This window comes from Aquila chrysaetos, chromosome 4 (assembly GCF_900496995.4).
Source record: "Aquila chrysaetos chrysaetos chromosome 4, bAquChr1.4, whole genome shotgun sequence".
NCBI classification, from domain to species: domain Eukaryota; kingdom Metazoa; phylum Chordata; class Aves; order Accipitriformes; family Accipitridae; genus Aquila; species Aquila chrysaetos.
In genome coordinates, this window is record NC_044007.1 from 32,831,864 (window position 1) to 32,893,845 (window position 61,982).

At 38.5% G+C, this 61,982-nt stretch overlaps 1 protein-coding gene across 3 annotated transcripts; it reads right to left on the minus strand.

Annotated features, from left to right (window-relative positions):
- Nucleotides 1–2,553: 2,553 nt before the first annotated feature.
- On the minus strand, nucleotides 2,554–40,326 carry ZC2HC1A (zinc finger C2HC-type containing 1A). 3 transcript variants are annotated; one of them, XM_030012011.2, is made up of 10 exons: nucleotides 40,192–40,312; nucleotides 27,206–27,279; nucleotides 26,393–26,509; nucleotides 26,049–26,184; nucleotides 22,581–22,729; nucleotides 21,517–21,616; nucleotides 20,501–20,609; nucleotides 14,001–14,123; nucleotides 9,119–9,226; nucleotides 2,554–8,415 (listed from the first exon to the last, which is right to left on the minus strand). In XM_030012011.2, the coding sequence occupies exons 1-10, from the start codon at nucleotides 40,205–40,207 to the stop codon at nucleotides 8,229–8,231; spliced, it is 1,119 nt and encodes a 372-aa protein (XP_029867871.1). In that variant the 5' UTR covers nucleotides 40,208–40,312; the 3' UTR covers nucleotides 2,554–8,228. The 3 variants fall into 3 exon arrangements, with proteins under 3 accessions (XP_029867871.1, XP_029867872.1, XP_040978995.1); XM_030012012.2 differs by lacking the exon at nucleotides 14,001–14,123; XM_041123061.1 differs by lacking the exons at nucleotides 2,554–8,415; nucleotides 9,119–9,226; nucleotides 14,001–14,123 and adding an exon at nucleotides 9,233–13,961 and having other exon boundaries at nucleotides 40,192–40,326.
- Nucleotides 40,327–61,982: the final 21,656 nt, after the last annotated feature.

Sequence of the window (61,982 nt, forward strand, 5' to 3'; positions counted from 1 at the left end):
CATTTCCATACTAGGTATCTGCCTTGGACTAAATACTGTGGGAAATCTTCAGTTAAGTCAGCCTGTTGTTTCTTGGTTCAGAGTAAGGTAACATATTCTTTTATTTGTGCTAAAAGAAATTTTCCATGGAACTAGTATGAAAAATTTTTGGTATTCAGAACAAAGACCTGAAAAATTGGTGGGATGTGCTTCAAAGAACTGTATAGGTCTCCTTTGAGTGAAATAAGATTGCTGTACTGAATCCATGAAACTGTGTACCCTACTGCTAATGGTAAGGGAGGAGGTTAAGAGCAAAGCAAACATACTGTTATGCTTTCCTCGAATACAACCCCTCCAACCCCCTATCATTTGTGGTGAAGAGACTTTTTGAGGTAGGAGTAGTATCTTTGTCAAACTGTGATTGAGACTTTCACATATTCTCTTTAGCTCTTGATGTAAGAGATTGCAACTCTTAACTCCAAACACTGAAAAAAACCAAACCCAACCCATAACTCTTACATAATAGGAAAGGGAAACAGATTTCCCAATATCATACTGCAGATAAGAGTATGTAACCACTATTGTAAAGACTTCTCTGGAAATCCCTTCTACTGAAAGAAGTCCCAGGAGTCTAAGGATTAAATTTGTCTCTGAGACTGAAGAACAGTTGCTTTTTTTTTTTTTAAATTCAGGAACAGTTGAAAGCCAGGATTTACTTCCTAATAACCACTTGGCAAGGAAAGGTCAGTGGGAATTAAAAGAAAAACACACAGATGCAATATTAGCTACTACAAAACTGGAAGTTCAGTCAGCTTAAATGACTTAAGCAGCAGCCCACAACTTAAATCTTGAGACAAATCAAGCGGTTTCAGGCCTATCCTGAGGAAAAGGCCAAGGTTAGATCCAGAGCAGAAATTCAAATTGAGTTGTTATGAAATTGCAGGGCTTTTCTGATTGCTTCTCTTAATATCCTGCCTGCCTGATTCTTGTTGCCAAATTTCTTGAGTCACCACTTATATGCAAAGACTAACTGCTAAACACAGTGACTTGTGCTCTTTGATTTGTTCCTTCCATTTGAGAACCTTCTCTGGTCTCTCCTGAAATTACAAATGTGACAACAATAAACTGCTCTGCAGGAATGGGCAAAGGGATGAAAATCTTGCAGGGTATCACCACCACGCCTACTCCTTGCCACTTCCATTTATGTATTTATTTATTTGGCCACAGCAAAGAAGGAATATGAGTAGGTCAAAACCATGATTTAGAAACACATGGAACTTATGGGAAGGTGTCAAGGGAAAACGACTTGGGTATTTAAATTAGTAAAAAGAATTTTAGCACTGTTGTTGCAAGGGATTACGAAAAAGCAGAAAGGGGTGACTAACCCCTGTGAGCAAGATAACGTTGCACATTTCTAACAGCAAGAATAAGTTAGGTGCTCTGTGGTATATAATGAGAAGGAAGAACTTCTGGTGTTTAGGCAGCCAGATCAAGGAAGGCCACTGGAAGACAATGTTCAAATCTCACTTGACACCATCAAACAAGGTGTGTACAGCTGTAGTTCTTTAGCTAAAGATGCAGCAGTGAGCCTCTCCTGGCTGGTAATATGTTTCCTTCCAGTTCCATCTCTTCAGCTTTGTGCTAAGCAAAAGAGATGTTGGCTTTATGACAGGTTTCATTCAGCAGCTACTTAGGTTTTCATTGGGGTTTATTTTGTTGTTTGGGGTTTTTTTTTTCCTCCCGCTGATTAGAATGGTTCACGGTAAACTAGAACAAAAGAGGAAGCCAGCATGAGGAGTATCATGGAATCTCAGTGGTGACAAGAGATTTTGCAGACTCTTGGCACATAAATGAATTTAATCCGGAATGAAGGGAAAAATATCTGCCTTCCTCTGAAGAGGGTGTGGTGAAGTAAACAAAAGAGCCCAGTAGGAGGAACTTTCCCCTAAAAAGAGGAAAGAAAAGAGGAATTGGTCACTACTCATCTGTATTTAACCAAAAAAATCAGGAACCCAAGCCCTTATTACAATTTCTGCTCACACCAGTGAACTTTACAGGAAAAATATAACTTCTGCTTTTTTCCTGCTTAATCATTTCATCAACAAAACAGTGCTCTAATCTCATGAAGGAGAACAAACCCAGATCAAGCTCAGGTTAGGTATTATACCTTACAGCCTTATTAAAAAAATCAGAATGATTTACTACAGGTATCACAGTGATAGGCTCTATATAAACTAAACTCTCCATATAGTTGGGAAAAAGAAGAGATACAGAGTTAACTTTATATAAGCAGATCACACTGATTTAAATACCTGGTATAGCATATTTTTCAAGGTGACTGAGGAAACCAAATCTCATCTTGGAAGTCAATTAAAAAACCCTATCCTTTGAAAAGAATAACTAAGTGGTTCTCTCCCAACCACTAGAAGACAGTGGATGGTCCTCACATCAGGTCTGGTGTACTTGAGACAAAAGACATAACAATATTTGTAAGGTTGAAATGATGTTACCTGTCCCTATGCTATTTTAAGACAATTTTACATTTGGCTACAAAAATGTGTGCATCACAATAAGTTTTATTGGCATATTTGCTTTATTGTTAACAAGTGGCAAATTAGCATTAGGTGGTGATTTACATTTATTAATTAAAACAGAACTGACACTTTAAAATAAACATAATATACCAAATAAGATGCAAACAAACCCAGGAATTCTGAAAAAAAAAAAAGACTGGATGGTCACAAACACAAATATTCAATGTACTGAGGTCCAAGGCAAACATAATAAATGCAATGCTGACAAAATTAATCACCTCAAACACATGAATGAACACTTCATTTAAAAACATGGAACATTAATAAATAAACTTATGAAGATACATACTAAGTATCATATGAAGGATGAACACCAAGAGTTAGAGCAATCGTATAAAGTAGGTATTGTAACAGTCTAGAATACTCAGCACTTTACAGATAGGACCCAAATCCATTCACGCTTCTGCCGGAAATCCAAATACAAATACAGAACTATGGTAAACCATGCACAACTATTTAGAACTTAAGTTCAATGCTCAGCAATATTAAACTGAATATTTGATTTGCTGACTCAAAAGCTAATGTTCACATTGGAGAAATATGTTTTCACTATTGATTATTTTTGTAGAGAAGAAACACTAATTAAGAGAAAATCTGAAAAAGCTTTTTTCTCGCAACATGAAATGGAATGGAGCTAAGTAGGATCCTCCAGAAATGTGTATTCTGGAATGACGTAACACAAACAAACCCCCACTAAACTAGTACGCAAGAGTAATCTCTTCTATTGTGAATACTGGAAAGAAAACATCAACCAAGTTAACTGCTGAATACAGCTAGAGAATCTTTTACCTAACATTTCTTCCACTACCACAATTAGGTTAACTCAAACCTTACTCAGTGGGTTGAAAAAAACCCAACCAACCAAACCAAACAAACCAGCAACAAAACCATCACAAATTGGAATGAGCTGTACTTGAAAGACAATAAAACTATTTTCAGAGTCACCAAAACCAGTTTCACCAAAGATGAAAATTCTACCCTGCCATACAACCCATATAATTATTCATAGCTTAGTCAAACTGAAAAGAATTAAAGTTGCAAAACTGCCAACATTAAAAAAAAAAGCTTGTAACAAGTTTGTTCTTTACATGTATACAAAGCCTATGTGATGGAAACTAGCACTTCTTGAGAACTTTGCAATACATAGACAATACCATTTCATTTTATACTCAGACTAATTACATAGCCTACATCAGTGTGCACTGCTACATGCCTTGTTTATTAGCATTTAAACTACCGCAGTCATACCTCCTTCCACTGATTTGATAAGCGTGCATCACGAAACGGTTCTCTTTGCACACTGCATTTCAGGCACTAACTCTCAGTTGCAATGGTGAATTAGGAGCTAGTCTCTCTCAGATGACAGAAAACTTCCATGACACTTGAAGATTGGGTCAGGTCTTAAAATACATTTTGGAGTTACTAGCCTGTGAACCTCGCTACCTGCGGCACTCGTGGAAGAGCTTGAGCTGCTGCTGCCTGCGGCACCGCAAGAACAGGTTCTGCGCCCAGAGCACCATGGAGAGCTCCCCACGTGCCACAGCCTGCTTCCCAGCCAAGGTTGAGCCTTTCAAATCCACTCAGGGGAATTTAATGGCTCTTCGAGTGTCTTTGGCAAATTTGAAAATTTCTGCCTAAATGTTCACTTTATAGGTACAAGCTGAAACGGTGGTGAAGCACCTCCCCACGCCCCCTTCTCTGGAGCAGTGTGTAAGACTGAGGGTATAATTATCCATACAACCATATACTTAAGTTGCTGTATATTTAGAGATTCCAGTTCTGAACCTACCTAGGGTGTGAGTATCATGCATAAATATAAACCTGTGTAAGATACATCATATAAAGATTAAGCCTTATGCTATGTTGGTTTTACTACTGAAGCTGGTATTTTTCATAACTCCACTGCACTTTTATCAGTATAGTTCCAATGATCTTGCACTCCTTTCTGGCACAGAGGTATCCCTTGTGTAACAGATTTTCACAAAAGCAGAACGGGAATGCAAACACCCTCAGGCCAGACCTCAGAAACAGCCTTCTCCTTGTTTCTTTATATGGAATTTTACCTTTGACTTTTTTCTGCCTTTTCTAACTGAATGGAAGAACCTCAGTAAGCACATTAGGAAGATTCAGTGGCAGACAGTAAACGAAAGTCTGTCAGAGGGTCAGACATTGGTATAGAAATCATTAAAACAATCACATCAATAAATTTCACTTTAGATGGACAGAAACTGCAATAGTCTACTGTCTCAGGATTCACAATCCTCCAGCAGCATTCAGTCCTGTTTTGTATCATCTCTGCTTCAGCAAAACCATTTTTTACGTTTGTATAACTTACGAGTTCTCACAAAATACATGTGTGCGCTTACACGCACACCCTATACATATATATATTTACACACACAGAGAACTGGAAAGACAGATGCAAAACAGAGTAATCATAATCCTCATTTTACACATAAAAGCCTAAATTCCTTAGAGTTCAAGTTAAATATCTGTCAACAAGGCATCCAGAGGATAACACTAGCCAAGTTTAGACTCATCAGTGAAGTAGATCAGCAGTGCATAGTTCATCTAGGGGGTTTATCTTCACAGTTATCAATATTTTGATTCTTAAGACATTTTGGAACACTCTTTTCAGTACATGTACCCATGTTTTTTCCTCCCATGAAAACCAAGGCATAAAGGCAGGGGGGAGGGTTAGGGCAAGTGGGTTTGGACGTAGGTGATTAATAAATAAAATTCGGGAACTTCCTGACACATCTAATATACCTAAAGATTCAAAATTCAGAGTCCATCTCCCTTAACAGTTTCTTTTTTCTTTAAATATAACAAATTTGTTTCCCATATTCAGTTCTGCAGGGGCATTTTGAAAACAAATCTATTTCCTAACAAACATTCCATTGAGATGGAATTACAGCAATCTGTGCTGATAATTTGTGTAATACAGGCTATGGTCTGTAACATCAGAGACTTTAGAAACCCATGTCATTCAGTAACAAAACCAGTTGATAAAGTGGAAATATACTAGGCCTCTGATAGTCTCACTATGCTGTAGTAAACTGCATAGTCAATTATATTTTCATTGTCTGTTCATATTTATTGTAGATTCAAAACACATACACATTATCCAATGTTATTATCAAGAGTCATTTATGTTTCACTAGATCTTCTTGTAAGGCCAAATTAAAAGTTCAGGAAATCTTTTAAAAATTCTTCTTTCAGTTCAGGTTAATCCCCTGTCTAGTCCTTGCTATAAATCACAGAAGTGTAAATGAAGTAAATGATGTGTCACTTATTTACTAAATGCTGCATTGGAAGCAAAGAGTTACACAAACAGCTCAAAAAGCAGAAATTACGGTAATTGTATGTGGATTGATTTGAAACTAGAAAACCTGCCACCTACATTTCAAAGGAGAAACAATGGTTTTTCTACAGTTACAGCAATCCTGGAAAACCTAGAAGGTATTTATTTCCTTACTAAACTTTCCCTTTGTAGAAAGCATTTTCAATAAATGGTAAAATGCATTTTTCCAGCAGAAACAAGAACTGAAAATTCATCATGTCAAAGGAATTAATTCCTCAGTAGATTCGCTAACTGATCAAACCTATTCTGGACTTGTATCTTTGCTGATGGACACTCAGCTTGCAATAATTCAGTCTGCAGACCTCCATGGCCCAAGTCCACGGCAAATTTTCTAAAGCAGGCTTATGTATGGCAAAGGATGCAGGATTCCAATTTTTCCAAGTACAGATATGAATGTGCCAAAAATATGGATCCTAGAATCAAAACTACCTAGAACATAATTTGGCTAAGATTTGTCAGTTCTAACTATCATTACCAGTCATCCATCCTCAGTAGCCAGCTTACGCAAATTATAATAAAACAAGACTACACTGAATGAAGGATAATGTCTAAAAATAATTTTGTATAAAAAGTGTAAGACAATTCCACACCATTGAACTAATTCTAAAACATCAATAGTTTGTGGCCTGCAACATGACTACATCAAGTCTCTTTAAATCTTTCATCCTCCAAGACTAGTACCTGCTTTTGGAGATGCTTTTCCTCAATCATGCTTTCTTCAAAATTGGCCCCATTGACAGTAAACACAAGTTTTGAGAATGCAAACAATGATCATAATACTATCATGGAACACTACATTATATTTTGCATAAGCTACAAAGAAACTATATTAATTAATACTAACGGTGTTTGTGAGCTGAAAGTAACAATTTCTGACAAAAAGAGTGTATTTATTGTGGGAAAGGCACAATTAAGTTATTTCAGATTGTTCTTTCACGCATAACTAAGATGGTGCCAGTACTTCAAAGCAAAACTTCACAAAACAAATTACTACATTCAGATACAAGTTAGGTGATTCGGCTTGTGAATAGTTTTAATATCTTGTGTGATTTATAAAAAAAGACAACAACTTCCAGGGCCTGACCCTTCTTCCCAACGAATTAATGTGAAATCTGTTACTAACTTCAAGAGCCTGCTGTTCAGAGTCCAAGAACACACAAAATTGCAAAAAAACATGTAAGATATTAACACATAAACCTACGGAGCACAGTTACTCCATTATGCGGTCATATGTAAGCTGTGCTATTTGCACAGGAACAAGAATAAAAAACAGTCACTACTTTAATCAAGTCCTACTGCTCTAATAGCATACATTTTTATGGAACTTTTTTTTTTGTATTGGATACATCAGGAAGGCTGTTTTCAAAATAAGAGTTCAACGTTTAGGTAGGATAAGCATAGACTTTGTCTCTCCTTCATGAAATGAGGGAAGAGAAAAAAGGAGCGGGACCTTCGGAAACCTTTAAAGACAAAAAGCACAAAACGTGCTAGTCATGGTGGAGCACAGGAGGAGGAAGACAAGTATTTCTGAACAAAAGGAACTTAATAAAATGATGATACCATATTTGTCCTTATAAATACATAAAAATATTAACATGTTCTTATTAGAAAACAGAACATGGAAAGCCACAAACAAAAATCTTGCTTTTCTTCTTACATGTGAACACAATTCTCAGGTAGTTTTTCCACTTTGATTTTTTTAAAAAATCCTAGGAAGTAACTGGAAAGTCCAATTAGAATATTACTGTTAAAGAGTTTAAAGGGATCCAGACTTTCTGCACTTTTAAGTAGGAATTTACAAGGAGTTGCTCCTGTTGTTTTCACTTAGAACACAGCATCTAAGTTACTGTCACATATGAAAGAAATGCCTCCACGGAGAAACTTTTGAAGCCCAAGTTCCTCATGGCTAGTTCCCTATGGGTATTATCCTACATAAGTGATGTAAATAATCCTTTATCTAGTAGGATTTACAGGAAAAATAACATTGAACCACTTCTGCTACCTAAGTTACTTAACACATTTTTACCTTAATTTTAAATATTTCCAACAGAGATTAAAGAGTATTTCCTTGAATGGCACAGTTTTAGGTACCTACTATTTTTATATACAGTATATATATTTGTTTATAAATAACCATGTAACCATAAGATTGCACTCAGAAAATTACAATATGATGTTTCAACATGTTTGCAGCATGAAGTCTAACTGGAAGGAGTGCTCTAGCTTTCCATGCAGCAGTACATAGCAGATGCTTCCGATTTCTCATTTTCTTTTTGCTTTTAAGAATGTGTTCACACAACCATTCTTCGAATTCCACACTCACAGCAAAACTTTGCCCATTCCACTGGATACCTTGTTCCACATTCATGGCAGAACTTTGATAACTGTACAGGTGAATTTCCTTCGCTGCTTTTTGAACTTCCTCCATTGACTGAGGATGCGTAGTCTCCACTGTCATACCCAATTTTACCGTCGGACCTGAAAATCCGTAGATAAAGAACATTCTCTGTAACTCAGTTCAGTACAACTTGATGCAAAATTATTCTAACCCTTGCAGTGAATTACTGCTATCGTTACTGTCATTTTCACGCTTACACTTCCTATTTATTTATAGTGGTATACCTTACAAGTCTACCCAGACACCCCTACTTATCTCCAGATATCCACCTTACCTGCAAGAAAACAAAAAATGCCAAAATTTTAGGAGCAGGATCAAATATTTGATTCACTGGTTAGAATAACTGGAGTGTTTGAAAACTTAAAACTTAGTTTGTCAAAACAAGAAAGGCTAAAACAGCAATGAAATTTTTATCCTACCCTTTAAAAGGGCAGAGGGCAGACAATTTGTGTGCATAGCATGCAAATTTCATTCAATTTCAACTGCACCACTCACTTCCCATTTGAAAGACCACTCACTTATTTTTTCAACAGCTCCTAAGAGTTTTTTGACATTTCTAACACTGTCTTCTGTGCACATCTGAGAGAGCTGATGACAAAGGTGTTCTGTTAGACAATAAATATGCAAAATATATTGACTATCTTAAATATATGGCTAAATAATATGGACAATGAGTTGTCTATTAACTGCAGAGAACAGTATTTTCCTCAACTTCTTCTGTAGTAAGTACTCCCCTTTAATGAAGGTTCTATTGCTGACAAAATCCACAAAGTTAAAAGCTACCTTGAGTAACTGTCTGAATTGCTAGTTTTTCTTTTGTTTGTTAGAGCACCCGTACTCATGGTTCTTGCCACACTAGGAGGGGTTGATGTCCGTGTTTTTGTTGCGCCTCTAAAACAGAATAAATATCTGATGATTTATATACACAGAGAAATATATACAAGAATATGCATTTACAAATGATATAAAAAAATGAGTTCAACAATCTACACATCAATTAATTGTATGAAAAATGTAACTTATTTCCTACCAAGAGCAGACAGAAGAGCTTTGGCATGAATTTGCATGGTTTGGACTGAATATGACTTGAATCTCACAATGACAAGCTAAACGGAACAGCAAATCCCTTCCTGTGCATGTATTTCACCTTCTATCACACCAAAATACAGGTAGATCCTGCACTACTGGTTGCTTAGTATGTTCTAATGCCTACCTTGACAGACTACAAATCACTTTTTAGGAGTGGCAGGGCTTTCAGAGAAATTGAGAGCAGCTGACTGCAGGTCTCAATAGTTTAAAAAAAATGTAGAAAGGATACCATATTCTCAATACTTTGTGACCAATATGAAGTGAGTCACAAGACTTTTTCTTCATAGCCACAGACTTTATTTGGGATGCATACTTCTCAGGTAATGCTGTAGATCCTCTTTCTTCAAAGCATAAGTATTATATTTATAAATATATAGAAGCAGGAGAGAAAAGAAAGTCTACCCAGCTGGGCATTAGGGTCTAATTTTTTTTCTAGCTTGTCAGTGTTCTTAAAGTTGGCTTCAATAGTACGACCACATAGCTGTGAAAGCTGCTTTCCTCAAGACTCATGGGTTTTATGAGAAGCTAGTATGCAATGAATAGCACATCTTAACCATACAGAACATCTCACTGCTTGCTTTGATGAGAAACATCAGAACCCCCTGAAAAAAATCGAGTAGCACTAAGAAAAAGAGATAGGAAGGGACATCCTTTTATCATCAGAGACCAAGGACAGAATTTTTTGTCATTGCTCAAAAGAATTACCATTCACTGGGATTTCTTCTTCTTTGGCAAGACTTCAGTGACTATGACATCTTGTGCATGACCCACCAAGTTTTTGTGTCCTCATTCCTGAACACCGATGCATAAATGAAATTTAAGTTGGGACTGGGTCATGGGACATTAAAAAAAAATTAAAACAAGACTTCATTTAAAAAATTAGTCACTAAGAGCCCATTCAGCAATAAAAACCCAAAAGTGATTTTTTTTTTTTTTCTTCCCTTCAGATGAACCTAACTGCTCCTTTCAGCATTATAAACTTAGTCTTGGTTTGGTTTTCAAAGTATATATAAGGAAAAGCATTCAACTCCAGTAACTTCAAATGCAACGCTGACAAAACTGAGGAACAACATAGTAACTCCTGAATTTTAGACATTGCATAAAACATTTCTTCTTTCATGTTATGAGCATAGGCTAAAGATGGCTTTTCAGCTCCTTCCATCACTTAAACACTTCAGTAGAAAAGCGATCAAATGATTAAACACAAAAGTGGAAATTCGGAACTGAATTTAAGATTAAATCAAGTGAAATTATATCCAACTAAAGTATTCAAGTTTATCAAGAATGGCTTCTACATGCAACAGGTAGAGTGGAACCATCAAAGATTCTGGCTCACTGGGCAGAATACCAATGTTCAAACTTCTCCATTAGTTTTCCTGTCTGCCCTCCCATTTAGCAAGGAGATTCTAAAGATGGTTTTATTTAAAACAAATGCTGTGCAGACTGAAAAGCACTACCTAAGTTATACCAGAATTAAAACCTATCAAAAGTTATGTCAGTCTTTCAGGAGTTACAGAATTTCAGGATAGAAGTTCTAAATGTAACCTAAATTACACTGTTACAAGTGTGCACAACAGTACAAATGCTAAATACTCTATCTTGTGTTATTTCCCCCATCTCGTTTTAAACTGGACAGACAGACCTTTGCTTATAATTGAGTAAAATTCATTAGAGCTCAATAGTGGAAAGAACATACTGGACTGTTACTTTACTTGTTATGGAAACTAGAAAAGCATATAAAGAAAAATTCAGCTGTAGACACAGAAAAAGTATGGATCATCATGGATCAGGGATTATCAGACAATAATGCAAAGAACAGAATTGTGTCTCAATTTCTGTTTAGACAACTCCAAGTAATTTAAAACAATTTTTTCAAAAGTATTACTGACTCAGTTTTCTCTGGATTTTCAACTTTGGACCAACGCACTACTTTTTCAAAACTAACAGCATTAATTTCTTAAACTGCAATTTTTTCAGGGTGCACTTTGAATCAATTGTTTTTGAACATAATGCTAGGAGTCCTAGATATTTGAAAGAAATTAACATGAAAAATTGTCCACTATTCTTTCCTGTATTTCAACTGTTCAATTCTCTAAAATAATGTATAATATACCCTCATACTTTGAAAATTCACCTTATGCTTTAATACTAGGTGTATAGCAGAGAAATTTCCCAGAAATCAATGTCTTAAAAACATGATTTGTATAGTGTCTAGTACAGCATACAGGCCACTGACTGAACCAGGGGAAAAAAAAAAAAATATTGAAAAGCCACATTGAAAGTACACTGTCCACCTGTCTATTGAGGGAGGCAGAGTCCCATGAACAGACAAAACATCATTCCTTAAAGGTTTAACAGGATGTCTTAATTCTGAAGTGTTTAAAAATAGCTTTCTACAAAATTTCTGAAGATTTTTTTCCCCAATTAGTTTTCTAAAAACAGAAAAAACCCAAATCTATTTTCAGACTAGAAACTTTAATGAGTCTTATTGTTAACTGCAATGATTTCTGCCATTTTCTATGAGTAAATCAACAGAAGTAGCAGGCTGCCACTGTCTACAACTTTATTCATCCCAGATCTAGACACATAATTAGCATCAGGTTTCATGTATATTTGATGACAAATCTTGAAATTGCATCCTTAAGTTGCAATCTGATCTCTAGAGACAAATGTCTTCCAACAAAGTCAGACATTCTTGATTATCTGAACTTTTGCCACCAAAGCTTGGTCTCCTCTGATCTGTCCAACCTCTGCCACTTCTATCTACTTGTCCAGTTCTGTTGTTTTTTTCTGTTTGATTGGATTTCTTTCTTTGTTTTGTTTTTGCAAAGCTATATAAATCCCTGTTCTAAGTTGTATCATGTGAAGTATTAATGGAGCCTGACAGCAGATGAAGCTGTGTACCAATGCCACCTTGAACTCTTAAAATCTGGACATACCTTTAAAGATGTTTATTAACCATTCTCAGTTTCAAAAGAAGTAACACTGAAGGTGACTTTCCTTCCTAAAGCAGCTCATGTTGTACATCTAGTTGAATTACCACTGTGTGCAAAATGAAAAACTGAAAAAAATTTGTGAAAGAAGCTTGTCTTTTCCTATTTATGAATTCACAATTTGGTTGGATTTTGTCATAAAATACTGAAATATCAAGCCTGCTTCCTACACAGGGTGTTTTCAGATATTCTTGACAGCTATCACTGTCACAACAGCTCATAGTTCTGTGCAGAATAATAAGTTCCTTATGACTAACAGCATGCATGCCAAAGTCCAGAAACCTTTGCTGTGAACTGTAACCATCGACATTGTTATACTGAATTTAACAATGGCTAGTAGCTATTCATTTGTCAAATGATGTTGGCCCACAACATACTGAATAACCTCCTGCAAAGAAGGTACTTTTAATTCACAAACTCAGTGGACATTTGAGTAAGAACAACAGTGATATTATGAAGAGCAGAATAAGTGCCTATACTCTTAAAGAAGTTCTCTTAACAAGAAAAATCAGATCACTGCTCTATGGATAGGGGCTATTGTAAGCACGTTTAGTAACTCACTCAGCCAAATTTTCAACATCTTAGTAATATATTATAAAATGAAAAACTGACCTAATTTTTGATGTTTCACAGGATTTATAGCTCTAACCAAACATGCAAAGGAACAACAACAACAACAAAAATTCTGTTTGTCTAAAAAGAGCTCCATCTCCTTTCATTCCTTTTGCTTCTTAAAGTAGAAACCCAAGTTCAAATATTCTGTGCCTGTCTCAAAGATACTTCAGCTTTGGTTATGACACTAAAACAGCACTAAGTGATTTAGACACATTTCTACTATTCAAAGCATTACATTCCATGTATGTGCCACATAGTTCATTACTAATTTCTCTATTGCAATATACTTTAAGGTATTGTTTATGAAGAATCAGCCTATTTGAATTTGGCATCTTCCAAATTATATCAAAGGGTTAACTACAATACAGTATTTATTTCCTTTTTAAAAGATTGGAATACCCTTTCTTCCAAACTTAGATCTTAAATTTTCTGAATATTCAGAAGTCTTTATATGAGGTAAATTGGACTTCAATAAAAGACTTTATCTCTCATTACAAAGTCTGCCTGGCTTACATTCTTGGACCACCAGAGCTATCTTACAGTAGGAAAGAGATAAATATTTGACTTTAAGAGAATAAAATTACTTTGTCATAAAACATTTGCCTGTAAGGCAGATATCTGTACAGCTATCACGCTTAAATGAAGCTTACTTCAGCTTTACATGATGCAAATTCAGTTTTATCTCAGGTTTACAAAGGTAGAAGTTCATTACTCAGTCCATAAGCAATCAGTGACAGAGGAAATAAAATCTGAGAAAAGTCTTCATCCTTCCTGTCCTACTATGAGGCTGTTTACCTAGCATGAAACAGATACTTATACTAATTACATTATATACTTTTATCCCACAGCATTTGTATTGAAGACATACTGGGCAGCAGATGTCAGTCAAGGTCACACTTTTACTATTCCAATGCTTTGGAGGAACATTTCTGCAAAACAGATAGACCACACTGATTTGTAATACTTACTTCTTTACAGGCAACAACTCATTTGGTCTTTTGATGGTACTGTCTGTTTTTCTATCAGTGTCATAATACCTTTGCACATCTCTTCCAGTTCGCAGTGGTGGGCCTAACTTGTCCATCTTACTACTAAAATATATAAACGGGTACTCATAAGGAGATTGCTAGATTGCTATTCAAGTTATCGCAAAAAAAAAAAAAAAAAAAAATTACTCACAGTTAAATTATTTATATTCCCAAAGAATTCCCATCGACTAAAAAAATGTACAAATCCAACTTTAATAATCCACCAAACAAAAGGGTTCTTTGTCCTTTGAAGACAGGATTTCAGAGACTTATATTTGGATTAGGTTTCCAATGAATATTTCTCTTTTTATTCTTTTTTTAAACCAAACAAAAAATTACTGCCAGTTATCCTCACAATCTGCACAATGCACTCACATTTGGCCTTTTTTCTCTTAAGAATAGCTTTCATAATGTCAAACTTATCACATCTAGAAAAGGGGGCTCATAATTACAAGTCATAGTAACTGTGTTAAGATGTTAGAAAATAACAGATGTAAGTACAAGCCTCCTTAACTTTAGAATTGGCAGGAAGGAAAATTTTTCCTTTTTCACTTTTTTTTTTGGTGAAGGCTGAACATTGTGCCCAGAGAGAATAACATGCCTTCCATTCTCTTTTCCTTTATGGAGAAGAGAAAAGAACATAGGAAAGCCTGAAAGAAAAACAACTTTGTTTTAATATCAAAAAATTCACTCACAATAGACGGTAGTATACACAAAGGCAATATTTTAATACTTTTTTCACTATTATGGATAAAATTACCAAACCAAAAAGAATAAACCAAAAATAAAATTTTAAAAACATTAATTAATAAATAATAAGAAACCCTGAAATAAAACACACCACCATCCCTCCCACACATCAGCATAAGGAGAATTGTAGCTTTTGAGAAATCACAAATTATGTTAGAAAAACTAGGTCTTCAAGTGAATTTCTGCATTTTTATCATCTTAAAACCATAGAGTAAAACCTGCTCCTCTACTCAATAATGTAACCAAAGTTTCTTCTTCCTACAAAAAGCCTAGTAACTTAAGCCTTAACTGGAAAGTGATGACACTTAAGAGTCTTTTTATTGATCCTTCTGAAATTAAAGAACTATAAAGAAACAAACCAATCAAGATCAATGGAAGTGTCTGGGTAGCTGAAGCTTAACTCTTCTTAAGCTTCCCACCCCTAAATGGAAGTCATAAAGAAAAAACCAACCAAGCAAGACCAACAGAACACACACTCACACGGAGAGAAATAATTTCTTAAAACTACTGTGCAGTTTTCTGATTCTTGTCATACAACCTTAATAAAACACAAGGCCAGGAAAATTACTGAACAGCTAACTGTTGTCAAGGAAGCATATTATTTTCAATATAGCTATATATATATATATATATATATATAAAGCAAAGGCTCTTGTGTATCTCCAACACCCATGTCATGCTACTTTTCATACTCCTTCTGTAGTAACATCGTATTAAAAGGCACAGAACCTATAAAGTTTGCAACATAATTTGGTTTTGGGGAAGCTTCTGGTGTGAGCCTTGCAATCCACATTACATCTCTAAAGCATCAAAGGAAATCTCCCCATAAGGAACAAAAATTCAACGATGCTAAATGATATTCATTCATTATAAAGTCAGCAAGGAACACTGAGATTTTAGCCTTGTCAATTTAGCCCCAAATAATGCAGGCTGTAAGATAAGTTCCCCTTGAGTTCCTCTTCCCACCCCTTATCCCAAACAGATGTTCTAGTTCAAACTAATTAACTCAGGAAATGCTTAATCAATTCCTGTTTGACCAAATACACACTCTTTACATATTTCCCAAGGACTGAGAATTAAGACTGAGGTCTTCGACACTGCAAGACAAATACTCTAATCTATCACAATTTTCTTAGCTCTTTTCTGAACCTTTAACAATTTATCAACATAATCTGTGAACTCCAGGCACCTACAGCATAGAATACCAAAGACAATAACCTAGAAGCACTCATGATATTGCCGAAATAAAGAACTACAGTATTCTTCCACACTTAAAAAACAAAACCAAAAAACCCAAAGCGGACAGCCCTTTCATGTACTAATGAAAAAAAGCACAATCATAAGAATCTTCTGGAATGCAAAGACCACGAAGACAACTTCTTATTTACCCTGATTTCATTGAAAAAGCTGTGTAAGTTATAGTCTTAATGAAAGCAACAAACTATTTTAAAAATATAATGTTTTTAAAGGCTACACATGCTGTATGGCAAATATATAAGTGGAATTCAAAATTTACTGATACTGGTTAGGTGTGCCATTCATATTGCATTTCAGCTGTAAGACTGGACTGGATGTGTCACTAACAGACATGATTCCCAGAAGGCATAACTTTGATCAGCTTAACATTAAATAGCATGTTTTATCACCAAAATAAAATCAAAATTACAAAGTAATTTCTAAGGATTCATCTGCTATATTGAAAAACATCATGTAATTATCCAAGTCCCAGTAAAAAAAAAAAATACTGTTCATAAACGAAACATGCTTAGACAATTAATCTGTACACGCAAAAGATCCCCGGCTGGCCACAAACTGTGGTTTCAAGTTCTTCTAGGCAAAACAGTTTGCATGTGGGGGTGGAGTTTGCCTGATTGCTTAGCCTTACGATAGGAAGAACCACCTAGCCAATTTTTTCTCCTGAAGATCTGATTATTCCTGACAGCTTACTAGAATTGCCCTACCCCTTGAGAAATGTAAGACAGTGCTAAACTCTGTACTCCTAAAAAACATGTATCAAACTTAGGATCTTAACATGATTCACTATCAAAATATAAGCCTAACTACAATTTATGTAGAATTAATTTTCCTTTTCCCAGTTCTTCAACATCAAAAAGATGAAATCCTATTTTCACACAAGTGAATGAAGGTTTTCCTACTGACTACAGTAGTGTCTCACATGCTACTCTTGCACTCTCACTTGCTTCCCTAGGACTCAGAAATTATGCCCTTATGCTACACTTCCATTAATACTTAAAACTGGCTGTGCTCTTACTCCGTCCAGGCAGAAAAAGAAAACTCTTACAGCAGAGCTCAGCTGACACATCCTTATCTATGTGTACAAAGACTCACTAACGCTAACCTAGCTTACGTTGATGATTCTGTGGTGCGCTCAGTAGTCCTTTACTTGGGAAGCAGAAGAGGAGAATTCAAATTAAAAAAATAGTATAGCAAAAATTACTTAAAATAAGGAAGTTAATAAAATTTGGTTGCATTTCTGCTCATACAAAATAAAAATTTTTAATGTGATATTGAAGTTGAACTTCACATGAAATGAAGTTCAAGAATCTTTCCTTTACAGAGCTAAACACCTTAGGGACCCAGGTCGTTTTAGCCTTCACCTTTCACACAAATGCACGAACAGCTTCACGTGCCTGTCACAGCTTCAGGCAGCAGTTCAAGAGTGCCACCTAAAGAACAAGAGGAAAACTGCACGCCTGTATATTTTAATGACTTCTGGCTGTCACATTAGCCAGCAGATAGTAATTTCTTGCCCCTTTGCACATCCATTACAGAGAACAGGTACCATGATTCTACAGAAATAGGCAGTGCCTGTTGCCCCACCAACATACGTATAATTCATCCTTGATATTGCACAATATAGTTGTAATTCTACTATTAAGCCTTATTACCTCTCTGCCGAATCTGGAATTACAACAATCTAGGCAAAAATGGAAGGTTTCACTTAATTAATATGTAAAAAACAACAAAAAAATTACAGTCTGCCTTAGGGTAAACTGCAGGAGCTCATTTCTCACAGCAAAAACTGGAATTTAACCTGGTCAAAATAGTGTGTAGACTTAATATTTGCCAAGAAGGAAAAAAAAAAAAAAAAAAAATCACGATTGCTTAACATTCCATTTAAGAGATTGCCCTTAAAACAATAGATGTGCAACACTGCTCAGTAAATCAGTTAACTAACAACTCAGAAGGAAGAGCATGACATCTTACAGCATGAGCTCTGCCTGACTTAGGTACAACAGAATCCCAGATCTCATGCTACGGCTTGTCATTTTACTGGTTAAATCAATAACAGAGCAAAAGAAATACATCTTGTTTCATCCTAATGAAGGTCATTTTTATGAAATTTTAAAAGCGCTTTTATTTTATAAAATAATTATAGCTGCAATTAGCTATAGCCTAAATTATAAGATGCTTTAACGTTTAAAATCTGTGTCACTACAGTATTAGCTGTTCTCACTCTCTGACTTAGGATGTTGACTGTTCGTGTCCCAGTCCCTGCTCTGATAAAATTTTGTAGCTATTTGAACAGAACCCTACATATTTTCCCCTCGCACCCCAGTACTAAGGCTGAGATGATTAAGGCCAAAATTGTCACTAGTGACTGATCTGAGGCACCTAACTCCTCCATGTTGTAACTGCTCCTACACCTCTTTACTTCAACATAACTCCTGACAAACTTGTTCTCAGAAGCGAATGCAAAGTAGCTAAAAGAAAAAGAAAGAATTGCTAGGTCTCAGGTATAACACTTAGGAAAGAGACACATTTAACAGCCATCTGTGAGAAGATCTGGTTAGTACGACCAGCAAGAAATCACAAGGACTGGTTGGCAAAGACAAGAATAAAACACAATTTTTTTAGAGCAGAGAAATGAGAAGGACTGCAAGTAGAAACACACTCAGCACATCCGCACTCTTAAAAACTGGAAATTGTGTAGGCGATTAAATGAGTTTATAAACCAAGCTAACATTCACTGCCTCTCAGCAGAGATCATTATCTGAGAGCTATACCAACCAGAAGTCATCTATTTGCAGTTAACAGCATGTGTGAACAGAGAGAACCTGTGCAAACATCTCTCCATATATTAACTGCTATTTGGCTTGGTCACATCACAATTCTTCCACCAAGCTTCAGAAGAGGAAACGGAAGACTACAGAATACAAAGCAGTAAGTCTAGTGAGCAACTGACTAGTAAAATTAAATAGAACTTCCTTGTGAAGTGAAGATCAAAACTTGTGGCCCCTCACAAACCAATACAGACTGCAATTAGAAATTCTATCAACAGTAAAAAGCCTTTCCCAGACAGCTGGGATTCACCACTGGGGTCAGAAACATGCCTTCAAATTATCTCAGCTGACTTTTTTTACTGTGGTTTGCAGATCTACTTGTTTGCCACTCATCAGTAGGTGTTAATTCAGCTGCTGAAAACAGAGAAATGCGATATAAAAGAATCAGTCAGTGAATAACAGAGGGTAGGATTTTCTAACAGTCGAAGCATAGATGCCTACAAACAACAGTGAAGCTGACCTGTAGACCAAAGACTACTAGGACACGGGGTGGGGGGGCATGGAATTTCTGACAGCCTCATGGACTCTGCCTCCAGTCTGTGTCTGAAAGACTTGGCATGAGTGGGCAGAGCAAGGAGGGATAGAACTGCATCCTCACGCTACATGGTGTTAGGAGGGAGGTATGACAGAGCTGTAATTCATAATTGTGCGTAACTTGTAAGGCTTAAGAGTGCTAAACTAAAAATCACTAGTTTTTTGTAACTAATAAAGCTATCCATCCCCATGAGTTCTTTCATAACGTCCTTTTTCTTCCTCACAAACTTAAACCGTTGTTTTTCTCCACCATATACAGCCTTCACCAATCTGATACTCATTTTCGTAGGAGTAAGTTGTCTTCAATCACCAATGTTACAACTGCAGTCACTTTGTTGTATTTTTTATGTTTTCTATCAGTGCTCCTTGGTGCTCCTCAAACTCCTATAAAATTGCACTACTTTTCCTCAATCCGTTCCATACATTTTTTCTTTGAGATAGTGTGCACTGACTACGCCCCCAGAAAAATACCAGTAACTGCCTTGATCACACTAGCACTTTAACTGAACTCTAGTAATCTATTTCTACCACTTCTTGTTGCTGTTGTAGCGCACTGGTTTTCATTGCCTTATTTGTGGTCATTCATTTGTTGTCTCTTGAGTATTTTAAGACATGAAAGAGAAGAGGGAAAGTATCCACCCTTTTGTGCTAAGAGGGAAGACCCTGTCACAATTGGCTTGTGGTCTGTGGCAGAGGCCTCTTTCTTTTATTTGCATGAAATTATGCCTGATGTTTTCTCCTTTTTTAAGTCTCTTCACTTTTACAAAGAAACAAAATTATAGTTTCAACCAGTTTGCATATTCTGTTACTTTTTAATCTCCTTTCTATCTATTTTTACCACTGGACCTCCTTTGCTGTTATTCTAAACATTAGAAAATGCATCTTTGCCTACCTCAGCGTTCCTTAAACATTAATTGTGTTTATAAATAAAGGATAAATTCAAAACACTACACTTCTGAAGCTCACAGGGAAAAAAAATAATGTAAATGAAACAGACCACAGAGAATTCTAGAACTAGCACAACATAAATATGAAATAAAGCATAAATAACAACATTAAATGGAAACTTACCCTGCTTGTGGGTTCACCATTCCCAATGAGTTTTTATGAGCTGGTGATAATGTTTGAATTTTGCTCCCACCAGATCCAGACGAAGATAGTGCTTTACTTGAAGAGGCACCTTGCATTGAAAGCAAGCATGGAGATACAATAAAATGTAAAATTTTGCTGCTGGAATGATACAATTCATTTTTTTAATTGTAAAATTCAAAACAAGAGTTTTAGAAATATTAAGATATGAACACGTCAAGATACTAGAAAAAGCAAGTATGTCTCCAGAAATTTACAGAAAATATGCAATTTAGACATAATGTTCTATTCTAATAAAAAATACTGGATGTCAATTACTTTCTTCAGGAAGAAAAAAAAAAAGAAAGAAGTCTAGAATGTCAAAGTATGTACAAACAGGACACGTTTAATATCTGATGATATCTGAAATCAGAGCAAGACCAGTGTTTGCATAACTATAATATACATGGCTTGACTACACATTTTCACCAATTCATGATCATACTCAGCATACAAATTAGTTACAGAATTGAGCAACAGAAGAATCTCTGGTGAGAGACCAGTATTTGATACAATTATGCATTACTACGCAGAATGATTTTGCAGGTTCAATTCAGAAAAAAACTAATTCAACCCAATATATAAAACAGAAGAGAATCCTATGGACTCAAGAGTCTTGTTGGATAGACGCCAATCGGTGCCCCTTCCAACTTCACTTTAAACGAATTTTTACAAACCTCTATATCAATTTCAACAATAATATATATAGCCATCATATATGTAAGTAAAAAAAATCAGGTCATAAAAACATTGATAAAAAAAATTGTATTATGAAAAACAGACACAATCTCATCCACTCACGTAACACTGAACTATGAATTTTTTTACTTGGATGGTTTAAATCACTGGGCAACACTGTAGAAATCCTTCCAGCTACCAAAATTACACTACTATTACTGCGTAGTTTGAGAACTAATATTTAGAAAGTAAATGGAAAATTCATATCATGCATTTCATACCTACAACAGTTTTGCTAACACCACTTGGCTGTGGTAAGCGTGATGATGATGACGGTGTTGATCCTACAGAAGGCATCTTCTTAACTGCAGCAGGTTTGTACTGTAACAAAATACAACCTAGAAATTTAAGCAATTAAATCCAACTGTCTATATAACAAAATAGGTAGTTATCTCAGGTACTGTGGGAAAACAGATGATGATTACCTACTAGGTTAACTGTTTCTGGTATGAGATCATGCAAATGGTTTCCGCTAGTCTGCTTTCTTATACATACAGATGATACTAGTAGGAAAGATTATCTAACTCAGTGGTTTTGTTTTTTTTCATTTAACTGTATGTCTCTGTGTATTTTCCACGCCTCTACAGCCTTTCTCATCTTTTTCCATAGCTGTCTCACAAGATTAACATTATCACCTCATTACCAGTTAATTTTAAAAAGAGTACTCAAGGGCAGGATCATTTTTGTCTTTCAAATCTTACTTTCACCTATGTGCTCTAGACCAGTCCCAGCACTGATTCAGAATACAGTGCAAGAATCACTACAGAACTGCTTGTGTCTGTTAAACTCTTCACAGCTTCCAGAAAATGAAAACACACATACACTTTAATCCTTCATTTGTGCCCATCCTAAGTTAACTACTGCAACTCTTACCTTAATATGCCTGAATTCTTCTAAGCCTCTAATTAGCCAAAATACTGCTGTCAGTCATCCTGTAGTCACGTACCTTGGTCCACTTAAGGAACAGTCTTGAATTGGATTCACAAGACTTGTACAATAGAAATTCAACTTTCTTGACAAATACTGCATCTCTACTTACTGCTGCTACCCCTACCTGTCATTTTCATGAAGCTCTGAATTACATTTATGACTGTTTTTGGCTTTGCAACTGCTGCCATCTGATTTATGGATCTCTGCAACTCTTCTAAGAAAGCAAAAACTTCTTCCATGCTTAGTGTCTAATTCCATACTTAGTGTCTAATTTCAGTCTACCGCAAATAATAAAATTACAGCTTGGTTTGATGTCGAATGCAAGCTACGAGTTAATAAAAATGTTGTAGTTCACCTGTGTTCGAGTAGGAAGCTTCCCCTTGGTATCAGCTGCCAATTTTCCCTTATTAGTAATACGTGCTGCTTGTTCCTTACAGAAATTGATGTGTCTGTCAGCTGCATTTTCATTAAATCTCCTCTGACAGTACGGACACTGAATGTAATCTTAAAAACATAAAAACCTAATATTAATAACATGTTTTACAAAATAAAGTGTTTTAAAGTTTTTTAAAGACCAGCCCCAGCCCCACCCCCAGAGAAGATTAAGGCCTCTTGAATCTGAAAATGAAATGCAGATTGCTGGGGAAAAGAATTGTCCACATGTAACACAAAAGATGTTTCTTGTTTGATGGATAAGAATGAGAAGAGCGGTTGAGGATCAGAAATAACCTAAGAAAAATCAGAAACACTTTGAGAGATGCTATTCAGCAGAGAAGCTGGCGAAAGAGGTATATGGACATGGCAGGGGTATCAGCTGGAAGGAAGTGGAGAAGAGAAGAGCCTAAACAAAAAAATTACAAACACAGTTCAGTTTGTTCAAGGTATGAAAATGCATTAAAACCTTACCCATACAAATAGCAAAAGATGATAAAATCTGTTTCCTCTGGCAATTTTGAAAGGACTGAGAAATACTAACTGTAATACTGGAAATTATCATAAAAAAAAAATTGGAAATTTAACAAAACAAAAAAAAAGAATCAGAGGAAATTCAGCCAAAATTAGGAGATATCTATAGAGACATGCAAAACAGGGTAATTGGTGGCTCTATTATTTTTCAAGCTTAATTTAGTCACATTACAAATAGTATTACTTGCAGAAAATATTATTACTAACATTGGGGAAAAAACAGAAAGGCTATGTAAATGTTTAAAATACTAAAAGATCTCTCATCTGTATGCTGGAAATATACCCCTTAAAATACACTGCCCTTGGAAAGTAAGATGTTTCAACTACGGTTTCAGATAGACATTTTAGTGTCTAGAGACATGGATGTTGAATTCCCCAGATTACAGTATTCAAAACCATGTAAACATCAGCTTCAGAAGAGCTGGACACTGACAAAGCAGGTTTAATTAGTATGTTCCTAGGTTACTTTAGAAATATATCAAAGAAAATGAGGAGAGATTCAACTCCAAGATTAGTTAGGTATTATACAATCCAAAATAAGATTTGGATTACATGTTACTACTCCAAATGCAGCAGATCTGGCTTAAGTAGCTATACCTTTAAATTAACAATTTTGAGTAAGTCAAATGATGTAGTGGCCAGCAAACCATGAACTGTGATCCAAGAAGTGTGAGCAAAGGACACAGGAAGAACACAGGAATCCTTCAGAGAAGTGACAGCATGGGAATCTCATGTGATAACAACAATGATTTTTAAATTATTTTACATAAACTCCACTGAACATAAACTGTACCTCGAGAGATAAGAAACTTGAAAGCAGAAGAACTATACTATCTATGTAGTCAAATCAAGACAGGCTCAAAGTTAAAAAAAGTATAAAAAAAAGCAAAATAGATTAATAAAGCAGCCATGGAAGTCCCTAGCTAATAAGAAAAGACATTTCTATCTGGCGTACAGCGCAGTTCCCACAGAAGACTTTCAAAGCCCACTAAAGTAAATGGATCGGACTGTAGAGGATTAATATATACTCTTTTAAGATTCGGGGATCGTATCTTCATCCTTTTATAAATTGCTTAGCACCAGTCAGCCACCTGGCTATCTGGAAGTACAGTCTGTACTGTCCAGAAAAACTATTAGGATTCAATATAAGCTTTATAAAATATAAACTAATCAAAATAAGAGGGCAGTACACATATGCAATCAAGTTCAATGCAAGTGAGGTGACTTAAGGTCCTTCTTAATACCACGAGGCTATTCTGCACGTCTTCTAAGGAAAAGGTGGAACAGGAGATCAAAGAACCAGCAATACTGTTTGTTTGCAAACTCAAACCATGCAATTAGGTAGGAAATATTAATACAGAACTCTCTCCTTTTAAAGGAAAAAGACTAGCAGCTAGTTAGAAGTAGGCACGCCAAAGACAGAGCTAAGTAGGAGAGGATGGATACGCTCCATGATACCATGCATAATTCTCCCTCTCTCCTACAGATAAAGTGGAAAACGAGCAACAGTAGCTGCCCCTGCTCTACTTTTGTTCTGTTCTATTTGTAAGAAGAGAATCCACTGATCAATTGGTGCATCTTCTCTTCATTCCTGGTTCCCTCCTCCTAAGTCTTACTAGTCTGGCAGTAGGATGAAGCCAGGAGACTAAAACCAGTAAGACTCAGCTTGGAAAAAGTAAAAAAAAGGAAGAAAAACTGAGGCACAGTATCTTTCTCTTCCTTTTACGTCCTATCTGCTTTCAAGTGGGCTGAACAGAGTTACTTCCTTCGCTTCAAACTCATTTGCGGTCTCTGGAACCAAGGGAGCACCATTTTAGTAGCTTTTCCAAGCTAGATTTAGTTCTGGGCTCTTCTGCTTCTAATTCAGAACCTATACAACTAGATTATTAACAATCCTTTCCAGTATCGAGCCTTATGTTTCTTATCCACAGCATTAGCTATTGGTTTTACTTTACTTTAAAATGCATATGGCATTTCAAGATAGTGTGTACTGAATGCTGAATAATACAACTTCACTTCTTACTATGAACACACAATTACAATCCTAATACTGGACTAGCATGTTTCCTGTAGAGAAACAAGGTAGGGAACACTCACATCCTCACTTGACCACAGACAGGCAGAAGCAAACAGATGCTTTTTTCCACGTTTCCTAATCTTTCTGAAAACAGCCATTGAGCTGATCAAATGGTTTAACTCTCAGGACAGGAGGAAGAAATATATCCTCCACCCTACTAACACATCACAGAAGTTAACTGAAAAGTGTATTTCCTTCTCACTCACATCAGACTGCTTCAACACTTTACCCAGCCTCAGTTCTGAAAGCACCCAAGGACTGTCACTCCCTTATTAATACAAACCCCACACATCTCACATATCCAGAACGCAAGTATCCCCACCACATGAGGAAGGATCACGTACACACTAGAGCATGCACTGCATACATAAAACTAAATGTGAATTCAGCAAGAAATGGGAGAGACTACATTTGAAGAATGTAGTTGACATGCATTCCTACAATGTAAATAGGTTGTGGGTGTCCATCATTGGCAGCTAGTTAAAAAGGTAGTCTGCTCTTTCTGAGCAGTTCCACTGCTGTGGACAGAAACAAGGTGTTGAAACAATATGTCCAGCCTATGGTTTTTAAGACAGCAGCAAGCTGCAAGTTGGTCACAACTACCTTTCAACGCATTAAGAACAAACCCAGGCTCACAAACCAGCATCTGCATAGGGATAATCAGATAGGCATCTTGAAGAAGTTGTGAATACTGTATTCCAACAAATTCCTTTCCAATTCAAATTTTTACAAATTAAGTTTAAAAAAAAAATCTTTAAAGAACTCAACTGTTTTACATACCAGGGTCATATGATGGCGGAGGTGGTGGAGGGAGTTTTCCACCATCCTTAAGATTAAGTCCTTTGGCTGCTCGTATAGTTGCTATAAATTCCTCGTGCTTTCGTCTCCAGTTGGAAGGTTTTTTGGGTGGTTCTGGCTAAGAAGCCAAAAAAGAAAGAGCTTTATGTTTGAAGCTCTTCCTTCAAGCTAAGTACGTGCCTTATTTTAGTATACAACATTATAGTCAGATTTCTTCCAGATCCTAGTTGATCTAATTATCACTAATTGCCAGCAGAAATAAGCCTTATTATAATCCATACATAGTTTGCCTAAAATGTTCATATGCAGAGTAAATTATAACATACCCGTGGCTTAAGAGGTTTTACTGTGGGAATGTCAGTTCCTTCTGCTCTCTGTCGGCTGGAATCGAATGTCTTCCTCTTCTTGGCAGAAGTTTTTTGGCAAATGGGACCATGCTTTTTCTAAAAGCAGAAGAAAAACAAAAGGAGAATATAAAACTTAGTTTTGAAAATGTAAGTTATTAACATGTTATTTCCCTCTTTATGAATAAGATCAGACTGCTTTCACTCAAACATTTATGCCAAACCTTACTTTTAAAATGGAAGTAGAGGAATTCACGAATGCATATACATGGTCACAAAAACTTGGGCAATGATTAAAAAAATAGGAGACATCTGTATTTGCTCCTTGCAAATAAAAAAAATGATGGTAGGCAGGCAGCATTTGCATTGAGTGGCAATACAAGTCAGAGGTGTCCGAAATCTATATTCATATTTAAGGACAGACCAATTGCTATTAAGACTGCAGAACACAGTATTTTGAAGATGGATAACAAAACACTTCATTTACTAGCTGAAACTGCATAATGCTAGGCCTTACACCTGCAGAGGCAAGGAATGATTCTGTGACCCTAGAGAAGATGCTTTTAGAAGCATGTATTTTCAGAAAGTGATGGGATGCTGAAATAAAACTAACCTCCTTCTAAGGAGCTTCAAAACTGAGACAACTGGAATCAATAATTATTTGGGGAAAAAAAACCCACAAAACCTCCACAAAACCCAAGCATCTAGATTTACTTTATTTAGCTATAGTGACCATTGCTTAACTCTCATATCAACTTCTCAGATCTAAAAGCCAATAGTGGTCACACCACTTACCAGTGCTGCTGGAAAGAAAGTCCTTCCACAAATCCTACATGGCAACAGATCTCCAGTTTGCACTGTAACCTCACCTTAAAAAAAAAAAAAACACAAAACTTCTATAAGAAAATTTGTTTGAATTCATGATAAAAAATTTCTTTCTGGATTGCTAACCTTATATACTTAGCAATAATAATAGTTGTTACTGTAAAAGTATACATTCTTTGAACTGTGACGAGACTATGCAGATCAAAAAGGAAAAGATGATACACAAGTCCTCACATAATTTTGGAAGCAGTCAGGCCCAGTAACGTCACCATAAATTCTGATAGTTTACAATATGAAACTCTACGTTTAACAGGACGTCTGTATATCAACATGCAAATGGCAGATTCCCTGTAAGTCACAATGACAACCCAAGCACACACCAAGAATAATGATATTTAGTGGGTATTTCTGTGTCTTTGGAAGAGAATTACCTGTTACAGTACCAAATCTAAGTCACAGTCCACCACTTATTTTTCTCTACTAAGTTAAACCATTCCACTTTCTCTTGTAAAGAAGAAAAAATCTTTAATGCTATTTTTACTATATATTTTGTTCAGATTATTACTGACAGTTTACAAAAGCATTTCTGATGTTGCTATTCAAGCATTGGTAACAAAAATGTAAATGGTATACTTGACATACAACAGATTCACAGAACCAGATAAAAGACCAACAAATCAAAGTATCCAAGCCTATGCAAACAAATATATTCATATAGTATGTATTATGCAATGGAGTCATGGCATAGATGAGAAACACCACAGGGTTTCCCAATAACAAGCATCTATTATATTTAGTACTGTAACAGAGTGATACAGGCATCTTTTCATATCACATATACATCAATAAAGACGCAGTAAGTTTGGATTAAGTTTGAGACTGTCGTGGTTTAACCCCAGCCAGCAACTAAGCACCACGCAGCCGCTCACTCACCCCCCCCCCACCCAGTGGGATGGGGGAGAAAATCGGGAAAAAAGAAGCAGAACTCACGGGTTGAGATAAGAACGGTTTAATAGAACAGAAAAGAAGAAATGAATAATGATAATGATAACACTAATAAAATGACAACAGCAATAATGAAAGGATTGGAATGTACAAATGATGCGCAGTGCAATTGCTCACCACCCGCCAACCAGCACCCAGCCAGTCCCCCGAGCGGCGATTCCCCGCCCCCACTTCCCAGTTCCTATACTAGATGGGACATCATATGGTATGGAATACCCTGTTGGCCAGTTTGGGTCAGGTGCCCTGGCTGTGTCCTGTGCCAACTTCTTGTGCCCCTCCAGCTTTCTCGCTGGCTGGGCTTGAGAAGCTGAAAAATCCTTGACTTTAGTCTAAACACTACTTAGCAACCACTGAAAACATCAGTGTGTTATCAACATTCCTCTCATACTGAACTCAAAACATAGCACCATACCAGCTACTAGAAAGAAAATTAACTCTATCCCAGCTGAAACCAGGACAAAAGTTGAAACAAAAACACTTTGAATTGACTTGTATTTTAGGCAAACTAGTGCCTTAAACTAACGAAGTTATGAACATAGCAACATTCAATGATTTGATTAGTCTTTTTTCCCAGTTCCCCAGTATCTAAACATACATACCTGTTAATTAGCTGTATGATCAGTCCTAAAGAAAACGGATAATTTAACAAAATGTTTCATGGCAAACAAATGTATATTCAGGCAGCCATGGTTCCCACTGAAAACCTTTTTTTTCAAATGTAAAGATTAAAATTGAGTAAGGTTTCTAGTTCCAATACGTAACTATTAGGTCTATTTCTGCCTTTTTCAATTACTTGAATGAATTACTTCATCATCAGTATGTAACTACCTATAATGTATTAATTGTATGAATATACCAGAGAGCACAATCCATTTTAAGAAACACAAATCACATGAAGTGTTCTGCAGTTTAAAATGTTTATGTTCATATCTTTAAGTAATTTATACACCTCTTCCACGTAGACATGAATAGGGCCTTGTCACAGCATAGCAAGAGTGTACTGACAGTAACCGAGACTCACAACTGAAGTCACAATCAAGCTTCCTTTTGTGTCATCTAAATGTATGTGTGTTTAGATGTATACAAGTAGGGGGAAGTAGGAAAGATAGAAAACATGCAGATAAATCTTGGTTTTCTTCTATTCTTGCATCTCAATTATAATTGCATGTTATCAACATTTACCAGGAACTTATTTTTTATTGTTAACTGTATTTTTTCAATCTCTATTTTAAACAATCATGTCTTAAAACTTTTCCATAGGTCTGTTTTCTTAAATCCACAAGTCTGAGCATAACATTGAGCTGGTTTTGGCTGGGATAGAGTTAATTTTCTTCACAGTAGCTGGTATGGGGCTGTGTTTTGGATTTGTGCTGGAAACAGTGTTGATAACACAGGGATGTTTTCCTTACTGCTGAGCAGTGCTTACACAGAGCCAAGGCCTTTTCTGCTCCTCACCCCACCCCACCAGCGAGGAGGCTGGGGGGGCACAAGGAGTTGGGAGGGGACACAGTTGGGACAGCTGACCCCAAAGGACCAAAGGGATATTCCAGACCATATGACATCATGCTCGGCATATACAGCTGGGGGAAGGAAGAAGGAAGGGGGGACATTCGGAGTCATGGTGTTTGGCTTCCCAAGTCACTGTTACGCGTGACGGAGCCCTGCTTTCCTGGAGATGGCTGAACATCTGCCTGCCCTTGGGAAGTGGTGAATGAATTCCTTGTTTTGCTTTGCTTCTGTGCATGGCTTTTGCTTTACCTATTAAACCGTCTTTATCTCAACCCACGAGTTTTCTCACTTGTACCCTTCTGGTTCTCTCCCCCATCCCACTGTGGGGGAGTGAGCGAGCAGCTGTGCAGGGTTTAGTTGCCAGCTGGGGTTAAACCACAACAAACGTTAATCACAAGTAATAACATGCACACTGGTCATACATAGCTTAGATGGCTGGAACCTGCCCACACTATTTTCCTCAGGGGTAAGCAGCAATGGTTGTAAGCTTTGCTCAATTCTCCCACTCAAAAATACAAGGTATGCACAGATTTATTTTGTTTGTTTCATCACTTCATTCTTCAGTGTTCTCAGCACTCTTAATAATGCTAACAGACATCACTGCAAACTCACTTCTGCTAAACAATTCATCTTCCTTTTATCTAATACAAGCCTCAGCTTTGCAGACAAGTGAGAGGCATTTCATGGAAACACAAAGCCACACTGTGTCTTTAAGACATTAGCTGAAATAAATCAGAATTAGTTATCTTGAAATCAGGTGTATAGTATAAGATTAAGGATTTGACCAAAAGAAGAATTCTATCAAATATCTGCCTTAGTAAAAGAAGAAATGCTACATTTTCCACCATTTTCTTCCATTCACTGATCGCTGAAATTCAAGCTTGTGTTTAAATTCACCATTAAAAGAAGTAGACTTGATAGATGCTCACCTGATCAAGAAGTATTTACATACAACATACCAATGCATAACGAATGCCAATAAGCACTCACTGCAGCTACAGTTACAGTTACAGCATTCCTACCCTCCTCTGCTGCTGGAAGGTACTCAATCACATCTGCCAACAGCTCCTTCTCCTGCCAACAGCTCCTCCCTCATAATACAAATCACTGACCCAAAACACAAAAGGAAGTTATTTTAAAAAATTATAGTTCCTTAAGTTTTGTTGAAAATGGGAAGCCTACAGTCCTTTAGATTTGCACACTTATCTCTTCAGTCCTCTATGATTTTTTTCACCCTTAAAGTAAAAAAAAAACAACCCACAACAAAACAAAACCTTAGCATTTCTTTATAGGAGCTCCTGAGCCTTCCCTTACAGATGGGTTAGCAATGTCATCAACATGGAATCTCGTAATTTAAAAATAAAACATGGGAATAAAATTGTGAAAGTTGGAAAAGAGTTGGTTTTGGTTGGGTTTTGTTTGTTGGGGTTTTTTGTTTGTTTTTGTTTTTTTTTAAAAAGGCATTCATGCATGATATCTAGTGCAGTCAGTCATTGACTGACAGAATTTTTTTCCTGAACAAAATTTAACAGAAATGGTTGTTAAACTAGGATGTATTTGGGGGGAGGAGGTTAAAAAAAAAAAAAGGAAACACTCAAATCAAGAAACAGAAGAAGGATTTGCTTGGCAAATGAGTCTGAGAATAGAAACTGGTAGTAAGATGGTGTCATGGCAATTTTCTTCAGTCTTCTTTAAGTCTAGCAACAATGCAGGAATTACCATAATTTTGGTTATACATCACAGAAGACCCAAGAGCCAGCAGCTACACTTCATTTTCCTTTTACCATCTTTAATACCGCTACTCACCAGCAGTTTACACACTTGTATTAAACATGAATGAATACAGTTAACTTGGAAAAGGATAAACATAATTATTACTGTTTATCTAATCTAAACACACTTAGGGAAAAGAGAAATATGTTCAAAATGGTTATGTGAATACTGAAGGAAGAAGTAGTATTTCTGCTGAAGTGATGCCAAAACTGATATACAGCTTTACACCCTGTTCTCCTAGTCTGCCTGAGACCAGGTCTCAAATAAAAACACAAAGTTCAACCTACTAAGATGCTGGGTATCTGAATTAAACAACTAGATTGGAAGTTTTATTAGCAGCACTACAATAATCTCATCACTTGTGTTTCTAAACTGTCCCTGTCAGAGCTCCTCCTCCTCTAACTTACTTCCAGAGTACAACCACATTCCAAATTCTTTTTTTCTACCTACACATAAGTTATTGCACACATTCCTTTTGAATATGGTCATAGTCCAGCTACCCGTATTTTCTGATCTTGAAGTTGGAGCTTAGCTGTAAAGTTTGGGTGGACCTCAAAGTCTGACAGCATAGCTATTGCAGTCAGTCTCCCAGATGTAGCCCAGTGCTTTCAATATGCTCATAGATGAGTTTAGACTTCCTTGAAACCTAGATTTTCAGGGAACAACTTTTTTCTTTCTCTCCTCTCATGTTCAAACACAGCAACTGATTTACAGCAGAAAGTGCAAGCTGCCAGTTCTCAGATTTATCTTTCTCAGTATGTGTGGATCCATCAATACATCGAAGTTCGATCTGACACAGTCACAAGCATAATGCTAGCTCTTTCTGTCACGTTTACAAATTAAGCAGTTGTGTAAATAGACTCCACACCTAGAGGGAACAGAAGTTTTCAGTATTCCTGAACAGCTATTAACTGAAGTTTTATTACAGTTTTCTCTTTTGGAGAGCTTTGTATACCCAAATACATGTCTGCACCTAGATGTAAAGTGCAGAATGCTTCAAAGAAACAAGACTGCTCTTTGCCTCCGTAACAGTATTTTGTCATGTCTGACTGCCTTTCAAAACCTTTTATTTATCTGCAGCAGTACTAAATGACTTGGGCCAGACAACTGCGATTATCAGAACCATCAAGCCTCACTGAATTCAAACTTGCAGAAACACTGGTACAATTTCCAGCCTTGAGACTAGGTAACTATTTGAAATCAGCAAGTAATCTACAACTGTTCAAAGTTGTTACTTGAAGAGTGCTTGCCAAATTTCCTCTGCAAAATTGTATTTATTGCTTTTAACATAACTCCCCTCTTCTCTCCAAAAGCAAGGTATTTTCCACGTAAGAGTTCCATATACTTCAGGTACAAAAAAAAAATGCAGAGCATCCCCGCATTAATTGGAGTCTGTATCATCAACCCACAGCATCTAGTTCTTTGGGGACTGCCAGTCTCCAGCGTTATGTCCACTATCAGTACTGAGTTATATTTTTTAATCAACACATTAACTAATAATAGTCTGAAAAGACTAATGACAAATACTATAAACAAGAGTCACCTAAAAATGATACTGATGCAGTGACATAGGTAGGGAACACTTCTTTGAACAGCCAAATCCAATTTCAAGCATTAATTTTTAAAGAGCAATTTTAAAGAGCATTAAATAAAATAATGAAAAGCTGAATGTACAAAAGTAGAAAAAAGTATACCAATAAAGGTGTAAGTTTTGCAAGTTTTCATTATTTTGCCAAAAGGAATTCTGAAATGCAAATGAAAGTCAGACAAATACAACATACTGCTTACCACCAGGGAGTACTTGCCATACTTTGGTAAAGTCTGCTTGATAACTGACGACATGCGTGATTTACCACACCAAGCAAATCCCTTCTCACCTATGCTATTCAGCAGTTTGCCAAACAGTTCGAGAAAGGAAGAGGAAATCATAGTAAACCCTGTCTCTTAGTATTCAACCATTCACATACTTTGAAATTTTTATGCAATTAGGTTATTCGCAATTGTATAACAAACAGCAAACCAATCTACTTTTATCTATCTACCCCTAATTTTAGAGGAAAGCCTCATGAATTCTCTTCTACTTCTGTATTGACAATGCAGTCTAATCTTGCATAAACCTGTCACTTCTGCTTCCAAAAAGATAACAAAAAGCAGCATAACTTCCATTCCTTCAAGCTGAAAAGCTTGAGTATGACTTTCATAGTACCTCTGCATGTTTTTAAGTTAGCTCTTCAGCCTGGCAATGGAAACACATTTTATTTGTCAAAATTACTGTTACTGCATTGAACACGAGTCTGATGATGGTGAGTGTGGTACTACTTCCTTGAAAATAACATAACAAGGAGAGTCCCATTGCCTCAAAGTGACAACCTGGAGGAGGATTCTGTGAAGAAGTTTTTTTTTGTGACTGAGAAATGAATTGCGTGCAGTCAAGAATGGCTGTAATAGCAGCACACATACAACTCACATCATGGTGTACTCCCCTTTTCTAGAACTGTCCTTCTTTCCTCCCTTCCTCATATGAAGTGCAAGTTTTAATGTTAAAACATGCCAACGTCACACTACAGGTCCTTAAAAATAACCAGCTCTCCTGGACCCCCTCTAGGGCCTTAGCTCATAAGATTCTTCCAAGCAGATCCCTAAGCAAGTCAAAGGCTGCTCTCCTTAAGTCCAGGGTTGAGATCCTGCTTATTTGCCCAGCTCCCTCCTCTCAGGATCCTGAATTCAACCATCCCATGGTCACTGCAGTTAAGGCTGCTTCTGACCTTCACATCTCACATGTTTGTAGGTATGAATTCCAGCAGGAGCGCCTCTCCTTGTCAGCTCCTTGATCACCTGGGTCAGGAATTTGTTACCAGTGCATACCAGAAGCCTCCTAGATTGCTTGTGCCTTGCTGATTTGTCCCTCCAGCAGGTCATCAGGTGGTTAAAGTATCTCATGAGGACCAGGGCGTGCGAATACAAGGCTCCTCCCAATTATTTGAAGGAGGCCTCATCTTCTTCCTGATCAGGTGGCTCACAGCAGACAACCACAACAGTATTTCCCACACTGGTCTGCCTGCTAACCCTGATCCATAAGCTCCCAGGGGGCTCTACAGCAAAGCTCTATGCATTCTTGCTGCTTTCCCACATAAAGGGCAACTTCCCCCCTTGCCGTACAGCTGGTTCTTCCTGAAGAGCCTGTATTCATCCACCACAACACTGCAGTCCTGTGAGCTGTCCTACCACCTACGCATGATCCCAACAAGATCCTAGCCCTGCAACTACATGCAGCACTCAATTCCTCCCGTTTGTTCCCATACTGTGAGCATTAATGTACAGGCACTTTAAAGAGGCACTCAGTTGTGATGATTATACAGAAAAATCTATGAGAGCTTCCCCTGTAATGCAGATGGAAACACAACAAAACCGAAGGCAAATAAGCAGCACTATTTGATCGATCTGACTTCCAGATACATTATCTGGTCTTTTGTTAATGAGCTTTAAGATCAATTAAAGCCACTAGAAAGCATGTGACCTGCAAAATCTGTGTACACGTTACACAATTCTGCTTTGGCATCATAAACTCACTATTCTCCTGCATCAGGCTACAAGCAGCATGATGACTGTAAGCAGGCAGTCAAGCAAAGACTAGCCTTCTCACACTAGCCTTAAACCAAGACTGCTTTGCACCAGTGATGCCCAAAGCAATTCTGGACTTACATACTCCTACTACCCAAATGTAAGTGGACAAAGCAATCCCAATCTAAATCTGCTAGCTTATCAGAATATTACTTGGCTAACAATAATGTGATAAAAACAATTTTGATAATAAACTTCATTTATAATATATTGATTCCTAGTCTGCCCCCTGCCCCCAGAATTTCTTTAAAAAGTAAGCCCACTTCTCACACCCTCAACTGTTTAACATATTTCTGGAACTAGATTTTACTGAAATGCAACAACTGCTTTTGATAATAACCACATCAGCTGTGCATGTGCAGGCAAAATACATTCATCTTCCCACAATTTCAACCAATTCACTTACTAGATCAATCTAGTTTCTGCAATTTAAGTTAAAAATGGAAGAATTCTACAAAAACTATAGAACTAACAGATTTTACACCCTTTTCCAAGATGCTTAAGAAACTAGTCTGAAACACTCAAACTCTTGTCTACACGTATTTCACCTTTAAAGGAAGTAGATTTTGATAGTGCACTTCCCCTATCATATCAGCCTAAACTTAGCTTTCAGAATTTTTCCTTAAGTAAAACATTTAATTTCAATTTCTTCCCCCAAACATAAACATTAATCAAAAACAAAAACCATAACTGCCTTTGAAAAGGTAAATACCTTGACCACAATTACACAGTGTATTAAATGTCAAAATTAGATCACTTAACAGAGGTGCAAGTATGCCTAGTGAAACACAGCAGTTCAATGCAAAGTCATATTTATCACTGTGTTTTAATGGCTACCGGAGACAAACAACTTCTTAAAAGAATATACATTAATATTAGTTTTGCATTTCAATCTTTAATAGTTTCCAACTTGCTGATTTAAGAACAGTCCTGTAAAATTAATTCTTCCTTCTGTTAGACAGATAAGATACCCCCAAAAAAGCTGAAGTGTTCCAAAAACGCAGGAGCCTCTCTCAAATGGAGCTTAAGAAAATGGCTGCCAAAGTAAGGAGGAAGCTGCTGCACGCATCCAGTGAGGCAATACAAAGATGAACACTAAAGGGAAAGGAAGATTCACATTAATGTTATTTTTTGTTTTCAAAACTGAAATAATTTTCTACACTATTAGGAAAAAAAAATAAGACTGGGCATTAGCTTATTCAGAAATTCTGTCAAAGCAAGCACAAGGACTTGCTTTCAACAGTCATGTTACTATATAAAATGCCAAACTAGAACACTTGCACTGTTTGGGGTGGAGTGGGGTGTCTCAGACATTATCAGTGCCAGTGAAGGGTCCAGGGACAAATGCTATTACAGCACAGATCTCAGCTCTCAGCAGAAGGTCCTATACAGTGAGCCTTATTCTTATGAAACCTCGAGGGCACACCCAGACTCTCAGAGTCTAAATGCTTAAACACAGTAGTCCCTACTTGGCATCTGCAAGGGAAAGCTCTGAGTTTGAGACTGCAGGCTATTTCCTGACCAAGCAGCCACTCATCCCCTTCCAACCACAACCAGCCTTCCCCGGCTGCTAGAGCACAGGCTGAAGGAGAAGACTGGGTCTGGGTAAGCACTGCCATTACCTACCACAAAGAGCTGGACATTTGCCCTCAGACACAGCTGCCCCTCTGCCCTTTACTCCTTAGGCAGCAGCAGTCCTGACCCACTGGGATGGGCTATGAACAAGTGTGGGAAGTGGCATTTAGTCGGCTCAAGCAGCTGTTGCAGGCATCCTCCCAGAAAAAACAACAGACTGGAGAGAAGCCAATCAAATGCCACCATTGGACTGCTCCAGCTTATATGAAGTCAGGAATTCAGTGCTTGGATCCCCTCCTCCATCTCCTTCAAGCAAAATGGAGAGGAACAAACATGCCAATATGACAGCTTTTTTCTCACCATGCAGCAGTGAAAGAAACAAGCACATGTTAACCCATCAAAAATGGTCCTGAGATTCAGCATATGGTGGACTACTCAGGAACGGATTTTTAAACTCACCTTAGAGAGCACTACATTTTCAGGCACAGACAGTCTATTGCTTTAAGTGTTTTCACCAGTAGATTTAATGAAAATTGAAAAACAGCACACAGGCTGCAAAGTAAATCTAAAGTTATTAGCTCAGCGTTTGTTAACATCAAATTTGTCACTTGTAATGACAAGTGTGCACTGATTCCTTTTACAAAACTTTAAAAGTTATAAATTTGACTTTCAGTATCAATCTAGTAATATAACAATACAAATGAAATAATAAAGGAACAGACTTTAAAGAAAGCAATAAAAGTAAAATTTAGAAGAAACTTATGTCACACAGAAACCTACTTTGCCATTTCACTGAACATTTAAACTTGCACAGAGAGAGAAAATGCAACTGCAACACTGAAAATATTATTTAGCTTTTTAAATGTCACTAATGCAGCTCCACAAGCCAACTAATACACATTCAACTCTCCGCATTATGGAAAGAATCATTATAAACTGGGTAGAGTTCTTTCTTATTAATAGCATGCTTAAATAAACAGAAATAAAACAGATCTTGCATCTATAACACTGAGCTTCACAAAAGCAAAGCACCAGCTTCTGAGGGTGGAAAGTCCAGGCCAAGCATCCTGAGCCTGAGGGGGTCTTCCACAGTCATAAAAACACAGCAGCAGACTGCTGCCAAAAGACAAAGTCCTGCCCTCCACCATAATCATGTCCATCACACACACAACTGCCAGGACCTGCTGTACAAATCAGCTCTGGGAAATGATTTTCCTATGCGCTAATATAGAGAAGGAGCAGGCTGAGACAGATTTCAGAAGCAGCCCATACTTCCATGTCAGATGGATATGACTGTGCAACTGTGCTTCTAAACACAAATTTAATCTGAAATGGCAACCAGCAACGTTCTTCTGAGTTGCCAGTGGAGCAGTGACTGGAAAAAAGCAAAATACCCAATGAAATAATTAATTATTGGTTTTATGTACATTTTTCCTGTCTTAGAGCCACCTTTCTACAGAAACTTCATCTGAGCCTAACCTAATGTGCATCAAGAGAGACAGCTTAAACTGAAAAACTATAAATAAAAGAAAAAATACTTGCTTCAAATGTTTTGAAGCAAAAAAGGAAGTATTTTGTGTCATGGCAATTTGTTTAGAGAAAGAAAAACACAGCACAAAGTGACCCAGAAAAATGAAAAATACTATATTCTTCAGTTTCGAGAACTTTAGCATTCAAGGATGCTGGATAACAGTGTGGGATATGAGTGTTTGCAATGGAAGGACATCTCAAGTTTTCGAAATGGCTAATTACCTGTGCTATTCTCAAATTAACCTCGAGTGTTCAGAAGGAACATTTTTCACATCATGGAAAAATGCTTCGATAAGCTCTAGGTTTTGAAAATACTTTCAAGAAAAGGTTCACTGAGTAAACATGAGATTTCACCTATGATTTAGCAGCTCTTTCTCCCACCACTCCCCAGTACCTACTGAAACACAAACAAAATGTAAACCATTTCCAGCAAAGTCAGAAGCTGGACAAATTCTACTGCAAAAATGACATGTTTTTTCAGGCTTCTGCTGTTATCTGTACATCTACTTTCTTCCCACCCTCTGTTATGAAGGTGCTGGAGCTTATACAACGCAGCTGGCATAGCTGGCCTCAGTAAGTTAGCTCATAGCCAAATCGATGGATGGGCTGCAGATGACACGCAGTCCCAACTGCAGTCAAACACATAGCTCAGTCAAAATTAAAGAAAGTTTTCCCCTGCTGGACAGGCAACATATGATTGTCACAGGATTATCATGACAATCAGAATACCTGATAAAGCATTATTTGATAAACACAGGGCACCACCTTTCAAATTTAAAAGGCATTAACAGTCAGCAAAGCATAACGAGTAAATCAAATGAGAGAGAACCTCTTGGGATTTTAATGCCAAATCATGTCCAAATTTATAGTCTCGATGAAGTCACTAGGCAGAAGACCAGTGTCTGATGACTGTAAAAAAGACAGGTTTTTGGTGAGAATTACTTCTGTTCTCCAGCTGTCCTAGAAGGGATAAAGAACAAAGGCTAGTTTGTGCTCACTCCTATTTAAGCACTCAGTTACCTCTAGTGAAGCAGAGCATGGAAGACTTCACGAATGTTTTGTGATAGTTACTCAGAACACGTCTGTATTTTTTCCTAAGTAATATGGTTAAAGCAACTTGCAAAACACAGTAATGACAGGCCTACCGAAATGCTCAGATAGCAAGCTGTAACTTCATAAATGCCAAGCTGGGATCTATCCTATGATGCATACTCTGGAAAGTCACAATATCTTCATTAGCGCAACTGGCACAGGATAAAGTTGCAAGTACTCTATCTGCAAATACATACCTAGTCTTCACCGCACCGAACACTTCCATAGCATTATAAGCGTATCCTTAGCCATCTGTTTGCAAAAAAAGGATGTCCACTCGACCCGACGCCGTCCCATCGTCTCCCTCCCCCCGCGGCAGGGCACTCGCCCCCAGCGGCGGATCACCGAGCAGGCTCAACGCGTTTCGAGTCCGGCCGCGGCAGGAAGGGGCCGGCGGAGAACGGCCACCACCCCGCAGCTCGGCTGTGGAGCCGAGCAGCTCCGCAGACAAAGCGCAGCGAGGCCGGCCCTTCCCGCCGCGCCTCCCCTCCCGCTCCGCGCCGCGCCCGGCGGCGGCCCCCGGCCCGCCGGGCTCCGTACAGGGGCCCGCTGCCTCCCGCCTTTGTTCGCCGCCCCAAAAGCACGCTACCCCCCTTCTGCGGCACTGGCGCTCCCCCTCCCCGCCCCCAGCCCCGTCAGCCCCCAGCGCTCCCGGCCGCGGAGCGAGGCGAGGCCGCCGCGCCGCGTCAGGGGGCTCCGAGAGCGGGGAAGGCGACGCCGGGGCCCCAGCTCCCACCGCCGCCACCGCCCAAGCACGCCCCGCCACAGCACAAAGGCGCGGCGCGGCCCGCCCCAGGCGCCCGCTGGGTGCCCCCGGCGGAGGGAGGGGACGCCCCGCCGCTGCCTCTCACCTTCCAGCCCCTCCATGGCGCACCCCGACCACCGGCTGCAGCCCCAGCCCCGCCGCTGCTGTGGCAACGCCGCCACCTCCCGGCCCGCTAACAACCGCCGCTCCCATTGGCCGGGCGGCGCGGGCGGGCGGGCCCGGGCGGCCCCTCGCGGCCGCAGCCCCAGCCCCGGGGCGGGCGGACCTGCCGCCGCCGCCCCGCTTCTCTGCCAGCTTTCCTCCCTGCCCGCCCTGCCTCTGCGCTCCGGTCCCCAGCCCGCCCCGCCCCGCCTTACCGTCCCGCAAACCCGCTGCCCCCCCGGCAGCCGCCCAGCCGGGGTTCGGGGAGTCCCAAGCCCCCCTCCGCCCCGCCCGGGCCAGGGGGTGCCGCCCGCCCTTCGGCTGCGGCCCGCTGCGTCGGTCACCCCACAGGAGCGGGGCAGCCGGTCTGAGCATCTTCCCGCAAGCCCCGGCCTTAGCCCAAGGCTGGCGCAGTCCGACGAGTCGTATAGCCCGTACGTTGAGGTTCTGCTGCGATCAGGATCCGTCTCTTCCAAGAGCGGCGCTTGTACGTGAAGACCGAAGTAAAGGAAGGAGAAATACCGGTGCTGTTGAAAAAGCGGCAGAGCCGTCCGCCTCCGGGCGGGCGCGGGCAGGAGCTGAGATGGCGGCAGGGCTCCGCCGCCCTCAGCGCCTCTGGGCCGCGCGGGAGGGTGCTGGGGTGCAGCGCGGTGTAACGGGTGCTCCCTCGCTTGCGGGACAGCCACGGGCAGGAGAAACTCAAAAAGTGGTTTTCAGGGTCGTGTCCTGGAAATAGTCGCAGGTAATGGCCTCCTCCCCCTTTTTGCCTCCTGTTACTTTATTAACGGAAAGAGATGCTGGTATAAAATTAATATCCGAGGGTGTCTCCTGCTACAGGATAACGTTTCTTGAGTAATGGATGTTTTTGGAAAACAGTACTGCTAAATTGCTGTTGACTAATAAATATGAATAATGCTTGATACATACTGGAATTCTTCGGTTCCTTGTACAGGAGCTCCCCACACTTCTAGCAACAAAAGCCTTTAAAGATTTTTTTTTTCTTCAAGACATTATTTTAGAATTAATCCTTAAGATTTTTTATTTGTCTTTCTTGTGGCAATATGCCATGAGCAGCTAATAAAGTTTTTCTATAAAAACTACAATAAATCTTAAAGAAATTACTACTGTCTTTACAGGCACATGCAAATCATTTCTCTTCGTAGTCTAGATAGGTTGGTTGATACAGATTTACTTGTCCATAGAATCACAGTTACTGTCCTAATCATGGTACATCTGGGAATGCAACTCAAAGAAAGCAAAGCAAATACATAAAACCTAAATTAAATCACAGATTATGAGCATGTTGTCTTCTCTGCATCCCCTTAGCACAGGACAAATAGATCCAGATGCTGCATGCCAAACAGCCAGCATGTAAACCATGATTAATATATGATTAAAATCATCCTTTGAGACCAAAAGCTTGAATATATATGGTTATTCTAGCTGCAATTTTTCTAGGTAGTTTAGAACCATACTAAAAATACATTTCAGATTTGCCTTTGATCTATAGAGCTTATGCTTATAAAATTACAGGCCATGCCAGAAGAAACTAGTTTGCCACCATGTTGCAGAGTCTTAAATTTTGCAAATTATCCATTAAATCTTTGACATAAAACTTAAACGAGCCCATAGCTAGCAAGCATTTGCTGTTTAACTAACCATTAGGGTAGCGTATCAAAAGTGCATTTCCTTGTATGGTATTTCTGTACTTGGACTGCAAACTCAAAAACAGAGGCCTAGGATAATTTTATCTCTCAGCAGGCAAATCCTTTATAACAAAAACATAATTTTTATCTTGTGTTCTCAATTTAGTGAAGGGTTTCATATTAGAGGAGTGTTTTGTTTGGTTCGTTGTTTCTCTTTTAATTTGTGGTTATTTTTGTTAAAAACTGGGGCAGGATATAACTTCAGCTCAGCTGTCTTTAAGTGTCTACAACGTGGTGCTCACATCTGAGCTACCTGTCAAGTTCCTCAATATAGTCTATAGAGATTTGTCTCTGTAGTTATATAGTCTACAGAATGATCAGAGCCCTGGAGCACCTCCCCTATGAAGACAGTCTGAGAGAGTTGGGGTTGTTCAGCCTGGAGAAGAGAAGGCTCCAGGGAGACCTTATAGCAGCCTTCCAGTACTTAAAGGGGGCCTACAAGAAAGCCAGAGAGGGACTTTTTACAAGGGCATGTAGTGATAGGACAAGGGGTAATGGCTTTAAACTGAAGAGGGTAGATTTAGATTAGATGTAAGGAAGAAGTTCCTCAGTGTGAGGGTGGTGAGGCACTGGAACAGGTTGCCCGGAGAGGTTGTGGATGCCCCCTCCCTGGAAGTGTTCAAGGCCAGGTTGGATGGGGCTTTGAGCAACCTGGTCTAGTGGGAAGGTGTCCCTGCCCATGGCAAGGGGGTTGGAACTAGATAATCTTTAAGGTCCCTTCCAACCCAAACCATTCTATGATTCTGTGATTGAGGGTGCAATCTGCCTGGCCAAATGTAATACCTGTTTCAAGATAAGAGACAAGTAAACAGTCAACACCCGCATTAGAGTAGTCAAATCCTACTCTAGATTTCTTCAGGCTGAATCCTTTACTGAAAACAGACTTAATGCTTAGTTTTGCTCTGCAAGGATGCCATTGATTGAATTTGTCATCCCATTACTCATCTAAGAAATGAAAGAAATAAGAGCTGGCTTATAAAATAAAAGGCAAGTGGGCATTCTGCTCCAAAGCTAAAAGGTTTTCCTGGCTCTTGTGGCTGGTGTATGAACATTCATTGTGTAACTGTGCATATGGACAGCATACCTTAAAAGACTCCTGATGCTGAAAAGTAGCTGTCTCTTAATTGTGGTGTCCGTGTGGAGAACAGCGGACTAGTCCTCTATTATCATAGCCACTGTGCTACATGAATGCCTTCATAATTTTTCCTCCATACTGAAAAAAAACCCCAAGCCTATGTTATTCTGCTGTAGACCTACTAACCAAATGCAGGTCTGTTCTGCAATGACATTCTTAAAACATTTAGGATATTTTTTTTCCAAATTCTATGCTAAATGTATTAATTGTTAGTTTGCACCATGTATGCTTGTGCCAACATTGATTACTGGCTTAAACATTTTCCTTATTGTTTACCTCTTTGATGTATTTACAGGCAATTAGCATACATTCTATTTCAGTATTTGGCTTGTTAGCCTAAACAAAATAGACCTTTTCTCAACTGGCCTCAGAAACTATGCTTTCCATTTCCATAGTCATCGTGGTACCCTTTATTTACACCTATTCCACGTTAGTTCATATTTCATAGATGATCAGCATCTTAAACTATCCCTCATAGGTGATCTTACTGCATTGCTTAGATTTCTCTGCCTCTGTGGGGAATATTTCTACTAATGCATCTTAGGTTACATTTGCTATGTTATGGTAAGCTTGTAGCACCGTGTATATATTTAGCTCCTTTTCCATATCAGTTGTTTAGCAGGGGCAGCAATGATGATAGGAATTTTTGCCTCTAAAGAGTAATATAGTCTGAACACCTTCTGTTCAGAACCTTCAGTGTCTCTGAGAAGGACCAAGTAAATATAGCCCTAAACACAGAAGTCACATCTTCCTTGCTCATACTTGTTTTAAAGAATTGAAATACAAAACTAACATAGACGTGACTACCCGTGACCAAATTCCAGAAGGAATTCCAAAGAAGAGAGGTAAAAGGTAATCTGCAGTAAACTCAGACATTAAGCAGGAGTATAGAGATGCCACTTAAGATTCAGACATAGTTTCCAAAAAGACTCAGGTCTCTTTCTGCTGGCCAGTAAAGAGACAGTTTTTCAGTTTTAGTTGGCAAAAAAAGAGGAGTCTTCCCACAGGGATAAGTTGTGAGTGATAAGTTACGAATTTGTGATAAATTACAAAGACCCATTTTCCTTACTGTTTGTGGGCATAGATAAAAGTTTCAGCTTAGTCTGGATCTTTGGTTGCATAAGACAACATATTCAAAAGTGCCTAGAGACATGGAATCTTGGTGTAAGGTTTGAAAGGGTCCTGAATTTCAAAACATGGGGAAGCAGTGATAGCAAATCTTTCTGCCAGAATCTGTCAAGGCCTCTTGCAGAAGAACTGGAGGGCTGTGCTCACAGGTCCCAGGTGTATTACTGATATGTAAGGTTGTCTCTTTGCCTGGGTGTGATGCTTGTGACTGGCAGAGCATAACTGGTCACACAACAAACTCGAGCATCTCCTACGTGCGAGCCCTGTTTGTCATGCAGCTCCTCGTGATAGAGAAACATGGATTTTTATCATCTGAAAAGCAGATAATGATTACAGGATATATTTAGTAAAATGCAATGGGGAGAGGATTCTGGCATTTAGAAACACTCATATGGCCAACAGTCACCCCAGGTAAGGATGTCTGCTGCGGAAAATGGGCTATGAGTCTTATAAACAGTTTAGACAGGCCAGTGGGAGCTGTGGAATAAATATGGCTTACTGTATATATCAATATAGAAAAACCCCTAAACTGAAGCACTCCAAATCATTAGTCACTTTAGAAATTGACTCTAGGATCTAGAGTTTGACAATACGTTGCCCTGGATCTTTGCAAAGCTGTGCAAATCCTTCCTTTGGGGTAGAAGTGTCATAAAAGGACTAAGTCCTGTAAAATGATCAGAATTTCATTAACATTTCAAATGCTCTTCTTCACCATTTGTATCCCTGTCACGATGACTAAAATTTTTATAGAAAATCAAAACCTGTTCACTATCTTTCATGTTAATAATGAACATTGGATAAAGAAGGATTTCCCAAAGTGGCATTTTAATTAATACACTTTGCACTGTAACTACCTTCTAGGAATTCAGATATGCTTGCACAGAGGGACTTTAAAATTTAAATATTCCTAATAAGCTTTTTCTTACAATTAACACTAATTGAGGACTACAGACAAGAATGATTACTCTCCTACTAAAATAATTCCTCGATTGACTTACTACAAGAGTGCCTTTTGTTCTTTTGTGGGTTATAGTCCCAATTTATATTCAGGATTGGAGTATTGTGGTTTTGCTATCAGTCTGCTTAGCAACCCAGGTTTTTTTCAGTACACTTCTATAGTTTTGTTTGCTGTGGGACTCCCAAATTAGAACAATACCAGAGGCCACAATGAAAATTGGTGAGCAGCGCTGGAGTGAACAGTTTTTACTCCCTCCAAACCTGAATTGCTCAATTTATAAAGCTGAGTGTAAACTGGAAGTGTTAGAGGAAATGAGATATGGTAATGCCCAAAACACAAATAAAGGAATAGTTTAAATTCTAGAATGCCATGCCGTTGGATGTATTTTCTTAAGCCAAGCAGCCAGTAATAGGAAGAGGCTGGGGACTGTGACTTTATCCGAGGCTGTAATTCTTCAGTTGGATAGCACACAACAAAAGAAAAACCATTTCTTCCATCGGATGCTCGTTGCTGGTGTAATGACATACCTTCATGATCAGTAAGCCATCGCTGCCACCGAAACCGGTTGTCCTTCTCCAATGACTGTGGTTTCTCAGCTCTTCACTCTGACCTCCTTCTCCTCCTCCTTGTGCTGGCCCAGATGTTCATGTGCTCTGGTGGTTTGGGGACTTACCCAGCTCCAACACCCCCCTATCTAATCTACGCATCTTGCTGGCTATGTGAACCGCTGTGCCAGCACAGGGAAGGGTGTCTGCATCAAAACCAGAATGGGTAGCAAAAGTCTTTGGACAAGACAGAACTGACACTTCCATTGGTAGATATTGTTGGTTTAAAGAGCAGATAAAATCGGGAGTCACTTCAGCTCAGCCTGTTGGACATGATGACAAAATGTGGAGATTTTTCTCCAACAATAAGCCTGGGGATTTGCAAAAAGACTGCAGGTTTCTAATCTCCCACCTCTGATGTTAAATATCCTTTCCTGATCTCTGATTCTGTTTTTCAAATTAAAATCCCTTGCCCATTAAAATGCTAAGGCTTTTTCTGATCCAGAAGCACAAAAACCCCAGCACTTAGAATACATCCCTGTGTGTAGGGTTGGGTTGTGCTGTCTCTGAGGTGTTATATGAAATCCTAATGGGTCCATTATACAAGTCTCACAGGTTTTGTAGCATCCATTTTACAAACAGAAGGGACAAAATGAGGAAAGCAGGCATTCCTGTTTGTTGCTTCTCAAGTGTGGCTGAAATATGAACTGTTGGATGTTACCCTTTCTTCCTTCTGTTCTCATGAAATCCTGACATTTTGCTCCCCCAGACAGATGAATATTTAGAGGCTGCAACAAAACAGCAGCTGTAGAAAATGCTAAACTGTGAGAACAGGAGGAACTTCTGGAGAAGAAGGTTTCCCAAAATGTTTGTGCTTCTGCCAGACATGTTCTCCCATCAGCCTTCTTCCACTCCTCTAAGTACCCCATACTGCCCAGAGCATGGGGGGAGAAACCAGAGCTCTGGAAGAGAGTGAGACCAAATCCTTGTTGTTCAGGGTATGGTGTCAGTCTACTCTAATTAGGGTAACAGCTTTTTTCTGCAAACTAAGGTAATGCTTGTGGTATCTGTAGAGCTGTGGTACTGAGAAGCTGAAGTTTCAGGACTGAAGAAACAGGAGGATTATTAAGTTCTTTGCTTGCATATTCCTCACCGTTTACATATTTGCTTAGATTTTCTCTTTTAAAACAGGATTGCTTTTGTACCACCACCTCACTGCCCTAGCTGCACTTTTCTATCTGAAGGACATTTATTTACTTTGCATGATCCAGGACTCAAAAATTCAGTAATTTCAAATTTATGCATTAAGAATAAAATTCTGGTCTTTTATGACTCCGCATTTTTATGCTGAACTTTTAAATTACACAAGACACACAGTTTTTCTATATAATCTACTCCCAAGTACTGATTAGAGACATAGTTAAAGTTTCACTGCATGTAGTACCTCTGCTGTTTTCTTATTTCCATATATTGGCATTTGCAACCTATGTAACAGTCTTCAAATGTTGGGTGTTAGTTTTCACAGTTCTACTAGCAGGTTAGTTCTTAAAAAATGAGTGAGAAAATCAGAGTACAGAATATGTAAACCAAACAGATTGACTTTTAGTAAATCCCCTGCAGTGTTTGTGTTTCATTTCCAACACACTTCCATTCTTCAGCTTGTTGTTTTACGGCACGATCTTGTTTTCTAAGACACAGCACAAGCCAGAGCTGAGAGATTACTGAGAAACAAAGCAATGCTACAAAGCTGATTTTGCAAAGCCATTTTATATGAGAGAGTTCCACAAAGCACTTTATGTGTTTCTCTTCTCTAAGTGCTTGCTTAGAAGATGGACTTTGCTGGGTAGGCTTGTAAAAATTGGTTGCATCTATGTATTGTATAAAAAAATTGACCACACAGCTGGTGAAATATTCAGCTCTTCTGGAATTCTCCAAATGCCTTGTATGGCAATTAGAATTAAAATTATACATATGTACCATGGTCCTGTGGATGGGATGAGGTGGTTTCACCCTTTTAGGAGATTTTTTTTAATTGAGAAATTAAAATGGCATTACAATTTAATCTATATTGTAATTTTATAGTGTTTTTCTTCACTGTGCAGAGGAAAAGGTCATATTAAATCATAGTAAGAGTACAATTTACTGACTGAACTTAGATTTTGTTTCAGAATAAAATATTCTGATATATTGGTTTCCTTTTTTATTTACCACTTAACATACTCAGCTTCTTGCCATTTTCTGTCCCAGAATGTGATCTTGTGATCCTTCTATCCTTAGACAAAAACCTAGACAGATTATGCAGTGCATATCATCCCTTATCACCTTGTGAGATGTGACTAAATTTGCACATTTGCAGTTCTTCTCCTTGGGAATATGTAGCCATGGATATGGTAGTAAAAATCCTTAAACCAAAGCATTTTTACATAGTAATTTGGCAAAGAAGGAAAACATTGAAGTTTCATCTAGTTTTAGATGAACATTTAGTTTCTTCTAATCCAAGTGTCATGAAATTGGATGTGCTTTCCGTAAGTTAAACAAAAAAAGCCCAATTAACGAATCCTCCAGGCCTGTTGTAGTTGTAGCTGATCTCCCAGTGATTGTCTCTTAGTATTTTGCCTTCCAAAGCCACAACTTACTCCATATTTGTCTTTGCCCTTTCTCCCTCTACCTCCTCTTACCAGTAACATTTGGTGCACAGCCATGGTGAGAATTCCCTCTGATTCATAATGATTTGTGATTTTTTTCCTAAATGCCAGATATCTGCAAGCCCCATCTTGTTTTCCAGTATTAAGAAATACCAATGATTACATCTACTTATGGTGCGGGGTGAAAATTGGCTCTTCAGCCTCTCTAACACCTGCCTCAAGAGGGTATTGCAACGAACGGCCTTTTAGGTATAGATCAGTATACTGATAGTTATCAACAAACTGAAAGTTGTGGTAGCTCTCAGTCTGAGCTACTCTGAGAGGGCTTTTTCTGTACAAGTTGGCTTTGCTATGTAGTTAGATGTTTGGATAAAAAATTAATTTCACCATATGATACACCTCCACTGATACTTCCAGATTCAAGTGAATAAGTGGGAAGAGCCTTGACACATTTGTCACAGACTAGATTGTAAAACATTATTCATGGTGACGAATAGTTGCTCATGAGTGACTTTTATAATTACTGCAAGTTCTAATAAAAAGAACTAATAAAATGTTGGATTTTATTTTTTAATTTGGATTTACCGTCTAGCGTGAAGTTTTCATTTCCACATCTTTATAAAAAGTCACCAAGTATACATTGGCTCCAACAAGAAACACAGAAATATTAGCCAATGCTTTCACTTTGAGCAGTGGGCCCATCCCACTGATGGCATCATAGTGAACTAATTCAACAACTGGGCTGTGGCACACTTGCATTTTTAATCATAGAAATCAGAAATAGAGGGGGTGCATGCTAGCTGAGAATAATTCTTACAATATATTCATAAATACCTTGTGTTATTTGATCAAACTGTAGCATTCAGAAATGCAAAAATCTTTAATTATTTGATTCACTGGAGAGTATTTGATTAGACATAGCTTAATGTTTCAATCCCTTCTTTGGTTAACTGTGAAATTTCGTATTGATCTGAAAGATTTACATACATTGGTCTCAAAACTGAAATTGAGTGAAGGTTTCTGTTTTTATCCAATAGTATGAGACACACTTTGAACTCAGAGCCTCAATTAAGCTGATCTTTGGTCTAAGATACTCAGTCTGAAAAAACCTATTTGGATATAGAAGCTATTATGTTTGAAAATAATGGCCAGCAACTAAGGAAATCTTTTGATCTCGAACTTTCTGACACTGGCAATGTAAGACATGGAAAGGGGAAGTGCACAAAAAATCACTTGCAGAATGAGGAGTTGAAATTGTGTCCCCTGACTCTTACAATCACAATCCTTTTGCATGAAGAAAGCTAAATACTTGTGTCCTGGGTTCAGCTGGGATAGAGTTAATTTTTACAGGAACCTGGGAGGTGGGGGGGCATAGCCGGGGCAGCTGACCTGAACTAGCCAAGGAGCTATTCCATACCATGTGACATCATGCTCAGTATATACATGGGGAGTGGGCCGGGGGGAGGGCGCTCCTGCTCTCGACTTTCGGTGGGGGAAGTGGCGGAGCGTTGGGTCCCGGGTGGTGAGCAGTTGCACTGTGCATCACTCTTTTCTGTATACTCTTTCATTAGTACCGTCGTTGTTGTTGTAACTTTTTTGCGTTGTCCCAGTAAACTGCCCTTATCCCAACCCTCGAGGTTCCAGTTTTTTTTTCTTTTCTCTCCTCCGTCTCCCCCCTATCCCACCGGAGGGGGCGGGAGGAGTGAGCGAGCGGCTGCGTGGTCCTTTGTTACCGGCTGGGCTGAAACCACGACAACTTGCAAAATAAAAAACTAAATATGTGAGTTTGGCTTTCATTTAATAGTGGGTACCAAAGGAGATTTTGAGAAGACAGTATTCCACACCGATTACAACAATCTTTATGATTGCAGTATGGTGGGTTTTTTTTCTTTTCCTTATACCACTTTCATGTTATTCTTGAGGAATTTGTTGATTTTAAATGGGATTCAATTTTATTTTCTCAACAGATAGTATATAAAATAAGGTTAAGATAAAACGGCCAGGGCAAAATTCCTCAAATATTTTTTATTTTGTGTGTGTGTACATCCACATCTCTTATGTGCGTCTTCTTAGTCTTTAACCCATGAACCTGTTTTGAGTGCTCTGTTCAGTAGATTTTTATGTCCATTTGGGAAGGCCATTTAGATAGTAAATGTATCAGATGGTGCCAGGTATTGTCAATTAAAATGCAAAGGAGCTACTCAGAGGTCAACGATAGGCACTAATGAGAGAAAAAAATGGGTGTTTTGCTTGCAGGCACTGCTGGTTTTCCCCTTCCTTATTGATTCCTTCCTTTGATTTTTCTGTAAATACTTTTGGAGAACTGATTTTTTGAAAGGTCTGGTTAAAACTGAAGAGGAGAAACAAGGAAGTCAAACTGAGCTTCAAGCCCAAATTTGCATTTTTGAATATGATTTTTATGTGAATCTAACTGTCACTAAGCTAGCACAAATCTTGTACAGCTTTAGGATGCTGACTTGTTACAGCTCCTGAGAAGTTCACAATATTCACAATATTCTCTTTCCTGCAGCGCCAGCTGCCTCCCTCTGATGCTAGGGACCACTTCATCCATTTTCCACCAGAATGTAATTCTTGCTTTTTGTGAACCTATGTTCATTAGCAGTAGAACAGAAAGACGTTGCTTAGCAATGTCTTGCAACTGGCGGTTCAGGTAGAAACCCTGCTGAATTCTATTACTCCATTGAATACCTTAAAATCAGTCTCTCGTGCTGGATTGGCTTTCTCTGAATCTTTCAGATTGTGCTATTTCCTATGTCCTCTGTCCACATTTTCAAGCTTTTGTCTCCAAAGCTTTGCTTACAAGAATTCCTCCTGCCACCTCATTTTCTGTTCTGGGTTATGGCTTCCCTCTGGTTATTATTCCCCTCACTGATTTCTCTATTGTAAGCAGAACCAAATGAGGCCAGCTCCTCATTTGCATCTCTGATCTGGCTTGGATGACTACGTCTGTATTATCCCTTGTACACAATTTATACACCATAAACAAGATTTGGGAGAGCAGAGTCAGTAGAGACTTGACTACTTGTACCTACTTTTTCCTGCAAACTAACTTAAGCTAAAGCTGCATATAAATGTGATTTGACCTTGTAAAAGGAGATTCTTGGGCACCTCAGAGTACCCCAAGTTCTTACGTCTGTCCAGTGTCAGACATAAAATCACCGCATGCAGTTGGGATAGATGGAGTCTGTTCAGCCAGGCTTTGGGAGCTGGGGCTATTTGCACTTCAGATAAATATGTCACTAAATGCAGCATATGCAGACAAATGCAAAGTTTTGCTTAGGGCATTGTGGCTGAGTCACTGTAAAGCAAGCCCCATTTGTGTCTTACAAGTCAGCACTCTGCCTACCTGCCGAATTTAGCCTTTAGCCCATATTTAAACATAGACATACCCTCCCTACTGACCAGACCTACAACATCAAATTACCTCAAAGCTCGGTGCATTTGTCCTTGCGGCAAAGGCGGCGAGTGGTGTCCTGGGCTGCATTAGACAAAGCATTGCCAGCAGGTCAAGGGAGGGGATCCTGTCGCTCTACTGCGCACTAGGGAGGCTACACCTGGAGTCCTGGGTCCAGTTCTGGACTGCCCGGAACAAGGAAGACATACTGGGGCATGAAGGGACTGGAGCACCTCTCCTATATGAGGAAAGGCTGAGAGAACTGGGACTGTTCAGCCTGGAGAAGAGATGACTCAGGGGGGTCTTATCAATGCCTATAAATACCAGAAGGGAGGGTGCAAAGAGGACAGAGCCAGGCTCTTTTCAGTGGTGCCCAGTGACAGGACCAGAGGCAATGGGTGTATATACACTGAAACACAGGAGGTTCCCTCTGAACATCAGGAAACTCTTTTTCACTGTGAGGGTGACCGAGCACTGGCACAGGTTGCTCAGAGAGGCTGTGGAGTCTCCATCCTTGGAAATACTCAAAAGCCATCTGGACATGGTCCTGGGCAACCAGCTCTAGGTGTCCCTGCTTGAGCAGGGGGTTTGGAACAGATGACCTCCAGAGGTCCCTTCCTACCTCAACCATTCTGTGATTCTGTAATTCATTCCAAACATACAAATTCAGCACAGCTTCTGGCAGAGTCTGAACATTGCCTCACACTGGTATTTCCATGTTAGAACTACAATGATTATGGTTGAATAGGTTTCTCTTAGGTCTTTCAGTTTCCCTATAGTCAGACCCAAACTTTTTGGACCTTGGGCCTTAGATTTGAACTACCATTTTAGCTCTTCCCAGTTCTGATCTTCCCTATAAGCCCTCCATAGAAATCTCAAATGTCATTTCCATCAGCTGATGTGTTTAATCATCCATTATCTTAATCAGTCATCTTTTGTGTATTTTATCCTATAGTTGTGTATATGCCAGTTCAGTTAATATGCTTGATGCATAAACATCTGGTAATTGCTAACAAAATGATTATTATTTTTGCCATAAGCAGAAATAAAAATTAGAAGTAAATGCTGCCACTGACATTCTTTGAGGTAATTGTTTGTTTCTTGCCAATGATGTACAATGACTGTGTAGTTATTTTTGTATATAACAGATTTCTCAGTTCTAGTAGAACAGCTGAGGTCCCTGTTTCATATCTATGGAGATATGGATCAGCACGCAGTATTCTACTTGATACAGTAATTTACAGGAGCTCTGCATTGTTCTTATTTGCACTGTGAATTCGGACACCTGTACTTGCTATCAAAATAACATATGCACACCCTGCAAGGCAAGTTCTCCCCTTTTTTGTTTGCTTAAAAGAACGGATTTCTTTCCAGGTCCCATCGCGAGGTTTGTGTTTGCAGCTCTAAAACTCAGGCTGTTCCCAGTTTGAGGAAACACCATTTTAATAGAAAACATTGTTTAGTTATGAAACATCCCCATTACTCCTATGGATCATTAAAACACTATGAAAACAGTAGAGAGGCTGAATTTGTATGCTGCTGTGGTACAGATGACTGATGTATCCTGCTATCAGTAATTTTTTGGGGACTGATATTGATGGAAACAAGGCTTTCTACAGGTGTAGGAAACCATGCAAGAGGATCTGATTGTAGGACTTGGCAAGGAAACTATTTTGCCTTCATTTTCAGAAAGACAGATTCTTTCTTTTCCAGTACTCATTTTTAGCTACAGTTCTTTTAAATGACCAGTAGAAAGCATTTTTGTGAATGGAAGCGCTTCCTCGTCCAGCTGGATACTAGAGAATGAAAAGTACCGTCCAACCATGAAGCAACACTAGGTGACTCAATATGGGCATGCACTGTCATTGGGTATCAGAAAAATAAAACAAGCTTATTCTGCCTTTTTCTCACAGCAACTCCATAATTCCAGAAATATTAATAATGAGAGGGTGTAGATTTTTCTCCATGCTTGGACAGTAGGTGAGAAATATCAGTTTTATATGTTTTTATCATTATGTTTATGGCTATTCATTTACGTGCTATAGGGCAGAAAAACAGACTGAGAAACCTTTTATTTAATTGTCAGCTCTTTTTTTAAATGGCATTATGTTAGCTCTGTACAAAAGAACCAAATATGTTTATATACATATTGTGACTAATACAGAAATGCTGTGGAGTTTGGTAAACATATTTGTTAGAGGGTTTTTTAAATTTCACTTTCTAAAGAGGTGAATGACAATATTGATCTATTATTTTGCTCTGCCTTTCATTTTGCAAGATGTGGGTTTTTTTTCCTTACTTAATAATAACTGAAAGAGTGGTATTGGTTTTTAAAAGGTGTTGACCTCAGTGCTTTGCTTTCTGACTAAAGGAGGTTACGCCCACATAAGTGGTGTAGAAAAAATGTGACCCTTTGTTATTAGTAGATGCTAAAGCTCTCTTTTATCCTTTCATGTGTTCAGTATGTGCTTCCAAAACATCAGCCTGAGATCTGACCTCACATTCTTACAGTTTCTTGCATTATTCTTTCTTCTTATAGTTACTGTGCAAACCTCTCCTTCATTTCAAAGAGGATTTTGCCTGAAGGAGTTGTGCAAAAATTTCCCTATGCTTTATTCAAAGATGAATTCCTAAAGTTGTGAAGGTTCAGCTCAGTTAGGAAACTTGTAAGTAGGAGTAGAGAGTGAAACGCAGTGATGTTGTCAAATGCCATTTTCAAAATAGTAATGCTGTTTACCTAACAACCCTTCTAAAATTCTAGGCAGGCCTTGATACAGTACTCCTTTTCTTTCTTATGCAAGCTGTTATAATATTATGTTAAATGACAAAGGCATTCACTCCGAGAGTTTTTCAGTAACGCATGAAGGGATTGCTACATAGTCTTCTCCTGTTTCTACATTGTTTAATTAACCAGTAAGACTTAATTACTTAGTAAGGTTTATCATTCTCTGTCAAAATCTCACTAAAGGGTGCTGAAAAGCATGTCGCCAAGTACAATTACCATAACTGTAATAATTTATTATAGCTTTTTCATTAGTTAGTCCTTCCAAATTTGTTAGCCTGTGACTTGGTCAGGAAGTGTGAGGAGAACAGATTTCTCTCTGCAGTAGCCTCTTCCAAATGAGACTTTACAAAAGTGATAACAGTAAAGCCTGTGCCGCCACAGTGACTGTGGAGTGCTCTGGTGTCTGAGAGCCTCTGACCAGCGAGGACATTCTCCCTGACCAGCAGTGCTACCTCTCCTTTCTGCTCAGGTCCCCAGAAGTGTAAGTCGTGTTTGTTTTGGGTACAGAGCACTGGCTTACAGGACAAGCTTTGTAAGTGTTCTTTCCTTAGTGCAATACAGTCAAGCAAAATGCTTGAAAACCTTGAAAAATGCTTTTCTTAAAAAAGAAGAAGAGACTGTCCTGATCTGTGGTTGCCTTAATAGGCATCCATCTGCTATGTGACTTCATAGCTTGCTATGCTATGCTGCATCCATCTGCTATGTGACTACGTAAAAGATGACTACAAATGGCTTTCTGAAACCCTTAAAGTACCCCACTCCATAACTCAGCGTTGCAGGACTTAAAACATTAAATGGGACAAGGTGAAGTGTGAAGGAGGGAAAATTAATCTATGATTATTCAGGAAAACAAAATCCCAATGTGACTGTACAATTCTTGGAAGATGCTTCAGTCTGGGATGTGTGGCTGCTTCACACCTCCCAAGGGGCTGCAACAGAAAGCCAAAAGCCTGTGTGCTGTTGGAGAGGACCAGTCCCAGCTGGAGCAGAAACGTAACACATTCTGTGACCAGCAGGACAGGAGATAAAGCTCAGCATTTCTAGAACCGGAGTTGCTAATGACACGCTTCAAAAAGAAGAACCAGGCTGGGTAAGTCTGAGGAAAGGTAGTCACAGGAGTGGTGAATAAGATATGTCCTTGCAGGAGAAATCTAACTGTCTTACCTTATTCTTAAAAATACTGCTGTAAGCCAGAAATTGAACCAGAAGCGTGGTGTGCATCAGGTTTTTGCAATCTCTGTGCACACTGTCTGGCTGTCTACTGTGTTCTCTGGCCTTGTAAATGTTTTAATTTCCAAACGTCCTCTGTCATTTCTCTGAAAGCATTCAAACCATGAAGAATTCCTCCAACAGATCTCACATGTATTACTATAATTATGTTTAACTGAGCAGTGTATGGTGTTGACAGTTACCTTCCTCTGTACATACTTTGAGTGAAGAAAAAATGTTCCACAATGTACCAGATGTCCTGTCTTAGAAAGGATCTGGTCTGTAGGGTCTAGCAAGCATGGGATGAACCCTCCTAGAATACAGCACTGAACATCTAAATTGGAGGACCCAGGCTTGTGCCCTTGTGCCCCTCAGCCCCACAGGGATGTAAAAATTTTGTGTGTATCAGCTCCCTGTTCCCACTTACTGTAATGGTTTCCATTAAAAGGAAATTGCATCTGCTGGCCTAAAAAGCCTCTGTTTTGGACAATGAGAAAAAGTCACGTGTACTGAAGACAGCACTTGACCTCAGCAAATATAAGTTCCAGAAAGCACCATGTCTCAGGTAAAGAGGATTTAGCGTATGAGACCTTCCCTTTTTCCTCTCCCAGTGGGGGTGAAGTGAGGGTGAAGTAGAGAAGTGGCATCACCCAGGTTCATGGGGATGTCAGTCACCAGGGTGGGTATGTCCTAAGGATAAAACTTGGAGGCATGTAGAAGATGTCTGTTTCTGATACATACCATTATATTAAATTAATTACTTGCCATGTATTAAATATATGTAGGCAATGATTTTATTTTTTACCCTTATGTGGATGACACCATGTTTCTATTTGGGTGACTGTTTTGTGAGAAAGTCTTGCAGCGTCAAGCTATGATGAAAAAAATGAACTCAGTATTTTATTTTTATACCTAGTAATAGTCATAATAATAATAATCGTCATCATCATCATCATCCCTCCTCGTAACTCCTCAAAGTCTCAAAGCTGAATGGCAAGTAAATATGAGGGGGATAAAAGTAATCAAGGTTTTGTTTAAAGGGTTTGGGTTTTGTTTGCATTTCAAGTTTATTGTTTGGTCTTCTGAACTTTCAGAACAATATGCTATTCTCAGATGCTGCCATATGGCTCTAACGCTGTAAGCAGTAACAATATTGCATTCATATGTTCAAGCAAAGAACTGAGCTCTGAAATACCTTTGCCAGATTCTCTTAAGGATAATTTTTAGATAAAGACATTTTGCATAAAAGGAACTCCAGTCCAATGGTGGAACCCCCTCTGCTGGACCTGAACTAGCAATTATGCAGCAAACACCCCAGGAATAAATACATCTATACACAGATTTAAATCCTGCTAAAATAATGAAGCTGATTTACAGAATGGGCTTGATGCAGAAATTACAGGGTACAGTTGATTCCTGCTCTCAAAGCCAATAAATAAATGTAATATTCACTTCAGCACTATTACTCCAGATTTACATCATAGGAACTGAATTTGCCCCAGCAGTCTCACATCTACTCAGGGACAATGTATTATAGAGAGATGGAGTCAAGGGAAAACTCCCACTTGTAATTTTTTTTCAGATGACCACTCAATTTCAGTGTCTGACTTCATAAATTTCTCTAGTCATAGTTACAGATTTATGGTATACTTTTCTGTCATATACACTCCTATTTCTATGCATACCAGATATACCTTTCTGTTAAACACAGCTGTATAAGCTCTATTGTTTTTTTCTATTTGTCTGAAGTATATTTTCTTACTGAAGAATAGGTCTTTATTTATAAAAGTCTTGTCAAAATATTTGTTCAGAATACTGTAAAACCAACTCCCCAGGTCAGGAAAGGACTAACTCCAATGTTTGTAGATTTTTTTTCTTCCTCCACCCACAAATTGTATTCATCCGGTTGTATGTTTCTCTTGATAAAGGATATTTTGGGATTTGTTGTGAACTAGCAACATATCATAAATGAAAAAGGCAGATTGTGTTATAAAGGCAAAGACCCTCGGATGGGGAAGCACTGGTTAACTGACAGCTTCAAAAGCAGCTGTTTGTTACTAGCCTCTCCCCAAATTAGCCTGGAATATTAATGCCAGAATGAAGTCTGCTCCTAGATGCCACTGATCGGTTGAATAGTTATAGTTTAAAGAGGTTTTATTACTCTTGTTGTTGGAGGGAATATGTTGGTTATATCTAGATTTCAGACCAGTAGTGGTGTGTGATCTCTCCTGTGAGAGCTGAAGAGAGTTAATAAATGTTGGATTGCATTCATGAGGAGGATGCAACTATTGCAATTCTCTGTCCTTTGAGGATGCCTAGACTGACTCTGGGTTATGGGCATAGAAATGGGATCTGCGGAAGTCATGTGCCTGTAGATAAGCCTGTAAAGAAAAGCAGGTGTTTAAGACCTGCTTGTAAAGGATGTAAATCTCTTCCTTTGGGCTTGGGGGTGCCTTTCCCTTCTTTGGCTTGACTGCTCTTACTAAGCTTGTAAATCTCTTGTGAGTAATTTCCTTTGAAGATGAGTTTATCAATCCTACTCTTTTTCCTTAAAGAAAACAATCAGCATAGTTTTGGACCCATTGTCAGGTAGTCTAGTGGTTGGGGCGTTTACCTGGGAGAAGGTAAGGCCTTTAATTTCTTTTTACACAGTGGGGAAATGCTTTAAAAGGAAGGCTTGAGAGTCTGAGCACCAGAATACTTTCTTGCCTAGAAGGTAGATGATGGAGATTCAAAGCCTCAGACAAAGGATGGGATTTATTCTGAACCTTTGATGTCAGGGATCAAAGCTTTATCTTCAAACTGTTGTGGAAACAGGCACTGTTGCTACATTCTTTGATAAAGTGGTGTCCTAGGAAGACTGAATGTTAGACTAAGACAGAGTGTACTGTCATGATCATCTGGCCCTTGTTTTGTTTCATGTATGCTTGAGGTACTTTCTTTAAAGAATAAAGTGCCCCAAATTTTCTGGGGCTTTCAACAGGAAAGGGGAAGAGATCTTACCTTCAGCCACAAAGGGACAGAGCATCTAGACCTTGAGCTATATTTAGGTCCCTTATTTAAGGTTTTGAGTTTTGACTTTAAAAGATCAGCTGGCAAAAGTGATGCATAGCTGTCTAAAAGAGAAGGAAACCAACTTTCTGGAAGAATGAAGGTTTTAGGAGGCAGTTCTGGCCTCGGTAGTCTCATACTCAGTGTCTGTCATACTCAGAGCCACTAAATGAGCTTAGTCAAAAATAATCTCTGCAGGAGAACCCTTCCCTCCCACATTTATTTCAGCTTTCTGGTAAGGAGGAGTGAGCGTATCAGCTTACAGCTAAAAGGTGAAAGAAAGGGCTAACCTTTTTCATGTGTGAAGCTTCAAGGTTATATGCTGCACCTTCACTTCATATACAATGCATTTGTACTTCCTTGTGATGCAGCCTGACAGACTGGTTCATAGAAATCACAGATTTCAAAGCCCAAGCTGTCAAACTACAGCATGAAAGCTTTTAAGATAAAATTGCTTACTTTTCCTGTAATGCATCTGCAAAAGGCTTGGTGTACTTTCTTTACTGGAATATAAATGCTAACATGCCATTAGATCTCCATAACGTACATGTGATCAGGCATACAGCTTTGAATTAAATAGTTCATCCATTTGAACAAAGACAAAAATAATCTCAGCCTGCCTGGACTAGTTAGGTATTATAATGCTCATGAAAAATGTCTTCTGCTTTTCCTATTGCTGAAACTGAAAAAATGACTGAATTGCTATGTGATTGTAGTTGGTGAGCCAAGCGATTCTTCTGCTTGGGGAAATAGTACTGTTCTACTCATTATAGATTATAGAGATATGTAATATGCAATATATATCTATAATATCTATATATATGATTATATCTGTATAAAGGTAGTTAGTATATCTCCATATAGCTATATCTAATCCATATGATTAGATGGAGCTAGAGATGTAGATATAGCTATAAGTAAAGATATATAGGTATAGATATAGATACAGATATCTTATTGAACTGCATGGTTCAAGAAACAAGTAGTAAGAAAGGGAGCCTTTCACTGGTCTGAACTCATTCAGATCTTAAGTGGGCAAAACATATTACTCCTGGCTGAGTAGCGGAATAGATTGATTTTCTTAGTCAGTATGCTTCCATATTATGAAAAAAACTCATCAGGATCTTTCTGAAACCCTTCCTAAGTGTTCTTTAGGCTGTAGATGAAACAGCAGAATAAAAAAACCTGAGTATTCATCTCGAAGCTGTTAGCTGCAGAGTGCACATGCTTCTCTGAAGCTGTACGTTTCCTGTGTAAAAATGTTCAAAAAGCCTTTTTATTTTACTCAGAGAGGCCAAAATGGGCTAACCTTTAAAGTATTCAAAGTAGATGTTCAGGCTCAAACAAGCAATGTATTCAGTCTTCAGAAAGTGGCAAAACAAAGTGCAGAGAGAAATGTCAGTATACGGTACATAAACAGTAAAAAAGGGAATCAGTTTACTAATATGTACAAAACATATACTGGTAAAAAAGTAATAGATTATATGTAATTATATTGAATTCTATCAAATATCATGTTCAGTTCTAGACATCACCACTGGTCTAATTTGTTATGATAATTCTTCTGTTATATTCACTTTGCAGCACTATTCAAATCTTAAAATAGAAAAGAACATGGTAGTAGATGGAAAGGAAATATTTTTCAAGGTGACAGCTATCTCCCTCCTCCTTCTACCATTAAGTGCAGAGAAATATGATAATATGAAATACAGTAGTGTCATCCTGTCCCTTTAAAATAAAAACACTGACACAACCCAATCCGCAGCTTTTTCATATATGAAAAAGTTTTCAAGTTTTTCATGTAAGAACAATTTTCAAATTCATATCGAATATCACTGAAAGTTTAAAAGCAGAGACTTGTAGCTGTGTCTTACCACTGAAGGCATTTGTCAGCTCAGTCATGCACTTTTGTGTGCAATACGGTTGCTAAAGTGAACAAACTCCAGATGCCTGTTACTGGGGTTAATATCCTTTTTTTAGAACCTTGCGTGGATGATCAAATCACTGTCTTTTGGGGTACTGCTTTGATTACCGTTTCCAAGGTTTGGTGGTTTTTTTTCAGCTCAGTAGATTTATTATATGTTGAGTAGTAGTATCAGTGTGTTTACCAACTGCAACCTCATTGTGAATCGTCCTGTGTCTAAATCTGCAAAGCTGCATTCACCCAGTTAAAGCGGTTCCTGAAACATAATGATGACTACAGTGAAACTGGTACATATTTTTGGAATAGCTGTTCCACATTGGATATGAGCCCTTGCTATCTCTTTTCATGAGAAAAGGCAAAATGAGCAGAAAATGAAGGTGAAAAGACAAGTTTGTGAGTCCTGATTCTCCAGTGTATAGGTGTAAGGAAATATTCATGCTAGAAACTGAAGGGAATTGCCTGTGTAACTAAGCCAGGTAGTCCCCCCAAACACTTTTTGTAGGGGGCAGTTCAAAGAACCTAAACTAGATTGTGCTGCTTATTCATCCCCTGGAGAAGCTTCTCCGTCTGTTGACTATGCACATAGAAAACTAACTCTAGCTCAGCCAAAACCAGTATACTTGGTTAGATGAGGGATAGGAATCATTGGCTTTAAATTGGGGTAATTTATTTAGTGAAACCTCAGGGCAAAAACTACTCCATTAATTCTCCTTGTGATTGAAGCCTTCACCAAAAGTTTATCAGCTGAATCTGCTTCTGAGTGTTGGAGTGTACCTCTACATGAGTTTTACACTAGTCCAAGTCTATTGTCTTCAGGGAAGGGAGTTTTTATGAGATTGCTCTATGATCTGTATAAATCAGATCCCCCCTTTTTAAAAAAAATGTGTTATTTTTGCAGAATGTACTGAGCACAGTCTACTTATTATTTGTGTATATGTAATGTGGTGTAAAACTCTCTTCCTTCTTTTCTAGCTTGAAATTAACCGCTCAGTTCTTTACATTCACTTAGATTCAGTATTACTGTGAAAATGTTTAGGAAACTGAAATATCTGCTGAATAGTCTCACTTGCCCTAAAGAAATAAAAACAGCAGAGAAAAAATAACAATCATCAGTTTTAATATGGGAGATAAAAGTAGTAAGTTCTAAATGTTTTCTGACTTCACAACACATGAATAACAATCACTGAAGTATTTTAGAGAAACAGAGTAATGCTTCAGAGAACAGAGCCTGAAT

Bases quoted from the DNA above. Each gene is read 5' to 3' on its own strand.
- ZC2HC1A (XM_030012011.2), bottom strand. The intron at 22,730-26,048 runs GTATGTAAAACA...TATGTTTTTAAG, and splicing joins TCCGCCATCATATGACCCTG to ATTACATTCAGTGTCCGTAC. The intron at 9,227-14,000 runs GTAAGTATTACA...ATTCTGTTTTAG, and splicing joins GAGTTGTTGCCTGTAAAGAA to AGGCGCAACAAAAACACGGA.